The sequence below is a fragment of the Juglans microcarpa x Juglans regia genome, chromosome 1D (assembly GCF_004785595.1).
Source record: "Juglans microcarpa x Juglans regia isolate MS1-56 chromosome 1D, Jm3101_v1.0, whole genome shotgun sequence".
Lineage (NCBI taxonomy): Eukaryota > Viridiplantae > Streptophyta > Magnoliopsida > Fagales > Juglandaceae > Juglans > Juglans microcarpa x Juglans regia.
The window spans coordinates 33,229,556-33,281,864 of NC_054594.1; the positions used below are offsets into that span (position 1 = coordinate 33,229,556).

Here is a 52,309-nt window from a genome sequence, read left to right on the forward strand (position 1 = left end):
ACTCAATAAATTAATGCTATTTTCTTAAAAAGAAAATAGTAGGGTATGGATTTTAAGCATAGTCTAACAACAAAAATATCATCCTAATTCTTAGGAATCTATATTCTCAAGAATTTGTAAATATAGTGTAACTCGTAAATATTTGCATTACCAGAAAGATAAATACTTGATTCATAAAAGAATTTCATAGATATGATTTAACGTGGCATGTCAAATTGTAAAGTTATTTTATTACAAAATAAATACTATTTAATAATGTTTGCATGATCATCTTATTTGAGTTTTGTGGATGTTTGGTAGTGGAAAAAAAAAATCTATTTACAAGCTCGAATGTAAAACACACTATTCTTACTGTTGACATGACAAAATTTGATTTGCAAGATAAACTTAAAATTCAAATCTCTTATCTATCAAATATTGTCATGTAAATGGTGCGAAAGATATATTCTTCACACCGACTTATGAGTAGAATCTTATAATATTTTATTGGATCGCCTTGGTTGTTAGAGTAAAAGTAACCCTACTCTACAATATTAGAGCCATGGCTATGTATGTATCATATATGTATGAAAATATAATATTCAGCCATCTCTACTCAACTGTTAATGCTCTAACCATCCGTCCACGATGCAGCAGCAACTTTTGAAACTACTTCACAAACAACAGTTAGGGGCCAGTAAATTCAATCCGAAATCTCCTCATTTGTTTGGGTTAAGTTGTATTAAATCCGGACCCGGGTTTTATCAAAATTTTATTCCTACTTGAGAGTCTAAAGTGAAATAACGATAGATACATGAAGTTGATAATATGATATTTATTGTTCATCTAATAATTTCGAAATATAATATGGCTAATTTGACATGTCTTTTTATTTTCCATTTGAAATCCTTAAGTTGGTACATGAATTCAATAAGTTTTTTTTTTTTTTTTTTTTTTCCTTCTTCCAATAAGGCCAGAAAAGAAACATCCTACCAAGTGTCCTAGTAAAAAATGTTTGAGAATGATTTATCTCAATAAGTGGGCAGCATAAAAAAAAAAAGGAAAAAAGAAAAAACATCTCGAAGATATAAGAAAATGTGGAGAAAACTGTAAGGGAATTTCCCTTACTCATAAGCCCACTAGGTACTCGGCTGCATCCCGCTCATGGAGACTCGTACAGGACAGAACGGGAAAGACGGAGAACCTTTGATCTTTTGACAAGAGAACATCGACAGACAGCCAACAGGGCCCGCAGAATAAAGCAACCACGAGTCCACGCTGCATTAATGGCACCACTACTCGAGCAACACGCCACATTAATGACGCCGTCGCTGAGGCACACCGCATTAAAGGACTCTGATAAAGGGAACAATAGTGAGGACGTAGGTCTCAAAGGGGCAAGCACGATTTGCCACCTCAAACTCCCAATATAAATAGCAATTTCTAGGTACGAAAAAGGTCTCTGGTCTCTAGACTCTAATTATTTGCAAACTTCCAAAATAACCTACTGACTTTAGCATCAGAGACTCTCCGACCCCAAAGTCGCCCTCTCTCAGATTTTTTCTTCTTCATTTTCGTTGGCCCAGCTTTGAAGACCCGAGTTGTTGGAATTTGGCCCAAAGGCGTATGAAACACGACATTAACAGAAGTGCCGTCTGTGGGGTCCTTCGTAAATCTTGTGTGTACTTTGTATGCCTGCGACAACCCGTTCCAGAAAACTTGGGAGGGACATAGAGGAAGTTGCCAGAGAGGCGAGACTGAAAGCTATGGAAGTCTGGGTAACAAAATTAACCGGCAAAGTGCAAAAACTTCGCAAGAAGAATGAGGAGCTCAGGAAACCTCAACAAGGACAAAATGAATAGGCAGAGCCCGGTAATAGCGAGCATGTGGAGTCCCAAAACGCGGAAGCTAGAGCGAACATGGAGGAGGAGAGGAAGAACATACAAGACGAGCTCCATAATCTCCGAGGAAAATACAAAGAGATTGCAAAAAAAAGTGGGCACATCATCGTCGATGGACTGACTGCTTACAAACACAGGTTTACCCTACACGGAATAAGTAATAGCTGTGCCCTTACCACCGAAGTTCAGGGTCCCCATCATGGAGATGTACGATGGGGGAGGGACCTCCTTGAGCACCTGGAAACTTTCAGGGCTCATATGACGTTGCATGGCTTCCTGGGAGAGGTGGCACGCAGGGCGTTCCCGTTGACCCTAAAGGGGCCAGCAAGAGTATGGTTCAGATCATTGGCACCCGGTTCCGTAGATAATTTTCAAGCTGGCTCAATTATTTTTGACCCAATTCATGTCAAGTTGAAGAAGGTGATGCCCAACAGCGTACCTCCTCACCATTAAGCAAAGGAGGAGGAAAGTCTAAAGGTGTATCTGTCCCGGTTCAACAAGTAGCACATGACCATCGATGACCAGGACAAAAAGATATTCCTAGTGGCGCTTCTAGGAGGGGTCTGGCCATGATTCCAATTCATGGTCGAGCTGTTGAGAAGGACTCATGTAATGTTACGGGAGTTTATGGACTAGGCTGACAATTTCATTAACGCCGAAGAGACTATTCGAGCCTAACAAAGCCATGCAAAAAGTTAGACTGGAGGCATTGATAAGAACTGCTGCCAACAAAAGGAGGGCTGAGCAATGTTTCAACAAATGAGTGTATCCGAGAGCATTCAAAGTCAGAGACCTCGTACTCAAGGGAAAGCTAGGCTCCCAATGGGAAGGCCCCTACGTGGTCACTGCCACCAATCGCTCGGGCTCCTACAGACTCTGAGACTCCCAAGGAAACGAGCTACTGCACTCCTGGAATGCCGAACACCTACGAAAATTTTATTGCTAAAGCTAACTTAATTATTGTAAATTTATGTTTTCATGCATACACTACAAATCCTAATGGAAGAGGTATTGTGTTTCAATGTCAAGTTTCAGGAACGTAACAAAATCTCCATCAACGTAATCTTCATCAACAAAGTCTTCATTGACTGTTTACCTCCTCGTGGGACACCAAAGGGACGAGTCACGCTAGAGGCTGCTCTGTCCCTCCTCCTTTGGAGGAGTGCAGGTTGGCCTTCGACCACCCGAAGACAAAAACTTACCTTCCTCATGAGCGTCAATAGGCGGGAACGAGTCCAATTACAGACTGTTCGAACAACGTACCTCCCGTGGGGCCAAAAGGGATGGGTTGAGACAAAGGCCACCTTGTCCCTCTCGTGACAGAGAGTGGGTCCAATCCCGAGGTACTCGAAAAACTTACCCTGACCTCCGCCACGACGAAGTGTTGGATCAGCGCCACCCTGACCCAAACTTACCATTTCTTGCGATGTCAACTGGCAGGAGAGGGTCCCAAACTGCCCGAACAGCCTACCTCCCCACGAAAGATGATAGGTGAGTAGGAGGCTCAACCTTCTGGTCCAGGAGAGCGAGACCAACCCCCCTAGCATCCCAAAAAACTTACACCGACCCCATCGAGATGAAGGAGCAGATCAACCACATCGCTGTCTGAATTACCTCCCTTGCAGGATATCAGAGGGAAATGTAAGCTAAAATGTTGCCTTATCTCTCCTGCGACAGAGTGCGGGTCAGTCCTCAAGTACCCGAAGGCAAAAACTTACCTTCTTCGTAAGCATCAACAAGCAGGAGTAAGTCCAATAGCAAATTGCTCGAACAACCTACCTCCCCGCGGACCAAGGAGACAGGTAGAGCCAAAGGTGGCCTTATCTGTTCGCGATGGAGAACAAGACTAGCCCCACAGCTACCCAAATAACTTACCCCGACCTCCGTTACGACGAAGAGTGGGTTTAGCGCCAATCTTACCCAAAACTTACGCTTCCCTGCCGTGTTAACATGCGGGAGTGAGTTCAATAGCAGACTATCCGAACAACCTACTTCATGCGGGGAACAAGGGATGGTTGAGCTAGAGATCACCTTGTCCCTCCAGCGACAGAGAGCGGATCCAGCCTCGAGGTTGCCTGAGAATTTACCCCCACCCCTATCACAGCGAATGAGCGGACCAGTCACATCGCTGTCTAAATTACCTCCACGTGGGGCAAAGGGGTGGTTTGGCTTGAGACATTTCGACTCCTCTCCAATGGAGTTCGGGTCGGGTTGTTCAGCTGTTCGAATGCTGCACCAAGGAACGTGAACATCAATAATTTGGTAAAAAGCGGCAAGCACATCACGTCATAGGCCAAAGGGCCTAGGCTTGCGAAATCTAACTCTTACAAAGTTAAGGATAAAGTTATGATAGCCTGCTTATTTTTCAGTCAGGAATTAAATATGCAATGTCAACAGGTGGGAGCGAGTTCAGTTCCAAACTACTCAAACAACCTACCTCCTGTGGGGACAAAAGGGACAGGTTGAGCCAGAGGCCGCCTTGTCCCTCCCGTGGCGGAGAGCAGGTTTGGCCTCCCGATCACCCGAATACTTATCTCGTCCCCATTGCAGAAAAGAATAGCCCGAATTATCTAATTCAACTCCACGACCAAGGTTAGAGATGTAATTGGTCCAGTTTAGTTCGATTTGGGACAAATTTTGGGATCGAACCTGTATATACCGATTTTGCATTTTCAAGAACCGATACCGCAGTAGTTACCCTCTTAAACCAATATTTTCGATTTTACCGGTTTTGGTTCGGTTTGGTTCAATTTTCTGATTTTTAATATATATTAAATCTCTAATCTCTTATACTTATATATATACATATTAATATATAAAAATATTAGTAATACACTAATACTACTAGTATATAGTAGTATTATTGGTATAGTATTATTATTATATATTAGTGATAATATAGTAATTAATATACTAATGTATATTAGAATTACTAATATATTTATCAAAAGGAATATGCTGAGAATCTATTAAGCCATAAAATATAATTAATATATATTTTATATTTAAAATATATGATCAAATAAATGTTCATGTTTAATATTAAAATTTTATGTTATAAATTATAATATAATATTAAAAATATATAAATATGCGAATTGGTCCGGTCCAGTCCTAGAAAACATAAAACTGATGCTGGCCGATTATGATTGGTTTTTAAAATGGAGGAATTGGTCCCAGACTGAACTGATCTAAAATCGGACAGAACCAACCGGTTCGGTTCGGGTCGATTTTTCAGTTTTCCAGTTTATTTTTACAGCTCTAGCCATGGTGCTACTCGGAGGGACATAAAGGCGGGTTAGCAAAACACTTCCCAGCCTCTCCCCCTGAGGAGACAACTGAAGTCTCCCTGACGAGGCTTAACTCTTAGGGGGATTTACATCCCCTTTAAGCCAATGGCAGCGGATGAGGGCCGACATACGCTAATGACACTTTTTTTTTTGTCAGTTACATATGAAAATAAAGCATAGCAATATAAAATTAAAGAACTAAAAGACTAGGCGAGGTAAAGCACATCCGAGAGATCGATGGCAAAAAATAAGGAAATTGGCTAAAAAAAAAAAAGTAGAGTGACATCGACCTCGTCAACAATATCGCTAAAGGCACCAAGATGATAACTGACTAATGAAGGCAAACAAGGACAATATAAGCGGGGAGTTGTCGATCTGTGGGGTCGTCGGGGATAGGTTAGGCGCTGGCGGGGTGAGCTGTAAAGCTCTGGATGACGGTAATCCCCCCACTCAACTCGGACCCCATAATTCCCTGCGTCAAGACCCTAGGCCGGCCATAAATTAAAAAAAAAAAAAAAAAAAGAGAGAGAGAAAAGAAAGGAGTTACTTCGAAAGCGAATGGCCATAAAAGATAAACAGAAAGTAAAAAATATAATGTTATTGACAACATGAAGCCACAAGCTTACAATGGACAAGTTATAACGTGAAACAAGAAGTTACAACATGAAGCCGTGAGCAATACAAGTGACAAGTATCAACATGAAGCCGCGAGCTTACAATGAACAAATTACAACGCGAAGTGGCAAGTTACCACATAATGCCACAAGCTTACAATGATATACAACCATAAAAGCTTGAGGAGAATCGTTGCCAGGTATTGTGTAAATACGAAAATGCCACTCGGATAAGGCTGGAAAGCAGAAGTGTGACACGTGAGCACCGAGAAACCCACAACTTCTCGTCCCGGGAAAGAAAATGCTGTATAGCTACAGTTGCAAAAATTGATTAATCAAGGAAAGAGAGGAAGAATTCCCATTGGACTCGTTCGATAGGAATTTGCGGGGTAACTGTAGGGGGATTTCTCCCATTCATAAGTCAACTAAGCGCTCGGCAGAGAGTAATGGGTTTCACCCCGATACCTTCGCCCAAACTTGCTCACGAAATAACTCACCTGCAAGAGAAAGTAAGCAGTGATGGCTGATGAGATGGACATGCCTAATGCCGCTCGGCTGCATCCCGCTCATGGGAACTCATACAGGGTAGAACGAGAAAGAAGGAGAACTTTTGATCTTCTGACAAGGGAACATCAACAGACAACCAACAGAGCTTGCAAAATAAAGCGATCGGAAGTCACACCGCATTAATGAAACCACTACTTGAGCAACACGCCACATTAATGAAGTCGTTGCGGAGGCAAGCCGCATTAAAGGACCCTGATAAAGGGAACAATAGTGAGGACGTTGGTCCCATGGGGGTAGGCACGATCTGCCCCCCAGACTCCCGGTATAAATAGCATTTTCAGGTACGAAAAATGCCTCTGGTCTCTAGACTCTCTCATTATTTGCAAACTTTCAAAATACTCTACTGACTTTAGCATCAAAGGCTCCTTGGCCCTAAGACAGCCCTCTCTTAGCTTCTTTCTTCTCCATTTTCACAGGCCCAACTTTGAAAACCTGAGTTGCTGGAACCTAGCCTAAAGGTATACAAAACACGACATTAACAACAACATTCTCAGATTGTGAGAATAAAACAAAAAGAGATATAGATCGATGATGAGGATCTTATAATGTTTTTTTAAAATTTGATACTGCTCCAGAAAAATCATTTAGACAAAATTAATTCAAAAAATAATATACTTTTATGAAGGGGTAAAATATCTAGGCCCAATACCAGGACCAGCCCACCAGGCTACCACTAAGAGACAAGAGGGGAAGCAAGGAGGCAAGGGAGAAGGGGGTGTCAGAAGGCAAGAAAAGGGTGTCAGGAAGTGAGGGAGGCAGTGTTAGGAGAAAGTGAGAGATGCTAAAAAAAGCAAAGTGGACCATGCCTCACCACTGTAGGGGCACCCGAAAAGAGATATTAGATAAAAGGGAGGTCCAGATGACTTAAAAGGGGTTTCTTCTGGAACCTCTCGAGAGGGAGCTCCACCTAAGGGATCTTCTCTAGCAAATATACTAAAGATCTCCATTGTACAGTGAAAATGAGAGGCTATGAGAGACTGTAATAAGCATATTGTATTGGATTTCCCCTCCTCAAATGCCCATAGACATAGACATTATGCTGAATCACGTAAATCTATGTTCATCTCTCTTTACTTTCTCTGCACTTATTTTCCTTTCATTGTTATGGATGTATGCATCGACACCTTACAGCTGCATTGGGCCATTGTCGGGGGGCATCAGACCACACCAATCAAGGCCCAAATCGTCATAGTGGGCTGAGATTGACTCTTTCTCCCTTTCTAGCCTGTTGAGCAATTTTTCATGCATCAATAATTAGCATCGTCTGTGGGATTTGATTTACTCTCTACACTGATAGTGAGAGAATGATGATTTTTGGGATGCCGAATAATTAGAAGATGAGCAAACAACATTCTCCTAGATAAGTGTCCTTAATTTTTCAATTTTTATATTTATGAAAGAAAAACGCTACTGCAAAAAAATGGGCGAGTGAGCTTTTTCTCACCAAGGCAAGAACCTAAGCTCCTCACCACTGCACTTTGTACACTTTGGATGCACTGTGCGAAGAGGGGGAGTACATGGCGAGTACTATTCATGTGAGAGGCACTCTGCCAAGGCGCATATACTTCCCGAGTCGCTAGCACATATACTTTCCTAGTCGTTAGCACAATGCACTGCACATGCCAGATATATTGTACACTTAAGTGCACAGTATCATGCACAAGGGGAGTGCATAGTATCGTGCACGTTCCGCCACTATGAATAAAGAGAAACAAAAAGTAGGCATGTGCACTAAGACCCGCTCAACGACACAGTACACATGCATTACATGAGTCACAAACAGTGTTGTGCGCTTCTGTGCACGCACCGACCATGCATGGCAGCACAATGGGTGCACGTCCCGTGCACCACATGCCGTGGGTACGTCAGAGAGAACTCCTAGCCACCATGGAGGTTGTCGGCATTGTCTGCTGGCGGTCACTAGAGATGATGGTCGTGCACGGCGGGCAACTGCTAAACGTTGCCCCACGTGCACTAGAAAGGCTCATAGCGGTCAATCGTGAGCCCCCCCCCCCCCCCCCCCCCCCGGGGACCCTTCAGTAACCACCACTTAGGCTATCAAAGGTTTCTGTTTCCAATCAGCCACCTCCCGTGAACGGGGAGCGAGCTGAGCATGGCATCGTGCCTTGCTCACCGCAGCACGAAACATGAGGCACGAGGATAACAACCACGAGCCCAATGAACTTGTTGGCGGCCACCACGTGGTCCGTTGACAGATTCTATCTCGGATCGACTCATCCCATCCACTAGGGACTGAGCAAGGTGTGCCTAAGGGTGCACTCGAGAGGCTTATGGTTGGGTCATGAGCTCTCGGAACTGGACCTGCCGACGGCCACCATGTGGCCAGCCGACAGTTTCTATCCCCGTCCAAATGTGCGCTGCAAAAGGCAACGGGCGCACGATGCCTTGCGCATGACGGCCCCCCTCTCACGGCACCCGCGAGCTAGCTAGATCACTGCTGGAATTGCCAAGCCCACCGACAATTTATGTGGCCGACAGGACATTCCACGAACCAAGTTCCTCGCCTTCTAATGGCGGGCATGCCGACTTGACCCGAGTGGTTGTTCGGCCTACCAGTGGTGGGCATCCCTCCTCAGCCCTAGACCTTCCTCAGCCACCCCATGGCGGACAACCACTTCCTCACCCACCAGCATCTTTGCCACCCTGTGGCAGGCACCCATCACATGCCCGACCAAAAGCTCCTCGACCACGTACAACCCCTCGGCCAGAGTTACTGCACAACATGAGCACCACCTCAAAGCAATTGCTTGGCTAGTTGCTCGGTCAGAGTTGCTCGCCCAGTGCCTTTCCGGGTGACCAGTTGCTCGGTTAGAGTTGGAAGTCGCTTAGCCACACATGTGGGCAAACCAGTGTCTCGACCATAAATCCCAACCCCTCTGCTCAGCCTCACGGCCCCTCAGCTCGGACCCCTACATCGGTTGCTCGGGATCCACTTGCTCAGAGCAGCCCCTTGGTCATCTAAACAAGTGTGCTCAGGAGTAGCCCCTTGGCCACACGGGACACACTTGCTTCGGATGATTCCTTGGGTGCGCAGGGCACACTTGCTAAGGGGTAGTCCCTTGGTTGCATGGGACAAACCTGTTCAGGACAAACTTGCTTGAAACAATACTAGGGATTTACTAGACTCACCTACTCAGGACAGTTCCTTGGATGTGCGGGACATGCTTGCTCGGGCACAGTTCCTTGGCTGCACCATACTCATTGGCCCACACGTTGCACAGTCCTCCCATGTGGTCAAGGCTTGTCTCTCTTGAGAGTTACATGCTGCTACATGGGTTCTTAATGTATGCAAAAAAAAGAAAGAAGAAGAAAGGAGCAAGAGAGAAACAACTAGCCACAGGCATTTTCAATCAAGCAGAAGTCGACTACAGTAGCTAAAACCTCCGGTTTGTCTCTTTAAAAAATTGTGTGAATTTATTTCTACTAACAAAACTATTTCCTTGTAACACCCCGTATTTTAGTGTATTTTTACTGAAGGAATTATTTTTATGTGATCAAAATTTATTCTCTTATTTTAAAATTGGTTGGATTTTTAGTGAGTTTATTTCTATGATTTTAATTTGGTGAAAATTATTTTTATGTGCTTTCTTAATATTTATTTATTGTTATGCATTTAAATTGCTTTTAATATTTAAATTAATTACCATGGGATTTAATTATTTCAATTTGAATTTACCATTACGTTTAAATTATTCTATTTAACTTGTGGTTTTAAAATCATCTCCGTTGGATCATTTTTGTGACCCAAGTTATGAGGATTGGACCTCATTTCTTTTCCCTCCATTTTTCTTCCTCTCCTTTTCTTTTCTTTTCTTTCTTTTCTTTTTTTTCTTCTTCCTTATTTCTCCTCCCCCGTGCGCGCAATCTCTCTCCTTCTCTCTCTCCCCGCGTCCGTCTCTTCTCCACCAACCAGCGCCGCCGTGCATCGGCGGTGGTCGACACCGCCCAGCCCGCTAGCTTCCCCAGCCGCCGGCGACCTCACCCCACCAATATCACCTCCGTTCGTGCCGCCGTTAGCCCCCACGAAGCCCACGAAACCCACGAAGCCGCGGCACACTTTCCGCCGTTGCGCCGCCGTCGCATCGCCATTGGCCACCATCTTCCTACCACATCATCCCCGACCTCTTGGCAACCCATTGGACCCAACCCCAGCTCCGATCCGTCACCGGTGAAGCCCCACCAAGCCCATTTCCGATTTGTGCATTTTTGGCCTAAAACCACCCCTTGCGCCGCCACTCACGGCAAACCACCACCACCATTGGCTTCACCGACCTCTATAGGCCCTACCCTACCATTTTTGGGTCTTCGTTTGTCCTCGTTGAAAAGTTGGTATTTGTGACCCACGGCCACAGTGTATTTTACACTGTGGTGTTGCTCAAACGTCGCATTTTTCAACTTCGTGATCCTCCGAAAATTATTATATTTCACTGTAAGTATTTCTCCAAAGAACTTTCATAATTTAAATGTATTTTTGCACTAACCCATTTCACTGTATTTTTGGCATGCCGGACTGAGTCCGAGGAGTTCGAGGGTCGGATGGATTTGTGATTGGAGTTGTTTGGTTGGATTTGATTGGATTGGTAATTGTTGGTTTGGATATTGTGTTGGTACATGTGCATTTCATTATTTCATGCATGATCATGTTTGTAAAAGAAAACTGGGTTTTCGTGTATTGCATTCATGTTCATGTATTTATGAAAACTGGGTTTTCATGTGAAAATGAATTTTTGGTGCGTGTGTATCACGACCCCAAGCCGAGATGGGGTATTAACTCGGTGGAGCTCCTCTGGTCTGGCCACGTACGCGAGGGCGCGGAACTGGGCATCGCTCGTTGCGTAGTGTGGGTGCTTGGCCATGTACGCGCTGGGCGCGGAACTGAGCACCGCTATGAAGCCAGGACGTGCGGATGGTCCATAGGGGAGGCCATGGTGCATATGGAAATAATGCATGGTGCATTTGGAATTAATGCACTATTTTCTGGGAAAATAGTGCGAGTTGAATTTTGGGTAAATCATTTTATGGGAAAATGTTTTACGGATATTTTGGGCCAAAATGAGATTTTGGTGTGTGTTGGAAAATTATCATTTTCGGGGAAAATGATGTTTTGTGGAAAAATGCATATTTCATCATGTGCATGCATGTTAGTTGCATTTAATGCATTTTATATTACGTTGTTGTTTTGGGTTATACTTACCTGCGATACCATTTTGTGGTAACGCAGATTTTGATGCTGAGGAGGAGGAGGGCGAGCCTGAGGAGACGGCTCCGCCTGAGGAGTGATTTGGGATCACTCGTTTGTATATCTGGGACTATTGTAAATTATTTTATGGATGACTGTATAACTGCTATTTAAATCTTTACTGATGTTTGATTGTAAATAAATTCTGGTACTTAGTTGACTATCCGCTGTGTTATTTTATTTGTACACTGTTGCATGTACACACACTGGCACTTCGTTGGGATGTGTGACCGTGTTGTCACCATCCTGGTGTCTCAATCCCTGTGTATTTATATAAGGGGGATTGGGGGCGCCACATTCTTGTGGTACGGAACACCGGCCATGCGGCCCCGCCTGGATGCCCAATATGACTCTGTCGAGACAAATTTTTTGGCGCTAATACGCATGTGGGCACATTGAACCATTGTCATTATCGAAACGTGACAACCCACATGCCTCATCGGCACATCTCCAACCTTCGTTGCGCTTCGGCAGAGCAATTTAGCATGGACAAGTGCCTCCGTCAGCAAAGCCAAGTCCCTAGTTGAACACAAGTCCCTAGACTTGTCGACCCTTGCGCCAACAAAGCCGAGTCTCTAGACTCATCACGATGCATTGGTAGGTCTAGAGCCCCAGTGTTCACCCAAACGGCCAGTTGGACATAAGTCCGTAAACTTACCGACCTTCATGCCACCAATTCGAGTCCCTAGACTCGCCATAATGCATTGGTCCAACGCTCGCCCACACGACCAGTCGGACACAAGTCCTTAGACTTTCCGGCTTTCGTGCCACCAAGTCGGGTCCCTAGACTCGTCACAATGTATTGGTCGGGCTAGAACACCAGGGCTTGCCCACACGACTAGTTGGACACAAGTCCCTAGACTTGCCGATCTTCGCGCTGACACGAGTCCTTAGACTCGCACCGAGTGTCACACTTGAGCCATAACCGTTGCCAATGAGTTACCTTCGGGAACGAGACTTCAGAGTTAACGGGCCTCCGAGCTCCAAGACCGTCTTGCATGAGTTACCTTCGAGAACAAGCCGAAGGTCTCAGAAACTGCCTAAGGTGGACCCAGGGGGTCGACGAGCCCTCTGACCGCTTTGCACGGATTACTTCATACAAACTTCAACACTAACAGTAAATCTAAAATGGGAACATCGGACCAACATACACTTTCCAATAATGACGAGCATACATGCAGACGCACCGTCGAACTACACACATTATGCAGTCAATTACATCTCTCACCACAGCTGAGCTCCGTTCTCCCCTCTTACGCAGTCGAATACATCTCCCGCCACACCTGAGCTTCACACTTGCATCTTACGCGGTTGTGTACACCTCTCGCCGCATCTTAACTCCGCACTCGCACCCCAAGCGGTCAAGTTCATCTCCCGCCATTGCCGAGCTAGGCTCTCGCACTTTACGTGGTCGAGTTCATCCCCTCCATAGACGAACTACGTGCTCTCGCTCTACGCAGTCGAGTCTATCTCCCCTCATCTTGCTAAGACGAACCCCGCGCTCACACTTCACGCAATCGAGCCTATCTCCCGCCTGCCTTGCCAAGACGAGCCTCGCACTCGCACTTCATGCGGTCGAGCCCATCTCCAGCCTAATCCCGCGCTCATAAATCTTACTACTTAACGTGAAGGGAATAGACAGCTAGGGATTGACTCCCGAAATTTATTTCCTCACATATTTCTACGGACAACCTTTGTGTACCTTAAAGATTCTCAAGGTCTTTGTTGGAACAAATTTCTCCTAAGAATCGCGGGCAATTGTGAGGGGTAAAATAACTAGGCCTAAGACCAGGCCCAGGCCACCACTAGGGGACAAGAGGGGAGGCAAGGGAGAAGGGGGTGTCATAAGGCAAGAAGATGGTGTCAAGAAGTAAGGGCAGTGTCAGGAGAAAGTGAGAAATGGAGAGATGCTCACGCAAAATGGACCATGTCTCACCATTGCAGGGGCATGCGGAAAGAGATATCAAATAAAATGGGACATCTAGACGACTTAAAAGGGGTTTCTTCTTCAACTTCTTATAGAACCTCTCGAGAGGGAGCTCTGCCAAAGGGATCTTCTTCAGTAAATATATTCAAGATCTCCATTATACAGTGAGAAATGAGAGGTTATAAGAGACTATAATAAACATATTGTAATGGATTTCTCCTCCTCAAACGCCTATGGACGTAGGAATTATGCCGAACCATGTAAATCTGTGTATTCATCTCTCTTTACTTTCTCTGCACTTACTTTTCATTCACTGTCATGGATGTACGCACCGATACTGTACAACCACACCTAAGCCTGCACACCGAACCACCCGAACCAGATTTGGGTCCAACCCGACCCCACCTGACCTGCATGGAAACTTGATCAATCGCTGCCCGGCTCGGCCCAGTTCGACTGGTAAAATTCGGGTTAGGTCTAACCCGTTCTTCTTCTCCTCGTTCGTTCCACCATATACATTGGGGATCACAACTTTTATGTTACAAAAAAAAAAAAAAATAAAGCATACCCAGAACAAGATCAGAGTGATCCCAGAAAACACAGAGACGAATTACAAACCAGCCACAAAGTAAGATGGATCGAAGAGGAGTGAATGAAGCCGTTCCAAACTCCAGAAACCATCATTGTCTGAAAAGAAAATAAAGGGGGAAATTGATGAAAAAATAATAATAGTAATAATAATAACATGAGAAAAAGAAAGAAACCCATGTAGTATCAATCTGTAAGTTTTGATTAACTCAAAAAAAAAAAAAAAAAAAAAAAGAAAAAAAGAAAAAAGAAAACAAGTCACCCGTAGAGTGGAAGAAAAACCATTAGAATAATCTTCTTGCCCATGTGGTAGAAAAGAAAACAAATACGCTTGTTGTTGGGATTTGCTTCGAATCCTCAATAGGAAAGAAGAGCCTCGTACCAATACCACTCTCTTGCAGACTTGCACCCCTTGATGAAGAGTATTATTCTTATACCCACTTTCGAACCCTCGGGAGAAAAATTCAGAGTACTTGGGAGAAAAATTCAAAGACTTTGTGTTTGGAGAGAGGTGTGATTACCGTTGAAGGAGGGTCTTGCGTCAACAACTTGTTATTTTCCTCGGGTGATCGGTTTTGACCCGTGACCGAATGAACCCGACTTTAATAACAGCTTGTTATTAAACTTGTTACTGGATGAACCTGACTTTAGTCGAGTGGGTCATGTCGGGCCTTTCAGATTGATTGGGTCTGGGCCTTTTATGCACAGGTCTAGCCACATTGGACCACTGTCGAGGACACCAGATTATATCGATCGAGATTCAAATAATCATAATGGGTCAGAAATGACTCTCTCTCGTTCTAGCTGTTGAGCAATCTTTAATGCATCAACAACTTCAAAGATTAATCACTAGTTTCATTTGCAACAGAAAAAGAAAAGGTTTCAAAATTAGTGTTTTAAATTTCGTACCGTACTGACTGGTACGGTCGAAATTTTTCGTACTAGCCGTCCGGCCGGTACAGGTACTATATCTTTTTCGTACCGGCCAAAATATCGGCCGTACCAGTCTCAATTTCAGCCTGTATCAGCTTATATTTTGGCCTGTATTTTTTTTTTTCAAACTATAAATTTATTTTTTAACCCTCAATTCAGACTAAACTATTTATAATTTATATATATATATATTTATATATAATTTATTTATATATAAATTATTATTTTAAAATATAATTTTTATATCTATTTATATATATATAATTTATTTATATATCAATTATGTCGAAATGTTATCTCGAAACAATATGATATTCAAAACATTGTTCAAAATGCTTAACGAACTCAACAGTCAACACGCAAGCAAAAGAAAAGGTCCAGATAAGCAGGCGCCACCAAACATTGTCGGGCGACAAACCACCCAACTCCTCTACTGTGCGCTCAGTCATATTTGCACCCCCCCCCCCCCCCCCCCCTCCTCTCTCTCTCTCTCTCTATACATGTTTTGTTCAACAAACCACACACGATTGTAATCTCTATTTGCGAGAGCGCGAGTGGATCCCGATAGAAATGGCAATGGAGTCTAGCAACGTTCTGGTAACTCTTACTGTAACTCCTCATTTTGTTCACTTCGCGAATTCTCTTCTTTTCCGTATGGTTGCTGCAAAACTTGCAGGAAACTATTAAATTCACAATCGAGTCGCTTATGGACGTGTAACTAGTCTGCAGATTCGAACGTTCTCTCCGTAGCCAAACAGATTTTATTATTATTATTACTACTACTGTTTAGTAGTTTTGCGTATTCATTTCTTCGCCTTTTGTTTTCTTTCCTGTTTTGTTACTATTTTTTTCTAAGTTTTTCACTTGTTTTTTTCAGCAACCAAACAAACATCTAAAATCTTAAATGTTTTTTTTTTTTTTTTTTTTTGCGATCAATTTAATTAGCTGCATTGTTCCCCGCTTCCTCATTAAAAAAAAAAAAATTGATATTCAAACCCCTACATAATTATAGTAGTAATTGTCTGAATTTTTCGTCACTTTCTTTTCTTCGCTTTTATTTGATTTAATTTCAGCTTGCTTCTTCTTCTGCCCTGAAAATGGCAAGTGGAGGAGGAAGGAATGGTCCAACTCTAGTTTGTGCTCCAATCATGGCGGAATCGGTGGATAAGATGGTGGCTAATATGGAGAAGGCAAAACAAGGTGGTGCTGACCTTGTGGAGATCCGATTGGACAGTTTGAAGAGCTTCAATCCTCATGAAGATCTCAAAAACCTTATTAAAGAGTGTCCGTTGCCCACCCTATTCACTTATAGGTCCACAACTGGGAATTCTTTTAAGATTGATCTGTTTATGCTTTATGTGTGTTTGTTTTGAAAATTCCATATAATACTATCATGATAAGTTTAAATGCTATTTTTCTTTAAGAAGATTTTTCATTTGGTTGAATGGGTGAGCATGATCGGGGAGGTAATATATTTTGATCTTGTTACATAACTTTGAAGAGTCAGCATAGACCTATCTGATTTTATGTATTTTTCTAGACCAAAATGGGAAGGTGGTCAGTATGATGGTGATGAAAAGAAGCGATTGGATGCCCTTCGATTAGCCATGGAGTTTGGAGCTGATTACATTGACGTTGAGATTCAGGTTGCTTCCAATTTAATACACAAATCAAATCAATTCAAATAGTTGCATGATTATGTTAACAAGGAGTTAGGATCTGTGATTTAAGCAACAACTAAAAGATTTTTGCTCCCTATATATATATTTTAAAATATAAAGTGTGCTTTGGACAGCAGATTTATATAGTATCAATCTAAAATATAATGACCCAGGGAAAGTGCCAGCCACATCTTCTCTATAACCCCAAAAATTTAGTCAATTTGAAGCTTTCCTAGAATCACTTATGAAGCCTAGTTTCACCTAGTAAGTAGCCAATGCAGGACTTAGCACCCATGAATACCTTTATAACCTACCCATTCTATGTGAGTTATCATATTCCCAATGTGGGATAGAGGCATTACACAAACAGCATCCATCGTGTAATTGATTGCTCAAGTTTCTTTGTTCATTTTATTCTTAATTCTTATAAGATTGGTGACTTCTAAACGAGGGGGACATATTAGCTTTTTCTTGCTGAACTAAAAGCTTGAATGGCAGAACTAATATAGTCTTGTTTTTTAGTCCCACTAGTATCTAAGTTTCATACAAGATGTTGTATTATGATCTCAATATAATATACCAAATTATTGATAAACTTGTCAGAATATCTTCCAATGCTGCTCATATGCAAAGAGGCTACATTTGTCATTTACCAAGGGCTATTTACAAGATGTTTAATAGTAGTATCTCTGTCCTACTTTACTAGGATAATAAACTTCAAGTTATCTTCACTTCATTATTTGCTTTTTGAAGGTTGCTCGTGAATTCAATGATTCCATTTATGGAAAGAAGCCTGAAAAGTTCAAAGTCATTGTATCCTCTCACAATTATCTAGATACTCCATCTGTGGAGGACCTTGGCAACCTTGTGGCAAGAATACAAGCAACAGGTGCTGATATAGTGAAGATTGCAACAACTGCCGTGGAGATCACTGATGTGGCACGTGTTTTCCAAATAACTGTGCATTCTCAAGTAAGAAGCGTATGTATTACTGAAATCACTTTTTTAAACTTTAACCTTATTCCATAAATTCTCTCCATCTTCACTGAAATTTATCTGATTTTTCTTCTCTATAACCTTAGTCCATAATTTCTCTCCTCTATCATTGAAATTTATATCATTGTTTTAACTTTTTCTTCCTAACATTTATGATTCCACCAGATATAAATTAAGGTTGAATGAGTCATATATGGATTGTGAGAATGGTGTAAGCTGCATAAATTATTGATTGCTAGAAGATGCCACTTTAAACCTACCAAAATTTCACTGCAAATGACTCATCTTTGTGCTTAATAAGACTGGCTTAATCAGAAGGAAAATCTGGCTAATCATGTTTATAAGGCTTTTGCCATCAGACTTCTGAAGCAATGCATTTGTAAGTTGGACTAGTGTCAATTTTGAAGCTAAATATCCACTTTGACCTTTTTCTCTTTCTATTCTGTTGCTTATTTATTTTTTGTTCTGAGCAGTAATGGTAGAACCTCTTCACATCATGTATTCTTAGATTCTTCACATATTTAATTATTTATTTGTTTATTTAATAATGGGAATTTCAGGTTCCAATTATAGGAATTGTGATGGGTGAGAAGGGTTTCATCTCACGGATTCTGTGCCCAAAATTTGGTGGCTTTCTCACATTTGGTACCATTGAGTCAGGAATAGTTTCAGCTCCTGGTCAACCAACCATGAAGGAACTTTTACATCTATACAATTTCAGACTGATAGGACCAGATACCAAATTGTTTGGCATAATTGGGAAGCCCGTTCACCATAGCAAGTCACCTATTTTATACAATGAAGCATTTGAGTCAGTTGGTTTCAATGGAGTTTATGTACCTCTCTTGGTGGATGACGTTGCAAAATTTTTCCAGACATTCTCATCTGCAGATTTTTCCGGATTCAGGTTCATTCTTTTTGGTTGAGTACTCTTTGAGTGGATCTACAGCATATTATTATATTTTTTGTATGATGTGTTATTGGTCTACTTTCTTCAAGATCACAGTTTCAATAACTTCTTTTCTTCCAGTGGCCAAGGTTTTTGGAGGGTTGGGCCGTTTATTAGAGTGATGGGGATTTTGTTGGTTGTTTGCTTACTTGATGGTGTTATTGTTAGAAGTTGTTCCAATGGTTCCGCTCTTATATATTAGAATACTGCTAGACAATTCTATCTGAAAGATTTTAGAATATAATAATAGCTCTATACTTGAAGCATGAGAATCCTTTAACTCTTTTTCTAACTGCAGTTGTACAATTCCTCACAAGGAGGCTGCTCTAAAGTGCTGTGATGAGGTCGATCCAGTTGCAAAGGTTTTGAAAATTCTTTTCATAATTTAGTTCATGTGATTTCCTAGCCCAAAATCTCTGGCATCAATAAATTAAATAAGAGTATTTGGGGGATGCCTTGGCTTTATTTTTTGTTTTTCCCATAAGCAATGGTATGACTTGTCACATCCTAATAATATTTCGCAGTCAATAGGAGCTGTGAATTGCATTATAAGGAGACCTACTGACGGGAAGTTAATTGGCTACAATACTGACTATGTTGGTGCAATTTCTGCCATTGAAGATGGACTAAGAGGTATCTATCATGTTGTATGGTCAAATAAAATATAAGTTAAAATGCATGGTTATACACATAAGCTTCTATTCTCTCTCTCTCTCTCTCTCTCTCTCTCTCTCTCTCTCTCTCTCCGGTTTAACTTCAAGGTCCTCTGGATGCTTTGTTTTTCATTGTAGGTTCTCATAATAGTAACAATACTGGTGATTCACCCTTAGCTGGTAAGCTATTTGTGGTCATTGGTGCTGGAGGTGCTGGCAAGGCACTTGCTTATGGTGCAAAAGAAAAGGGAGCACGGGTTGTGATTGCAAATCGCACTTATGGTAAAGCTCAAAAACCTTTCAAAAAATTTTTATGGAGTATGATAACTATAACCATCAGATTTCTGTGCTTTCAAGTTTTCTATCCATCCTATCTATGGCACTGGCATCTTAAATGCATACAAAACAGGGAGTGTCCATGCATGAAATCATGTCCGTGCTTGTAATTGACAGCATGTTTGCAATATGAATGCTTCCCACAACCTCCAGAATACCATTTCTGAGGTTTATAATTACTTCTATGGTGATTTCTGATTTATACATTTATTTTGGTTCAAGACCGAGCTAGAGAGATTGCTGATACTGTTGGAGGAGATGCTTTATCTATTGCTGATCTAGATAAATTCCATCCAGAGGATGGCATGATACTTGCAAACACAACATCTATTGGAATGCAACCAAAAGTTGATGAAACGCCCATTCCTAAGGTCTGCCTCTCTGCCATGATGTTTCTGTTACATGCGATTGGTTTCCTTAGAGAGAGACAGAGAGTTTGGGTCCCTTTGGTTTGGCAAGAACCTACAGCAACTGACTGGTATCACTTTTTTTAACGTGAATTTGGGACTGAACTGCTGTGTTGAGAAACCAAAATAATGAAAGTTGATGCTGGGCTGCTTTGGGGCTTACCATGAACATTAACCAAAAAAGAAAAGAAACAAAGAACAAGGAACATCTTAATTATTTTATAAATATTAGATGATAAAATTGTTTTTGGAAAGAGGTATGAATTGCCAGCAATATTGTTCAATAATATGGAAATTTCCTAATGTAACGATTAAAAAAAAGCAATTTGGGTTGTTAGCTGGTAGTGTGAAGGTAGAGCACCAATCAGTGTAAGTTCATAATTAGGGTAAGAATACAGGCTAAGATTATATGACAGTATGCTCTGGCTCAGAACTTCACTAATTTGGTTCTCATATAAGGCAAACAAAACCTACCCAAATTGTTTGGATGAAATTGTTTCCCGTTTTGATCAAGTTCTTATTGCTTCCTTGCACTCTGTAGTAAGGGTGTCAAGTCATCATTTTCCCAGAATGAAACCTAAATGTCAACTATTTTAAACTAAACTCAATTCTTGTGTATTTTTGGATTGGCATGGGCCCTTCAGTCCTGGGAGGGATTTTTAGGTATAACAGTGACATTGAGCCTTGAAGTAACCAGGCAACGGAGTAGATAGTGGAGAAACAAAAAATAAAAATAAAAATGAATTCTCTACTCTTGTTTAATGCAAAACGAAAGGTCCTCATGAACAAACCAAATCAAATACATTGAGATTGAGTTTGTTTGTTCCTTATGATACACCAGGGAAACTTGCACCATGCTATAGTGTTTTGTTGAGAAGTTCATAAGCACTTTAATGATTCACAATTTGCAGAAAGGCACCGAACTTTTTGTGATATCAATTGGCAATCGTATTCGAAGCTAGAGAGTAATTGGCTTTCTGTTTTGCAGCATGCTCTGAGATCTTACTCACTAGTTTTTGATGCTGTTTACACCCCCAAAATGACTAGACTTTTGAGGGAAGCAGAGGAATCTGGAGCTGTAATTGTTTCAGGGTTGGAGATGTTCATCGGACAGGCATACGATCAGTTTGAGAGGTTCACTGGGTTGCCCGGTATGTTGATTGTAAATTGCTTAGTAATCAGTCTACTTCATTGGCTATTAACTGATTCTGTTCTATTGGCATTTTGTTTCTTTCTGCAAATTGCAGCCCCGAAGGAACTTTTTAGGAAAACTATGGCAAATTACTAGAGGTTTGTTTGGCTACTCCTTTCATGCGGGCTTATTATATTTTCCCATGTATCTCAATTTGAACTTCTTTTTTGTCTCTGTTTATTTGTTTTTGAGAGATTTAACGCCAACTAGTTTCATCTGTTGCTGGCAATTATTTCACATGAATGATCTTAAATTTTTATTTCTTTGATTTATGTGCCACTCTCTTTCTCCTTCATTTGGTGAACCATATCTATCACAAAAATTAGTACTGCTGCCTTACTTTGTTGCATGCCAATGAGATGGCTTGGTGTGCCGTCAATGGTCATAAAATGAGTACTTTTATCTTCTTTATCGGGGGTGCAGGAAGAATGTGTGATGTTATACGTGTGTTAATGTATAAATATAATTCAAATGAAGAATTGCATATTGTTGGTCTAGCATCGTGGTTGCAGCCATGCAATACTCTTGCATTATCAGCCCTGGTTTATGCTATGTCACCTGATCTTCCTACATTTCTTACCTCCTCTGCTTTGTATGAATTCCTCCCTGACAGGCCAATGCATTAGCATTAGCATTAGCATTAGCACTAAGCTCATTACACCACACTTGCTCTCTGAGTTCAATTGTCAATCTAACAGGAGCACACCTTGCTGTGGGAAAGTTTATTCCTCTCTCTCTCTCTCTCCCTCTCTCTCCCTCCCTCCCTCCTTTTTGAGGAACAGTTGGGAATGGCAATTGATTACAAGCACACAATGCAGTAACCTTGCCCAGAAGAATCTCAAGGTATTTTTGTAACTCTATATATCTATACTCTAACCAACTTAGAAGTTCAGGTTCTCAAAGCTTTCAAAGTTTTATGAAATTAAGTTTTGAGTTTTCCAGTTATATTCAATTCTTCTGTTGGTAAATGTGATCTGGGAAGATATGAAAGTACCATTTAAAAAAGAACGCTGAAAAAAAAAATCTTTAATAGTTAGGCTCCTCTATTTGAAAGTGGAGAGAAGAAAATTAGGGACGGAAGAAGATGCTGAACTTACTATGTTTGGTTAGTGAGAATATCTGAGAAGTGTTAAGAATGTTTGTGAATAGTAATGAAAAAGTAGTGAAAAAGTAATAATAGAATAATGAATAGTAGGTAAAAAGTAATAAATAGTAAAAAAGTAGGTGAAAAGTAATAATAAAGTAAAAAATAGTAGTGAGAGTACTTGAGGTACTCTTGGTACCCAAACGTAGCAGATCATCCTAGCCCAAGTTGTTTCCAACTGGTACACGAATCAGAAATCACCTCCCAAGACTTCATTTAAAAATATCTTAATTGCGTTTGGGTTGTGAGGTGATCAAATATTCTGTGAATAATAATGAAAAAGTAACGGTAGAATATTCAATATTAGTGAAATATATGTAAAAAATAATAATAAAATAATGAATAGTAGTGAAAGTTCTTTTACCAAACAACTATTAATCTCCTAAAATTTCCGTTACTTTTACCAAATAGCGTCGAAGTTCTGACTTTTTTATTTTTTATTTTTCCAAACAAGCTGCATTCATAATAAAGAAAACTTTGCCTATTACGGTAGTACATTTAAATATTACAGACAAGCAGGTGGATCTTTACTACTATGAAAGTCTAATAGCTAAGGAGGAATTGAAATAAGGGGTATGCTTCCATAGAGACTATTGGAAGTTGCCCATTTCACAATAGCATGCGTGTCTCGATTAAGTTCCCAAAAAATTTTCCTGATTTGCCAACTTTGGAAGAATTGCAATGCATTCCTAATATCATGAACTATAAGCTGGACAGTCCAGTCTAAGATGTTATCTGGTTCATTCATTGCTAGTATTGTTCCCGGTGAATCACCTGCAATCATAATCTTCTCAATTTGTTTTTCCTTAGCTTCCATTACTCCTATGGAATTGCTGTAGCTTCTCCCTGATTTGGGTTCACACTTTGGATGAATCTGGTGTAGACAAATATTAGAGAGCCATTCTCCACTTGATAGTTAACTCACAAGATGCATTTTATCTAAACCAAAAACAAAAAACAAAATGCATTTAAATTTTTATTTATTTATTTATTTTTCTCCATATTGAGGTTGACAGTTGAGGGAAAATTCATAATATAATTCTCGTTTATAATATTTTAAACAAACGTATATATATATATATATATATGTATATATAAAGACTACTTATAAAAAAAAAAATGTATATATAAAGACTACGGCTGAGTTTGGTAATTGAAATAATCTTATACTATTTTATTATTATTCACAAACAATTCATTACTATTTACAAGTTACTTGATTAATTTTTTACTACTATTTACTATTTTTTTTTTACTATTATTTACAGATAATTTGAGATCATCTTAACATCCAAATATAACCTAAACAACAGGCAGTCACTAGTAGCGGCCACAGGCGGTAGCCACCACGATTGCCACTAATTTTCAACTTTCTTATTTTGTAAATAAATTTAAAATTATTTCATATTTTAAAAAATGATTAATTTCATAAAATATCGTAAATCCTAATCTAAAACGTATCTTACAATTATTCACAAACACATCTCTCAAATTTTAATCTCATTTTACATCCATGGCCTAGAGCGTAAATTTCAGGCAAAAAGGAAAGGAAGAAAATGAAAACTGAGGGACGAAAATATAAATGCGTTAAATGGTGAGCTGTTTTCCGTAACCGGGCAAAAAGGCCTAGTGCTCTTTCCTCGCCGCGCCAGAGCGCCCTGTCGTTGTTACTCACAGAGTTTACGAGGGAGTTTGGCCTCGTTACCGAGGCGAAGGAGAGATTCGAAACTCCTAACCGCAGTAAAAAATGACTCGCATACCTTAACATGGTTCTTTGAATTGTGAAATACAATGATATGCACTCCGATTTGTTCCATATTACATCTAAGATCGCCGACCTTGCCCGAACGGGTCGAATTAAATGCGCTCGGAAACTGTTCGACGAGATGTCCCACAGAGATACAGTCGCTTGGAACGCAATGCTCACTGGCTATTCTCAACTGGGTCTTCACCAAGAGGCGCTCTCTCTTTTCGGCCACATGAGAATCGCCAACACCAAACCCGATCATTACTCCTTCACCACAACTTTGAGTGCGTGTGCAGCTGCGTGTGACCTTACACACGGAATAAAAGTCCATGCTTTGGTTATTGTTTCAGGTTTCCGAACTTCATTACCCGTCGGTAACTCGCTAATTGACATGTATGGGAAGTGTTCGAGTCCTTCGAGATCTAGAAAAGTTTTTGAAGAAATGCAAAGCAGGAATGAAGTAACATGGTGCTCACTCTTGTCTGCGCATGCAAATTCTTGTCAATTTGAGCCTGCTCGTGAAGTGTTTTACATGATGCCGAAAAGAGTAGAAATCGCTTGGAATATTATGATTGCTGGTCTTGCTCGATGTGGTGAAGTTGAATTATGTTTGAATTTGTTTAAAGAGATGCGAGAGAGTTTGTGTTGGCCAGACCAGTGGACATTGAGTGCCCTCATGAAGGCGTGTTCTGAATCATCTGAATTCTCATACGGATGCATGGTGCATGGAATTATTATTAAGACTGGTTGGATGTCTGCAGTGGAGGCAAAGAACTCAGTTTTAAGCTTTTATGCTAGACTAGGTTGCCAGGATGATGCTATGAAGGTGTTTCAGTCCCTCGAAACGCTAACTCAGGTTTCTTGGAATGCGATCATTGATGCCCATATGAAAGTAGGGGATACCCAGGAGGCCCTTCTTGTTTTTCAGAAATCGCCTGAGAATAATCTAGTTTCATGGACATCTATGATCACAGGGTACTCACGAAATGGGCATGGAGATAAAGCTCTTTGGTTCTTTGTCGATATGGTGAAAAATGGTGCTCAGCCTGATGATTTTTCATTTGGTGCAGTCCTTCATGCATGTTCTAGCCTGGCAATAGTAGGGCATGGTAAAATGGTTCATGGTTGCATAATTCACTACGGTTTCCATGCTCATGTCTATGTTGGCAACGGGTTGGTTAACATGTATGCTAAGTGTGGTGATTTAGAAGGGTCAAGCCGTGCATTTAATGAGATTCTTAACAAGGACCTGGTCTCTTGGAATGCAATGTTGTTTGGATTTGGATTACATGGACGCGCAAGCCAAGCTCTATGGCTTTATGAACAAATGGTAGAATCTGGTGTGAAACCAGACAAAGTGACTTTCATCGGCCTGTTGATGACTTGCAGTCACCTAGGGCTTATAGAGAAAGGTCGCTTTTTCTTTCAATCAATGGGTTCAGTTCATGGGATTTCTCATGAAATGGATCATGTGACATGCATGGTGGACATGCTTTCCCGAGGTGGGTTCTTGGCAGAAGCAACAGAGTTGGCTAATATGTACACAGGAACAGGGAGTACGGAAACCTGCTCGTCTGAGGTTCTGCTTGGAGCATGTCATGCGCATGGGGATGTAGGTTTAGGGACATATATTGGGGAAGCTTCAAAGATTTTAGATTCTCAGAAGGAGGTAGGTTATGTGGTTTTGTCAAATCTGTATTGTGCAAGTGGGCAGTGGAAGGAAGCAGAGATGATTAGAAAGGCAATGTCGGATCACGGTGTGAAAAAAACGCCTGGTTGTAGTTGGATTGAAGCACGAAACAAGGTGACTGCTTTTGTTGCTGGGAGCCATTCACATCCATACCTGCAAGATATCTGTAAAATATTGCACATCCTTGAATTTGAAATGAAAAATCCATCCTTTATTGGTTTTGAAAATTGAAAGATTTCGGATTGTAGGATCAACGTGTTAATCTGTCCGGTCCTGTTTACACTGCGTGATGCGTTGTAGGATCAAAATGGTAAATTACATTCCATACAAGCTAGTGAAGGATTATTATTCGACTTTTTCCTAATCCTAACTATTATAACTCTTTTGAAGGATAAGATGAAGCATCATGCTATTGCTAACCTCTCATGGTAACTTATATCGTATGGTTTGAATTAGGGAGACAAATAATAGTTTTAATAGTAGTAGGAGTGCTAATTCGTGTTCGAAAATTGTGCTCTGTGTTGTGTCAAATTATGAATATTCAATTATATGAATTAATCTGAACATGATCCGTTTAATTTAGGCCAAACCTTAAAACCATAACATGATTCATATAAATAACACAATACAACCCGTATAACCCGTTTAATAATTAATTATAATTGGATTAGCACAACACGACCAATGTTAACCCGTTCCATGCAAATGAGTTCAACTTACTCGTATAACATGTTTGACTTGATTAACATAATTTTATAAGAAAATTAATATCTAAAATGTTTAGTAGCTACATTATAGTTAATGTCTTCAAAATATAAGACTACATAAAAAAAATGTTGCTATTTTTTAGATAAACCTATAATAATATCAATATTACAATCCAAATAATAACAAAGCATATTGTAATTGTAATTTCAAATAAAATTTAAGTAATTGCAGATTAATCGGGTTGACTTATTTATTAGTCATGTCTTATCTTGTCGATAAGTTTTAACCAAAACTCATTTATATCAAACTCAAATCTATTTATTTCATGTTGTATTCATATTAAATTCACGAATTATATCATATATTGTTACTCCTAATAAGAGATGATAGTTTGAGGGGTGGGTAAAGTTTAATTTATCCCAATGATTATAATACACTGGAAAAGTATAAAATCATTCATAAATTACCACAAATTTGGCATTTTACTATTTGCGCCATTTAATAATTGAGTTCATGCTATAAAACACTATATTCTCTCGTTGCAATGCTCATATATTGATGTAAACTACTTATAAAAAATATATATATATATATATATATTTATATATATATATATTGATGTAAACTACAACTTATATGTCAAATCAGGAATTAAATAAGAGAAAAGCTTCAAACTGGATGTAATGTATTTTACATTTTACACCCTTCAATAAAAAGAAAAATAATAAACACAAATCAATTTTCACAACATTTTACATAATAATATTTTAAAATGAAAGTTATTTTTATAAACGAACTTATAAAAGTAACATTATTTCATCAAAATATTCTTATTTTACAATATATTTTATAAAATATATTATAAAATATATTGTGTAAATATATATTTTATAAAATATATTGTGTGAATATCATTACTCTAAGAATAATTGTATATCTATTATTTTCCTTTGGACAGATGGTCCGGTCTGAAGGACCCATCCAGCAAATTTGAAGATTACAGGGGCATATTGACAAAATATTTTATTCAAAATAACCCTTAAAGTTCAGCATATTTACAAGGTTTGCCATACTGAATAAAAAATGGGTGTGACAGTAGAGAATTTCAAGTCAAATCCAGATTATTCGTTCGTGCCTCATTTCTCTTCAAACATCCCGCTGGTTTTTACATGTCTCTCCCTCCCTCTCACTCTCCTCCTGGCCTGTGCCTTCTCACCTGAACCAAAACAAGTAAGCGCTCCCTCCCTGCCTCCCATCTCCCGTGTGTTTTTTTTTTTTTTTTTTTTTTTGGTTTTTTTACCCGTTTTGGGCTGAACCGATTCTCGAGTTTTAGGGTTTTTGTTTTGTTTTTTTTTTTCAACCCAAATTGTAAATGCCTCGAGAACTTTTTTTACTTATTTTGTCCCAAATTTCTCGTTCCCTTGTTTTTCGACTTAAATGCGGAGAGAACCATCTCATGACATGCGCAGTATTTTTCTTAGTTTGTTCGGTTCGTCAAATTTGTTAGTTTGGTCTTGCGTAACATTTGAGTGAAATTAGGGTTTCTGGGCCTCTCTTCTGGTTTTCCGTTTGTAATTATGGTTTTGTTCGGTTTGTCGAGTTTTTAATTGCTTTTACTGTCTTGCTCTCAGCTAGTTTGATGTGGGTCTTGTTCAGTAGTTAAAGCAATATTAATGTCCAGGGCCTTAGTCATTGGGACTTGATTCACACTATGTCAATGAGGTGCGCACCGAGTCGTTTAATGGCCCATTTTACAGCTTTGGAAGATTGTCCAATGCACAGCGTTTTTTTAGTAATTTTCTTACTGTTGGTCGATTATTGTTTTGTCCAAGTTAAATCATGTTTATTGGTATGTTTTAGTTTTATGTTTTTCTTTATTTTGTTTTATATATTTTTTTAGTTTTAATTTCTTAGTCAAATCATTCTTGGGTTTGTGGACTGCTGAACTAATTGACCCATAATCCGGTGTTTGTGATATCTGAGGTCTTGCCGTTTCATTAGAAAGGTTTGTTTTTCTGATGGTCGGTATTTTTCAAAATAATTGTTGTTTTTCCCTTACTTCCTGTTACAAGTTGAATTTCAAGCTGACAAGACAGTGAATATTTTAAAAAGAAGTGAATAAAAAAACGAACACTACATGTATCTTGGATTGATTTCGTTATACTTTCCAATCAAATACAATTCAATTATTTTCTTAATCAATTTAAATTAGTGAGTTTTAAAGTTCAATCAACTCATTTTTAAAATCTCAAGTGGATGAATAAATGTCTTGAGAAAATCTTTCATTTGAGTATCATTATAGACAAATACCATCCATATTATCTATTGAACTTATCAAAAATATTATCTATTGAATTTGAGCCGGAAATCTATTTATGATTTTTTTTTTTCTATCTTATTTTGCCTTTATTTCTTATCTCATACTTCAGCCTATCTAGTGACCTGTACCTAATTTTTTATTTTATTTATTTTATTTTTTATAGCTATAAACTTAATTTTCATGTTTTTCATGGATGAACGCCACATATTTTCACATCTACGATTTACATAGACAACATATCTCACTGTCGAGTTATTTTCTTATTCTTTAGATATTTCGATTCAATTAATAAACAAGCTTCCAACCACTGATGCATTCGTATCAGTTTTCCCTTAGGCTTGTTTTTCTTTTTTTTAGTAAATACTTGGCTTTTACTTTTTTTTTATTTTTTACAAAATCTGCAGAGCCAATCTGAACATGAGAGTAGAATATCTTGGGCAATGGGACGGGGTTTATGGAGGGCTAATAAAGCCTCGACATTTTAAATTTGCTCTCTTAATATATGTTGAAGCAAGCATAGGTTGTTGATGTAGCTGTTTTGTTTTTTAAATTCCTCTGAAGCAAGTTGAGTCAGGCTCTGGTTTTGGATTGGTGATGGATTGTAATAAAGAAGAGGCCATCAGGGCCAAGGGGATTGCTGAGAAGAAAATGGAAAGCAAGGATTTTGAAGGGGCTCGTAGGGTTGCTCTCAAGGCGCAACAACTATATTCTGATCTGGAGAATATTTCTCAGATGATTACTGTTTGTGATGTGCATTGTGCTGCTGACAAGAAATTGTTTGGTAATGAGACAGACTGGTATGCCATCCTTCAGATTGAGCAGACAGCAAATGATGCAATGATTAAGAAGCAGTACAGGAAGTTTGCTCTCCAACTTCATCCTGATAAAAACAAATTTTCCGGTGCAGAAGCTGCTTTTAAGCTGATTGGGGAAGCTCAAAGAGTGCTTCTAGACCGTGACAAACGTTCCTTGTATGACATGAGACGCAGAGCTTCTGGGAGTAAATCGGCTGCACCACATCGGCCCCCTCAAAAGGCGAGCTGGAACTCGAATGTCAGGGTTCAGAATGACTTCAGGGGCAAATTTACAGCCTTGAATCCTCAGCAGCAGCAGCAGCAGCAGCGGCAACCACAGCCAGCTCAAGCGGGGCACTCTGATGTCCGGCCAACTTTCTGGACTGCCTGCCCATTTTGTTCGGTAAGGTACCAGTATTACAGAGAAGTCGTCAATAGATCTCTTCGTTGTCACACTTGTAATAAGCCCTTCATTGCATATGATGTGAATGTGCATGTTGCTTCGCCAACTATCAACACAAGTCATGCACCACCAACTACGAACATGAGTCGGCCGGCAGTTGCACAGGAGAAATATGGTGCTTCCAAAGTGGAGGTGAGATGCAAAGGGAATCTTAGGACTCAGAATTCTAAACCAGAACCTTTCCAGAAGAAAGGTCCCACTTCTAAGTCTGGCTCAGAAAAGGTGAGTGGTAAGAGAGGGAGGAAGCAGGTTGTGGAATCCAGTGAGAGTTGTGACTCCGATAGTAGTACTGACTCTGAAGATGTGAAGGCTGACAATGATGATAATCTTCAGAATGTTTGCAATGGAGACCAAAACCCCCGTAGATCTACAAGGAACAAGCAGCAGGTTACTTACCAGGATAACTTGAGTGATGATGATGCAATTACCGGCAGTCGGAAAAGAGCCAAGGGAAGTGAATCATCCCGTGCCCCTAAAGAGGAGAGTAGAGATGCATCTACTGAGGCATTCAAAGTTAATCCATCTGATTTAGCTGCTAATGTAAAAGAAGATCTGAAAGAGGTGAAACAGAATGGGAGTGCCTATTCTGAGGAGAGTTTGCCAAATGGAAACATGGAAACCAAGAAGGTGAGCAAGAAAGAAACTGCTGACAATGATGACCTTAAGCAACGTCCTGAAGCTCATGTCAATTTTGCATCCAATTCAGGCTCCAAATTGACACCAGATCCTGAGTATCATCAATATCCTGATCCAGATTTCAATGATTTTGACAATGACAGGAAACAGGAATGCTTTGCTGTAGGGCAGATCTGGGCTGTTTATGATAACTTGGATGGAATGCCTAGATTCTATGCACGGATCAGGAAAGTCCTCTCTCCTGAGTTTAAGCTGAGGATAACTTGGCTAGAGCCTGACCCAGATGACAAGAATGAAATTGAATGGGTCAATGAGGACTTGCCTACTTCTTGTGGTAAGTTCAGAAATGGTAACTCCGAAGACACTAAAGACCATCTTATGTTCTCTCACTTGATTTCTTGGGCGAAGGGCAGCCGGAGAGATACATACAGAATTTTGCCAAGGGAGGGAGAAACTTGGGCCCTCTTCAAGAACTGGGATATCAAATGGTACTCTGAACCTGATCAACACGGTAAGTATGAATACGAATTTGTTGAAATCTTGTCAGACTATGAAGAGGGTGTGGGTATATCTGTTGCATACTTGGTTAAGGTGAAAGGTTTTGCAAGTCTGTTTTGTCGAATGGTTAAGGAAGAAGCAAGTGCATTTCAAGTTCCACCGACAGAACTGTTTAGGTTTGCCCACCGAATTCCATCTTATAAAATGACTGGTGCAGAAGGACGAGGTGTTCCAGCAGGATCTTTTGAACTTGATCCTGCATCTTTACCCCTTGATGTTGAAGAGATTGCTATGCCAAAAGATCTGGAAGTGGAAGCTGGAAATATGCATCGCAATGGTCCGTGTTTGAGGCCTTCAGAGGAAATGAGACCTGTGGTGAAGTCTGATGGAAATGCATCCATGTGCCAGGCGGATGTCAAGGGGCCTGGGGACAGCAGTTTTTGTAATGTTGTAGATGATCAAAGCAGTTCTCCTGCTTCCGCCCCAGAAGCTATTGAAATTCCAGAACCTGAATTCTACAACTTTGATGCTCAGAAATCTGAGGGAAAGTTTCAGATTGGTCAGATTTGGGCTCTATACAGTGATGAGGATGGCTTGCCAAAGTACTATGGTCATATTAGGAAAATTGATTCTTCGCGGTCTTTCAAATTGCATCTTACATGGCTGGCCTCCTACTCACTGCCAAATGACACTATCCAATGGCATGACAAAGACATGCCCATTTGTTGCGGCCACTTCAATATTAGAAAGGGTGAAACACAGGCCTATACTTCCACTGATTCCTTTTCACATCTGATGAGAGCTGATCCTGTTGGTAGGAGGAATGAATATGCCATCTTTCCCAGGAAAGGTGAGGTTTGGGCATTATATAGGAACTGGACTGCTGAAATAAAATGTTCTGACTTGGAGAATTGTGAATATGACATGGTAGAAGTCATTGAGGAAGATGATTTGCAGATACGAGTGTTGATTTTGGAGCGTGTAGATGGTTTCAACTCAGTTTTCAAGGCTCGTATAAAAGAGGGGTCAGAGTTAACTATTGGGATTCCTCGTGTTGAGCTTCTCCGGTTCTCCCATCAAATACCTGCTTTCAAGCTGACACAAGAGAGAGATGGCAGCCTTAGAGGCTTCTGGGAACTCGATCCTGCAGCATTGCCAGTTAAGTACTTTTCTTTAAATTAGAGTGGCAGGATCGCAAACCTTTCATGATCTTAATCCTTGCAAGCACTGCCTCTCAAGCCAGAGTCTTATTCACTGAATACTGGTGTGGTAAATAGAATGATTGATATGGGAGAAGATGCTCGACTATTCCAGAACAATTGGATGCAGAGTCTATTAAGTTTTGAGTTAATCCATCAGTTTTGTTTTTATCGTTACTCTGCATTGGTGCTGCAATCAAGTGCATATGATGCAAGTCTTTGGCATGCAATGATTTTTTTGTCTCAGTCCCGCTGCATTGGAGAGAGATAAAGGTTGTCATGTTGGTTCCGTGCATTCATTCTTTCAGTTTATAGTCATCTGAATGATGCGACGTAACTTGGCTAATTACACGCATAAATTTCAAATCGGGCTGGAATGTGTGCCAAACTTGAAAATTGTGAAATTATTCACAGCAAAGTGACTATGGTTTTGTCTGGATTTTCCTGTGACACCTCGTCATAGATACAGTGAATCCACTCGGCTTGCTTTGTGCTTTTACATCAAGTAGGTATAGTGAATCGGACGTTGTTAGACTTGTTCAATTTGGGATGGCATCCAAAATGGGGTCCTTTGCTCTCTCTCTCTCTCTCTCTCTCTCTCTCTCTCTCAGCAAGTAACTCTTTTACTAAATCAGCTGTGCATTAAGATCATGAATGCCTGCCTATGTCAGGTTTTTTTCAGTGTAATACATCCTTGGAAGTGCATTCTGAATTAAGCAATGGAATGATGGAACTATGGCGGAGGCGTTGCACTCCAACGACAGGAATGGATTTCTAGAAATGTGCACCATCCAGTCCAACGTCGAAAAGTTCCATCGTACGAGTAAAAATGTAAATCCAGGGTTTGCCCTTGAAGGAGAGTTTGGGTTTAATGATAAAATGTTGAAGCATTCTAATAAAAATTGACATTACAACAATGTTTCCAATTGAGCAAATGCCACTGCTCAAAGAAATGGCCTCTTTTATGTAGTGTATTTGGTTGCTCTCAAGGAGAATTGTCCAAGTTAATTTGTTGGGTAATTTGAATGATTTTCACCTTTTAAAAGGCATTGGTTGGGACTGGGAGTAACTTATGGACATGATATGTGGAATCCCTTGCCACCTTCAAGAATAATAATCGGAAAATTAAAAAAAAAAAAAAAAAAAAAACCCAGAACCAGAAGCGTTTATTGCTTTGATGATTTGAATTGTTTTGTCTTCTATTTGATGAATGTGTATTCTCTGCCGAAATTAATATTTTTTTTTTCTCATTTTATTGTTTCTGAAATGTAAATTACAAACTAAACACATCATATATTAAAAATGTGACACAATTTGAATGAGGGCATTTGGTCTAGTGGTATGATTCTCGCTTTGGGTGCGAGAGGTCCCGAGTTCGATTCTCGGAATGCCCCTCCACGTCTCCTGTTTTGCTTTCAATTTTTTAGTTGTAACTTCTGGTATTGTAATGTTTCTCTTCAACACAGACGAAGAGGAAGCGAGGCAAAATGTTGAATACAAACAACGAAATAAGTATATAACCTCTTAACTTAATCTTTCATCTATAAAGAATAAAATAAGATGATGATTCCTAATACATACATCATGACCTTGATTGAAAAAGAAAACACACAAGTCTTATTTATACATTATTTCTATTCTGATATGGATTCTTAATACATAATGATCTTGATGAACTCAATACCTTGAACATAGTGCATTCTGTTTTTCTCAAGGAAAAGCCTCAACCGTGTGAGAACATTAAACGATGTCATGAGACTGCACAATAAAGAGAACAAGAAGTTCCCAACAACAGTTGACCCATAGAAAAGGATTCTCTAACATCTAAAGTGGGAGGGACCTCAAATAACAAAATATGCATGTTTTGGGGTATTTACTTGGATTTCATTTTAGTTAAGGGTTCATCCAGAAATGAATTTATACACCGATGGTTTTCGATAAGCAAGCAAGCAACCGGCCAACCAAACAACCGGCAGGGCAGAAAAATGCTGAGGTCTTGCAACCCGAAGGTGTTCGATCATACTGGGGACGGGGAGTTCTGTGCAACCTGAACTCGCCAAGAAAAGTATTTAATATACAAGGAGTTGAGACTAATGGCCATGCCAAAACCTAAAATCGAAGCAACTAATATCGCATAAATGGCCTTCAAATGGAGCTGCAACAAAATTAAGAGGTTTAGTCAATAAGAAAACAAGGACCAATAAATCAAAGATGCAGAAACACCTGCATTTTATAAAAAGCAAATTTAGATATATTTCAGAAAGCCACATTACAAGGAAAGTAAAAATGAAATAAAACTAAACTGTCATAGTAAAATAGGTTTACTTTTTCTTAATCTCTTTCTAAATAATATTAATATGGATTCATTTAAAGATGCAATGACAGAAATGTAAGAATAACGGTAAAATGAATATATGGTGAAAAAGGATTTCATATCAGAGTTAACCCATTTTCTATTTTGCAATTATATAAACATGCTTTTGATCCTTCCTATGCAGCTCATCTACATCTTTCTTAGAGATACTTTCTGAAACATCAAACAATGCACTTTACCTTCCTTTATTTTAGAAGTGGTGGTGGCACGATTGGAGCAGCAGCAGACAACTATATGTTTAATATGGCCCCACTGATGGCAAGATTTAGTCTACCAGTACATTTTAATGGAAATTAGCAGTGGGAAGGAACAAAATATCACCAGCCTTTCTACTGTTTTTTGGGGTAAAAGTTTGTCAGATTAAACTTTTAAAGCAGAATTCTATTGAGAACTTGATATCTTGTTAAGAGTTTGGTAGGGCTACCGTCATCTAAGTTGTAGATCAATGCACATGCCACCAATTTTATAGTGTACCCTACTGGGGTAACACATCTTGTGCTCTTAATGCAAGAATCCAAACGAGTATGGTACTTTTCAAGAAGAGGAAATAATTTTTTTCTCGGCAAAAGAAAATTAGAAAATAATAAGAGAGAAATACCATGGAGCATATTGACAAAAGTAGTAAATTAAAACACATTATGCATGAAATCTAAATTATAAAGCATTGCTCACAAATGTGTAGGAAAGGTGAACAATGATTGCCACAAGTGCAAACTCAAGAGCTGCATAAGTCCATATGTACTCCTTGATTGCTGCAAGTCAATATATAAGAATACTAAGAAAACGATAATTCAAACAGAAACTTGTAATGTCTGGCTTCTGAGGTCAGCCATACCAAGGATGACAGCAAAAATAGATGATAAAAGGCCAAGAGTAAAAGCAAATGGTGCCGCAATCACAATAGCTTGATTCTTCAAGTCCTGAATCTACAAGATAATAAGGCACAGGATTAAAATTGCTATGCCCGTTATCACAGTGCATATGATGGAGAAAGGAAATAAAAAATAATGATAATAGTGACTGGAACCATTTGCATTCCTTCTTTCAATCTTCACACTTCCTCATAAATGCTAACTTTATCTGCTCCCCCCTCCCCCCACCCCCCTCTGCCAACAAAAAAAAGGACTGCAACAAATTTTGGAGCTAATCATGTTAAAATGACCTCTTGATCCAAGTAAACGGGTATGTTAAGATATAGATAACGAACTACATGTGACAGGTCTTAGGAAAGAACATGCACTCTGCCTTATAGAATTTTGTGACAAGTCAAGTGTGTTTAGGCACTAAGTTGACCTAAATTAGATTGGATAACATCACCTCACCCAAATGATGCAGGAGTCAACAACGTTTTGTGTCTAAGTTTAATCTCGTAACAAAATGACCTACCAGTAGCTGCTCAAGAAAGAAGAAATAGCATATTGTGCCAATCAACACAAGCACCACGAAGTCCTGCCAGGCACTGCCAAAATTGAGAAATAAATTAGACATAACATTAGCAGAAAAGGAAGGAGAGAAGAAAGTGTGTTAACATGCTAGGCACCACGATCTCTCTCTCTCTCTCTCTCTCTCCACATGATAAAACTTGTGTTAAAAAGAATAGTAAAGTCAACTAAATTAGGCACAAAAGTGCACTAGCTGAATTCTTTAGCATTAACATGGCCTTGACAATCATAATATATCACCTTATTGTTTGTGAACGTAAATTTTGTTGACTATGCTCCTGTGTGGCATTCCTCTGAATGGATGTAGACACACGAAGCAAAGTTACTGGTAAATTCTGTACCTCTTGCCCACATACTTCACAAATCTTGTTTCCTTTAGTACTAAACCATTTCACTGCACATTCTTCATGTACAAGTCTGAGGGCACCTTTGCAACTGCATTCCATTTTAAGTGTATTTCCTTCTTCACATGCATCAAGACAAATTCTGCACACTGCTTCCTCTTCAGGAATCTCTTCATCATTGTCTTCCACCGAAAGAGTAGTTATTTGATCTGTATGTGCAAATAAATGAATTTAGATGGGTTGAATGATATGAAAGAGAAACAGCCAGGCAACTAGAAATCTTTTGATCATCTTATGTTGTTTAAATATAACTGAAGTTGTGACCAGTACAATAGGTATAATTTTTTTTTTTTTTTTTTTGACCAGTACAATAGGTATAAATTGATCTGTATTTAAAGGTTAAATGTTAAGCTCACGCACAAGCATACATAAAGCTTTAGGGAATGCACACTTTTTCATAACATACAACATGCAACCACAATACTCATCCAAAAAACCCCCCCAACAAACATTAGAAAACTGCAATCAAAGGGATGGGTTGACTTAAACACTTAATGATGGTTGAATTCATACTGTCGATGAATCTGAGTTCAGAGCATAAGTAACTGGAAAATAGAGTATATCTTACAACATACCATCACAAGGATCTGTTGGGGTACGCTCACTATGTATAGCGAATGATACAGATCTAACAATGACAACGCTTTTCCCTGGCACAGACAAGGACCTTGAAACTGCAGCTCGAAGAGCCTCTTTCTGCACAAAATTGACAATAACCACCTTAAAATTAACAATTTTATAATTACATGGTCTCATCAAACAGCAATATTGAGCTTAAAACTAGGAGCAGCTGCCCTTGCTTAAAAATGTAGGGGTAAAAGAGTAGGGTTCAACTGGTTGCAAAAGCAGCTCCAATTGTTTTGGTAAATATAAATATATGCCCAAAATGAGATGATCGAGTTGTGCATAGAAAGAAAATTCTCAAAACAACATTTTTAATAGCATCATATGACTATTTCGTTAAATCATCAACCATTCTGTGGACAAGCCATTTTATCTTGATCTTGAGAGCTCATCAATCAGAAAGAATTGTAACTCACATGTGGGTTTTTCCGTTGATTAAATATCCTTGCTGAAGCAGGTGTGGAAACAGAAGGAGACATGTGTGAGGCAGGTGTGACAGGGAGAGAGGTACATCTTTTCCATGAAAATGCAGACTTGAGGTTGGCCATAATAGGACTTTCAGGTGTTGTCTTTGGGTCTGAATTGAGGAGGAAGCTTCTCTCACCATCAGGTCCAGTTCCCTTCTTTTTGAAGCTTAAGCCCCGCAAGAAGCCTCCTGATGATGAACCACCTTTAAAGGAACCTTGAGACTGAAGTACGCCCGTTCCACTTCGGCTATTGCCAAAACCTAGGGGTTTAGGGGGTATTTGAAGTGAAATATCTGGACGTCTCCCGCTTGGTCCTGGATCTGAAACTCCTTCGTTTAGTTGAACACTGCCCTGCATGCAACAGATATGAATTACACCACTTCATGTCATTTTTGACATTTTCTCTATAAACATCCCAAAAAGTTTTGACACGTTTGTGTGGGTAAAGGTAATCTCACGCATATATAGATCATATCAATTCATGTTTGGAAAGAGCATTCTGATTGCAAATCCCACCAAACTAAATACAATTATTTCGTGTAAGGGTCCATGGTCATCGGTTTGAACTTTTCTTGCTGTAGTAATAAAAAATTAGGCAAGTTCAAATTTTAAATTACAGTGCTGCTATACCCCCACTCGCTGGAGATAAAGGGCCAATGTTTAAAATTACTTTCCAAAATTTGCAAAGATCCACAGATGAAGTGAATGCACTTACAGACTACTTTCAAGTGCATCTGGAATAACATGGGGGGGTTTTCGAAACCAGTTCCAGGGATTACTATTCCCACATACAGGAACATGGCCGTTTAAGAATAACGTGTGGGGTTTTCGAAACCAGTTCCAGGATTACTGTTCCCAAATATAGGAACATGACCTTAAACGGCTTTTCATTTATTTCTAGGATCACAGATTCTTTTTTAGGATGAACTACAAAAACTTGGATGAATCTAGGATAACAGGTTCTTTTCTAGGATGAACTACATATGGATCCACAGTTCCTTAAAATAAATTAATGATAAAAATAAGTCACCCCCATCAGCTCTTAGAAGCTCCACGTCCCCTAGTGATGCTCCTAAAATCAAACCACCAGCAAATGAAGATCGACCGCTAGCAAAAAGTGTTATAACTGCAAAATTCAGCATCAATTAACTGATTATTTAATTAAAGAAACACCCAAGAATCTACAAACATGAACATAGCGGAAACTGAAAAGGCCAAAATCTGAAGGACAGAGCAAAAATAGAGACAAGGAAGGAGGCCTATAAGAGCCAACCTGAGAAGAAGTTTCTGCAACTGCAGTAGACGTTGCTTGAGCTGCTTGCATTATTGTTTAAATTCTCCCGACAACTTGAAACGGATCAGCAACTTAGAAGATTACAAAGTCACAGGAGTAATAGGGAAAGATTTTTCTTTTAAGTTACTATTGTTCAGGGGTAAGAAACATAAGGATCGAAAGGGGAAGATGACGAGAAGCTAACATGAGACTGGGAATAAGAACAATGGTCCGGTCGGGTCGCGTGGAAGATGACGAGAAGCTTTTCTCTGAAGGTCAACACGTCATAAACTTATCGTCTCTTTGCCGCAATGTGCCCAATTGTAGTCGTCACTGCTCAATTCCTTTCACACTCCCAGTCTTTCTGTCAGTTCTATACTCGCTCTATGTAGCTGCAACGTGTCCACCTTTTCCTTTTTTTTTTTTTTTTTTTTTTCTTTTAAACTTTTTAAGTTTCTTGATTATTTTCATAAAATTTTTTTAATATATCTCATTTCATCTCATCTCATCTAATTATTATAATTTTTTAAAATTTATACACAAAATAAAATAAACAATTCAAAATTTTCAAATCTTAAAACAAATATAATATTAAAATAATATTTTATAATAATATTTTATATAAATTTCATCTTAATTTATCTCATCTAAAAAAAAACAAAACAAAAAATATCTTCGTTGCAAGAGTTTTATTGACTCGTATTATTTGGATTTATATTAATTCAAAGTGTATAATTTAATGAATGATTGACACAAATATTTTAAAATTGTATAATAGTCAAAAGTTTATTTAAACAATGAGAGAGTTAAGAGTTCTTGTCTACAATATAATCGTATCTTTAACGTCAAAAGATGATGAAAAAAAAAATTATTAGAATGATCATTTTCTTATAATCAGATAAGATTTTTCATCAAATTGCAATAAAAAGAGTCACATTTTTAATTTGTCATGTTATTATTATGAGTCGGGCTACTCTGCAGTCTAAAATAGCCTGCTCGGTTTGACCGCACGACACTTTTTGAGCTTTTATTTTTTCTTTATTTTTCTTTTCACATTTTTTAATATATTTAAATATTTTTAAAAAATAAAAAATACACCAATATATTTAAAATTACTTTTTTAATCACTAAGTAAAAGTTTTTTTTTTTTCAAACGATATACTTGAGCGGTACTATAGAAGCGGCAGAGTAGGCTTTTTCTATTATTATATATCGTACATAAGATATCGAAAATACTAATTTAATATTTCACGTTAAAATATTTTAACATTCTGACTAGTTTTTTTTTTTTTTTTTTTGAAAAAAGGCCCTCGACATTTCATTCAACTAATACTATGGCCTTCAGCCATTACAATGAAAAAGTCAGGAGCATACTCTCCACTACCATAATTTACAGCATTAAGATCTAAGAGTGCAAGATTAGAAACTAGCTGTTCATGACAAAAGTTTATGACATTAAAATGCGACTGTGCTGCTGCAAACCCACTTGTACCAAAACCTGCTCTATGCTTCTCAGCCAAAACCAGATCAGTGATATCAGGGTTTATACAATCAACATCCATAAGCTCACAACTCTGCAGAAGAGCTTTTTGTGCTAGCAAATGAGCCACTTGATTTGCATCCCTTTTAACATGTGAAATCTTCCAAGTAATACCAGCCAAGATCAAATACACATCATTCACGGTACATTGCAGCATACCATAACTCTGAGCATTTTGTTTCACAGCATTAACAACCTGCAATGAATCCCCTTCAAAGATTACTCTTTGCAGACTCAGCTCCTTACACAACTTGACAGCTGAAATTAACCCTCTGGCTTCTGCTATTTCAGCTTGTGAGCAAAAATGTAGTGGTTGCATGTATGAAGCCAGAATATCTCCCTCCGAGTCTCTAACTACTATCCCAACTCCAAGTCTGTTTCCTCTTTCTCTGACAGCAACATCCCAATTTATTTTTATCCAATCTGTGTCTGGAGGTTGCCAATAAACTAAATCTGTTTGGGCCATTCTATCATGGTTTCTGGAGTTGAGTTGTTTAGTACATAGCTGCTGAAAATCATTGAACTCCTGTGTTGCTCTCATCATCAGAATGGAAGGGGTTGTGAAGCTATCTTCAAAAATCAATTTGTTCCTTCTCATCCATAACATTTTTGTTATTTCTGCAAATAAGGAGATTTCTGAATTACCTAGTCTCTGAAACATGTGCATAAAAATCTCACCAAACTCTTTATGAGTAAATGCAGCTTTCTGAAACTTCTTACTTCCAAGCATCCACACATCCTGTGCAGAAGGGCAATCCCACAGAACATGAGCTGGAGTTTCTTCTACCTACTGACAGATTGGACAAAAAGGTTCATTAATCACTTTCTTCTTGTACAGATTTTGCTTTGTGGGTAAAGCATCATTACAAGCACGCCACATAAACATTTTAACAGCATTTTTTGTGTTCATCTGCCATATTTGCTTCCATAATACTTTGTGCACTCCTTGTGTTGAGCTTTCCCCTTTGTTCTGATCTTTCCTCAGCTTACATAAATGATAGGCACTTTTAACTGTAAGACAACCATTTCTTGTATGCTTCCACACCCTCTTATCTCTTGAAATGTTAGTCTGTGCTACAGGAATCCTTACAATCTGTTGCACATCCTCTTCCCATAAAATATTCTTGAGCATTTGTAAATTCCACCACTTTGTACCTGGATCAATGAGCTCAGACACTTTTGCATTTATTGACAAAGATTTCACTGGAGACCTTAGATAACCAGATTCAGTAGTAGGAATCCACTTGTCTTGCCATATCATTACATCTTCCCCATTAGCAATTCTCCAAATCGTGCCATCTTTAACAAGATTAATTGCTGAACTGAGGCTTCTCCATGTATAAGAAGGTCTAAACCCAATTGTTGCCTCCATAATAGATTTGTGTGGGAAATATATAGCTTTAAGAATTCTTGCTGCTAAAGTTGTTGGATTACTGAATTCTCCAAACTTGTTTGGCCAGTAGAGCACTATTGAAAGCCATCAAGTCCCTAAAACCAAGTCCCTAAAACCAAGTCCCCCACTTGCTTTATTTTTACTCAAACAGTTCCAACATTTCCAATGAATTTTTGCTCCTTTGTCCTGAGTGCCCCACCAGAAAGAAGAAATCAAAGAATTCAGCTTCTTACACAAAGTTTTTGAAAGAAGAAACACACTCATACTATACGTAGGTATAGCCTAGACAACAGCCTTGATTAAAATATCTTTTCCAGCTTTTGAAAGGAACTTAACCTTCCAATTTTCCATTCTTTTACTCACTTTTTCAATTATTCCTTGAAATGCAGTTGATTTTGATCTTCCAATGACTGATGGCAACCCCAAATATTTCTCCATGTTTGATGAGGCTCGCAAACCAGCAACTTGTAACAAATGATTCTGTGTTGCTTGCTTCGTGTTGTTGCTGAAATATAAAGAAGTCATGTTTCTATTAAGCCTTTGTCCTGAGGCCTGCTCATATTTGTGTAAAATTTGATTCAAAGTAACCCACTCTTGAATACTAGCTCGACAGAACAGCATACTATCATCAGCAAAAAACAAGTGAGTCATCTTGATCTGTCCTCTGGCCATAGGTACCCCAGTAATATGCCATTTCTGTTCTGCTTCACTTAACTGATCTGTTAGCACCTCAGCACATATGATAAACAAGAAAGGAGACAAGGGACAACCTTGTCGAAGTCCCCTAGTGGGTTTAAAACAATCTTGAGGTACACTATTCATCAACACAAAAAAAGAGGAAGAGGAAATACACCTCAAAATAAGATCAATCCATCTCAAATCAAATCCCATCTTCAACATAGCTGCTTTAAGAAAATTCCACTCTATCCTATCGTAGGCTTTACTCATGTCAAGTTTCAAAGCTATATATCCCTTTTGACCCTTCAGCTTAGTCCTCATGGAATGTAAAATTTCATAGGCAGCCAAAATATTATCAGATATGAGCCTACTAGGTACAAAGACACACTGGTTTTGAGAGATTATAAAAGGCAGGATCTGTTTGAGTCTATTGGCTAGCATTTTAGTGATGATTTTATAAAGAACATTACAAAGGCTAATGGGTCTATAGTCAGTCATGTGAATAGGATTTCTGCATTTAGGAATCATCACTAAATAGGTATAATTGATTTCTTCCATACCATGCTCAGAATTTAAAAAATTGAGAATAGCTTCACTGACCTCTTCCCCTATCACAGACCAGTATTTTTGGAAAAAACAAGCTCTATACCCATCTAGTCCTGGTGCTTTGTGTGGTCCCATTTGAAAAACAGCATCCTCAATTTCCTCTTTGCTAAAAGGTGCCAAAAGAGTTTCATTCATATGTTGACTAACTTTCCTTTTAACTGCTTGCATCGAATTATCCATATTTGGGGGGTTGGAGGTTGCAAAAAGTTCTTTGAAATACTGAGTAAAAGCTTCTCCAATGTGCTTGGAATCTGTAACTGTCCTTCCATTCTCATCAATAATCTTGGATATACTATTTCTCTTCTTTTTCTGAGTTGCACAAAGGTGATAAAACCTAGTATTTCTGTCTCCTTTCTGTAGCCAGATTTCTTTTGCCCTTTGTTTCCATTTCACATGCTCTCTTTCTAGCTGGTGATCAATTTCTTGTTTTAATTCTTTAAGTTGCTGAACTGATGTTGCTGTAACAGATTGTTGCAGAGCCTGAAGGGAATTCCTTTTCTGTTTGATACTGGCTCTAGACTCCCATTCTTTGTTATAACTCCACTGTCTCAGTATCTGTAAGCATCCTTCAAGTTTTGTATTTATCTTTGAAAGACCTTCTTTGTTGCTGCCATGGCTATGCCAAGCCTGAGTAATAACCTCCTCACAATCAAAGAACAAAGACCAATTATCCTCATATCTACAAAGATGAACTGGGTGCCTATTCCAAATATTTTGTTGCCCAATTGTCATCAAAAGAGGACAATGATCTGAAGAGTGTAATGTTAACACTTTAACCTCACTCCCACCAGAAGCTGCACACCACTCAGAGTTGGCAGTGACTCTATCAAGCATTTCCTTTGTAAAATGATGATTCTCTCTTAAGTTAGACCAGGTATACTTTCCTTGAATACAGCCCAAATCCTTCAACTGACAATCTTGAAAAACACCTTGAAAGGCTGCCATCTGTTTTTCATCCCTTCGAGCCCCTCCATACTTTTCACTATGATATAGAATTTCATTGAAATCACCTAGACATAACCATCTTTTAGGCTGAAGACGATTTAGATGTCTCAAGATCCCCCACCCTTCATATCTCTTTTCTGTTTCTGGATTTCCATAAAAACAAGTAAGCATCCACTCATCTGCTGGTTGACCAACCCACATATTTATATGTCTTTGTGAGTAGGTGCTTATATTGATGTGAACATCCTCTGCCCAAAACAGAACCATGCCACTACTTCTTCCCACACTATCAACAGAAAATAAACATTGGAAACCCAATTTCAGTTTCAAAGCATCTAATTTCATCTTTTGCAATTTTGTTTCCATAAGAAACAAAATGTTAGGCTTGTGGATCTTAACCAACAGGCTAAGATCCCTAATTGTCCGAGGGTTGCCAAGCCCTCGGCAGTTCCAACTTAGAAGCCTCATTTCTCCCGGAGGGGCTGACTAACAGCCTCCGCCGATATATCAAGACTCAATAATAAAGCTTGTTTTTTACCCCTACTATCTTGCTGATTCTCCTTTATCACTATATCAGATTCATCATCATGCCTTCTCTTCCTAGGAGCATGAATAGCAGGTTTCAGCTCTTCATTAGTTTGCATTCCCCTTGCCCTTCTCTTCCATCTAGTAGTACATACCTCAGGAATATGCTCAACTGGTCCCAACTTTTGTTGATCTTGCAGGTGTTCTAGTTGAGCAGGCTGACTAGTCATCACCACATTTGATACGGGTTGAACTGCTAACTATTCCAGTAAGAGCTTTGAATTATCAAGTACTAATTCTTTTGGTTCTGCCTCCTTGTTGAGCACAAGTAAATCCTCACTTTGAAGCTGGCCTACATTACTGTCTACTTTATCCTCTTCTATTGTATGATGCTTCGACAAATCCTGACTTGATTCCACCTCAACCAACTGAATTTCTTTTTGAGCTAAATTTTTCCCCTTTATTACAAGACCCTGTTTTTATAAAAGAATGAAAGGATGGACCTGAGGTGCTGCCATAGCTGGAAACTGCAGCAGAGCTTGAAGCACGCAACCATGATCCATACTGTTGCAGATTGTAATCCTTTGTTTCTTCTATGTGTTTATGTTTCCCTATACATCCTTGCACCCCATGCATAATAGCTCCACATTTAAAACAAAACCTAGGTAGCCTTTCATATTTAAAAGGAATAAAACTTCTCTGACCCAACAGCTCCATAATTTTTCCTCTTATCAAATGTTTAATTAAGTCAACCTCAACTTGGACTCTAATCCATTTTCCCCAACAATTCCCATCATAATCAGCCTCCACCTCTATAACTTTACCAATAGTAGATCCAATCCTACCTCCAATTTCCTTATTCATGCATCCAAGAGGTAGATTATGAAGTTGGACCCACAAGGTAATGGAATTAAAATTCAGATCAGCTGGTGGAGTAACACCATCGAATTTTTTTATGCAAACCAGATTAGTATCAAATAACTAAGGCTGACCTCCCTAGATTTTATTCAAATCTTCCTCAGTTTGGAATTCAAACACATAAAGATTGTCTCCTACCTCATGAATTTTCACTCCAACACAGGCTTTCCACACTTTTAACAACGTGTTTTTGAATGCATCCTTATTAATCTTTTTATCAGCTATTACTTTTCCCACCAGACACAACCTCCCTCTCTTCATATTGTTCTCGATGTCATGGTCAGTGATTACAATTTCATACCTTTCCTCTTCTGTTAATGAAAACTTACTCCATAATTCTGAAAGTTCCTCATCCATTTGAACCAAAGCTCCAAAACCAGAAGTAAAGCAACACGTACAACAGAGTTAACAGAAAAAATAAGCAGGTAAAAAAACGTGCCCTAGGCAAAGATCCCTTCCACCGAAAGTGAAGGACACAACTTTTCTCTCACCAGAACGTTCTTGAGTCAAGAAGAAGACAACATTCTAACTAGTTGAGGAGAAGTGAGTTGTTTGCCGAACGAATAATAATATAAGATGGTTGAATGAATCCAAATCTAAAGGTTTCAAGGGCCGGTTGTTAAGGTTAATTAGGTGAAAAGCCGAATGGGAAAAACGATGAAACTGTTTTCTTAAGCAATATATTGATCAGATGCACGAGCGGTGTACGTGGATCTCTGGAAGGAACAAATTGATCAGATCTCGTGAGTTTATGTAGTAGTGATAATATATGACATGACCTATTAATTTAATACGAATACGACATGGTAATAACGAGTTTGAGTTTAATTTTAATGGATTCGGATCAAAACAAGTTGACTTGTTAAGGCACGATTACTTAACGGGTTGATAGATAATGAGTCAACCCGATATAATCTGTTAAGAAAGTTAAAGTTACAATTATATCTTTATACTTAAAAATAAAATTGTTGAGATTTTAATTTCAATATTTTTATTGTTTGGATTATAATTTTGGACTTATAATTAGTTTTATATTTTTTTAATAGATATTGTGATTTTAATATTTATATAAAATTATGTTAAACTTAATCAGGTTAAATAGATTAATTTCGAGTCTGTTCAATCAATTTATATAAACAGGTTGGATCAGGTCGTGTTAACCTATTTTGTATTATTCACTAATGAGTCAAAATGACACAACACGATTTATTATGTTAATAGTCGTGTTAGAATTTAAAATTTTGACACGATAAATTTAATATATTGTATTTAAATTGATCTATATAATATAATATATATATATATATCTTAACATAATACAAATAAGATTCATTAATACGATTTGACAGCACTTTAAACTTTTGGTCGAAGAAGGTGGATAATTATTGTTGAAACAGCTGGAGATGCAGTACGTACGTTGCAGTAAAAACAACATGACTCTGGATCGTATCCCTGGATATATAGGCCGGAGGTTACATGCATGCATGAATCCAATCAGTAATTGTCAATATAAAAGAGAAATTAAAACTAGCTAGTTAGTAATTCATTAAGCAAAACAAATATATATGTACGAATCTTCAAAATATGGTTTTATCATTTCATAAGCAATATATATATATATATATATATATATATATATGCCTTTAATTAATGTGCCCCAGCTTCTACGCACACGTCGGTACTCCCTCTTCCAAGAAGACAAAAGTCTTGTTTCATTTATGAGTCGTATTAAATAAAAAGACTCACATTCTATATATTATTTAAAAATATATAATTTTATTTTTTTATCTTTATATTTTTTTATATTTAAAAATATATAATTTTATTTTTTTACCTATATAAAAATATAAAGATAAAAAAATAAAATTATATATTTTTAAATAGTATCCACAATGTAGAATTTATATTTAAAATTTTCCTTCCTTTATTGGCGTACGAATTATATTAATAGGGGAAAAAATCTCTCTAATTCTGGTTGAAGTCCCTCGATCTGATCATCCATTAGGGCTACAAGTCATTAATTAATTGTTTATTGGAAAACTTCTAAAGCAACCACAAAATTAGATCAAAGCCCTCATCTAATTATATAATGCATGAGGAAGAAGTTTTATGACGTCTAAACAAATAAACTAATAAGAAGTTTGATAAATTTGATGGCACAAGTATCATGTGCTATATATATAATAAATAAATGGGATTCACTCAGCGACAGGATCCAATTAACCTACAAACGAATCATCTGATCTGATCTCATTTGATCTGAGAAGCATGCAGTTAATTTCTTTTTTGAGTGTCGACCAAACAATTAAACCTAAGCAGCAGGTTATTCTTGTTGGGTGTTTCTGCATATTAATTTATGCATAAACCATTGATGATCATCTGCATGCAGCGACTTTCGCCTCATGCGAATGCATCATTAATTCCGGCTAAAATTTTAATTATTTGAGACGAAATAGTTCGCCAAAATTAATGTCTTATTATTTGTGATCATTTTTATATATTTTTTTCTAAAGAAATAGCATTTATGACCAGATTATTGGGACCACTTTGCGGGATTTACAAATAGCTGGAAAAATTTATTTGCGGCTAATTTTGTGATTTCTCCCGATGATTTTGCTCACCAGAAAAGGCCTTAAATGTTGTAGTGATGGAATTATCCGAGCAATATTTTTTAGATGCATATTTGGTCTGAATTTTCCAATTACGTATGCGTAGTTTTACATCCAAACAAATCCTTATATCTAATCTTAGAGCATTCACAATGGTTCCTTCATCTTATTCGGATGGGATATTTGGGTCTTCTGAATACAGAGCCCATGAGTAGGCCCAACTTGCTATGTTGACCTACGGGGCCCGTGGTCCAATAGCCCGCTGAAGCATGATATCAACAAGGAAAGCAACGTCGTACGCAAGGTGATAACTTCTAAAGATGAAAGCAGTTATCTTGAGATTGATAACCCTATAAATCAGAGTAGTTATCTCCTCATCCCTAGTTAAGAGATAATTAGAGATGAATACAGGGAATTGATGGTTATCTACTTCCTGGACACGCCCCTGTTCATCTTTATAAATGGTACATGAATGCAACAAATACAATTCTAATGATTATTGAGTTATTATATTGAGATTACTTCTCTAACTTAAGCATCGGAGTTTATCCTCGGCAACCAGTGTCGTTGGGTTGTTCTTTGCAGGTCATTCGAGTAATTGGTGGTGTGAAGCATGTCCATTACAGTGCTGCCATATGTGAGATTTTTACAGACTTCAGCGTGATTTTTACATGCCAACTACTACGCGATCTCAAGCAACTTGTGACCAAGAGATGAATGTAGCGGAGATAAAAGCGAGGCTGGCAGAGGCCAAACAGAAGCTGAGATAGGAGGCTGAAGTCTAAAATATCCTCAACAAAAGGAAGGCTGAGCGCTATTTCAACCAACAGGTCAGGCCTAGATCTTTTAGAGTCGGCGATTTGGTGCTTAGGGAGACATGCATAACAACCCAAGGCGAGGGAAAGCTTGGCCCACGATGGGAGGGCCCTTACATAGTTGTAGCCTGCAACCGGCCAGGCTCCTACAGCCCAAGAATAGTTAGGGAAAGGATTTGCCGCATTCATGGAACGCCGAGCACTTGAAGAGGCTCTATCCCTAGGGACTTATTTTTAAGTATTTACTTTTTCATCCTTTCAAGAATGTATGTTTTTAAAGAGGCAAATCAATAAAACGGCTGTAGAGCTCAAAAGATCCCACGACCCCCCATTAGTAAGTCGCCAGTGTCGAGTCTAACTCGTAGTGCAAACAAACGAGTGTAGGGGTCAAAAGACCACATGACCCCCAATAGTTAGCCACCAGTGTCGAGTTTAACTCGCGGTGCAAACAAACAGGCGTGAAGGTCAAAAGACCCCACAACTTCCATCAGTTAGCCACCAGTGTCAAGCCTAACTCGCGGTGCAAACAAATGGGTGTGGAGGTCAAAAGACCCTACGACGCCCCATCAGATAGCCACTGGTGTCAAGTCTAACTCGCGGTGCAAACGAACGGGCATGGAGGTCAAAAGACCTCACGATCTCACAACAGTTAGCCACCAGTGTTGAATCTAACTCGCAGTGCAAACAAAAGGGCGTGTAGGTTAAAAGACCCCACGACCCCTCATCAATTAGCCACCAGTGTCATGTCTAATTTGCGGAGCAAACAAATGGGCGTGGAGGTCAAAAGACCCCACGACCCCCCAATAGTTAGTCATCAGTGCAAAGTCTAACTCACGGTGCAAACAAACGAGCGTGGAGGTCAAAAGACCTCACGGCCCCACAATAGTTGGACTTGTTCCGAGGGTCACCTCGTTTATCCTCCAACCGGTTTTATAAGCAAGCTGGGCCAAAACGGGCGTGAGGGCACTGTAACCCCCACAACATAAGCCCATTCCGAAACTAAGTACTTGAGGCACAAAATTGTACTATATAGAGACTATAAGGCCAAAACAAAGGGCCCAATTGTTACACACAAAGGGCCAATTCAAGGGCCAAACATTGTTCAACACCAATACAAAAACTAAAATTTGCACAAACAACACAAACATTATGGGCCCCACTAGGGCGGGCTGAGGATGCTAGGGTAGGAAAGGCGTCGGGCATAGTGTTGCATCTCAAGGCGTCAACGAACTGACAAGACATGGTGTCAGGTTGAAACTCCTCTAAGTCCAGCTTCTTCAGATTGGTACGAGGGTTAGCCAAGAGGTGAGCTCGTAAGTGAGCCATACTAGCCCCATAGTCGTACCCAAATGCTTGATCCCTAACAGCCTTGGAAACAGCCAGTTGAGGGTGCAAACGGACCAACTCCCCGTTGGCAGAAGCTAACTGGGTTCCCAACCCCTCCAACTGTTGTTTCTGCTTCTTGACAGTGGCATTCAAATGCCGCAAACTCTGAGCTATCTTGCCCTGGGCGGCATACTATCCTCCTGAACATTCTTATTGGTAGTAAACCTCGATTGCAACTCCTCATGATTTTCCTATGCCTTGGACAATTGGAGGTTGAACTGCATGCGCTCCTCCACACGTGATGCCTTCTCCTTTGACAATTCTAGGGCAAGCCTCTTACGCTCCTCCTCCAAGGCAAACAATGCCTGAGAAGACTCTTGGGAACGCTTCTTGGTGTCCGCCTGTAATCGCTGGGAGGTAGCCAGTGCCTCACTCAGCCTAGATGCCTGAGCTTGAGCAGACGCTTGTTCAGACTCGGACAGTTGCAAGGCAAAACTGTCACGCGCCTAGATGGATTGAGCTCGAAGTAATTCACCATGAAGCTCGTACACTTCAACACGGAGGAACTTGAGGTCAGTCTCCAAGTTTTGGATGTGCCCATTGGCCTGTTCCAGGTAGCACTCCATCTCAGTCTTCTCGGCCAGTCATTAATTTTTTGGCGTAGTATCCAAACTTTACCCGCTCCATAAATTCATCCTCCAATTCAGCACGCTAACCAACAATCAAAGCCGCCAGCTCGTCAACACTCTACACAAGCAAATGACTAAGTAAAATGACTCCATACAAAAGCAACCATACTAAGTAAAAACAAACACAGTACCGGAGAGAGCATGCTCCTTAAGCTTTTTGACATCTCCACGACTGACCCCGAAGAGGAAAGGGCACACGGGGGTCCAACCTCCTTGACCTCACATGTTCCTTCACAGGGAGCATGAAGGGAAAGGAATGGGTGGCCAGGTTCCCCAACTCAGCCACAAACGTCTCTAGGCCTTCAACTTGCCTCCCAACTTCAGCGTCGACCAAGTCCCCGTTACCCACGTCCCTTTGATCAACCCCGCCGTCTTCTAAGGAGGACCCACCTCTTTTAGGAGAAGTGGGGGAATCCTCCTCATAGCCGAATGAGGAAGGGAAGGGAGAAGGGATGGAGACCCTCTCTTGGTCAGTAGCTGGGGTCTTACAGTCGCGAGGAGAGAACTCAGGGTGGATCCTTGCTCCCTGCGTTCATCTTCTTCACTGCCCCCAATATTGGTCGAGGCGTTGCCAACTAGTATTAATTTGGGCGCCCCACCCATGCCCATAGAAAAGGTGTGGTACCATCGACCCCCACATGCTATTTTAGTGGAGTTCGTGACACCGAGATGATGACCACAGGGATCACACACCCCAACGACCCGTGCTCAGAGTATGTACAACATGCAATAAGTGTACAAAATAATATTTACAGCGGAGAAATAAAAAGGTCTTTCTTTATTAAGTACCAGAATTGTTCAAAAACAGTAAAATATCTTTACAAGATATATACAGTTATCCGAAAAATAATTTAAAGAAAAGAAATAATATAAGGGAAACAAATCCCATAATGCTGATCAACATATCAACAAGTCATGCCTCTGGAGGAGCCGGTCCTTCGGGCTCATACTCAGGTTCTGCGTCAGAATCTACGGTACCATAAGACGGAACTGTAGGGTAATATACCACAATGAGATTATGACATCTCAGCAAGTAATTAACCAAAACAAAACATCCAAGAGATTTAAAACACATTAATACAATCACATGTCCACACACAGTCAAATATGAAGGAAGCAAAACCACATTCTTTTTTCTCAAAAATACACTTTTAATCACTTCCGCCAAAAATCCCATTTGGCCTAGTCATAACCTTTATTTTATTATGCATGCACCACTGTCTCCTCTA

The 52,309-nt window shown here is 39.3% G+C and overlaps 5 protein-coding genes and 1 non-coding gene across 14 annotated transcripts; 4 read left to right on the forward strand and 2 right to left on the reverse strand.

Moving 5' to 3' along the window:
- Nucleotides 1-15,517: 15,517 nt before the first annotated feature.
- LOC121241836 (bifunctional 3-dehydroquinate dehydratase/shikimate dehydrogenase, chloroplastic-like) lies at nucleotides 15,518-30,614 on the forward strand. 5 transcript variants are annotated; one of them, XM_041139701.1, is made up of 13 exons: nucleotides 15,518-15,656; nucleotides 16,133-16,371; nucleotides 16,600-16,705; nucleotides 17,474-17,701; nucleotides 18,277-18,623; nucleotides 18,964-19,027; nucleotides 19,190-19,298; nucleotides 19,457-19,600; nucleotides 19,877-20,025; nucleotides 21,050-21,212; nucleotides 21,309-21,351; nucleotides 21,952-21,965; nucleotides 30,519-30,614. In XM_041139701.1, the coding sequence occupies exons 1-11, from the start codon at nucleotides 15,630-15,632 to the stop codon at nucleotides 21,347-21,349; spliced, it is 1,617 nt and encodes a 538-aa protein (XP_040995635.1). In that variant the 5' UTR covers nucleotides 15,518-15,629; the 3' UTR covers nucleotides 21,350-21,351; nucleotides 21,952-21,965; nucleotides 30,519-30,614. The 5 variants fall into 5 exon arrangements, with proteins under 5 accessions (XP_040995635.1, XP_040995631.1, XP_040995624.1 ...); XM_041139697.1 differs by lacking the exon at nucleotides 30,519-30,614 and having other exon boundaries at nucleotides 21,952-22,198; XM_041139690.1 differs by lacking the exons at nucleotides 21,952-21,965; nucleotides 30,519-30,614 and having other exon boundaries at nucleotides 21,309-21,525.
- On the forward strand, nucleotides 23,881-26,198 carry LOC121241705 (pentatricopeptide repeat-containing protein At2g36980, mitochondrial). Its single transcript, XM_041139596.1, has one exon. The coding sequence runs from the start codon at nucleotides 24,194-24,196 to the stop codon at nucleotides 26,063-26,065; it is 1,872 nt and encodes a 623-aa protein (XP_040995530.1). The 5' UTR covers nucleotides 23,881-24,193; the 3' UTR covers nucleotides 26,066-26,198.
- On the forward strand, nucleotides 27,611-33,035 carry LOC121241572. 4 transcript variants are annotated; one of them, XM_041139405.1, is made up of 3 exons: nucleotides 27,611-27,772; nucleotides 29,424-30,762; nucleotides 30,814-33,035. In XM_041139405.1, the coding sequence occupies exons 1-3, from the start codon at nucleotides 27,626-27,628 to the stop codon at nucleotides 32,433-32,435; spliced, it is 3,108 nt and encodes a 1,035-aa protein (XP_040995339.1). In that variant the 5' UTR covers nucleotides 27,611-27,625; the 3' UTR covers nucleotides 32,436-33,035. The 4 variants fall into 4 exon arrangements, with proteins under 4 accessions (XP_040995339.1, XP_040995330.1, XP_040995347.1 ...); XM_041139421.1 differs by adding an exon at nucleotides 28,174-28,264 and having other exon boundaries at nucleotides 27,668-27,772; nucleotides 29,267-33,035; XM_041139396.1 differs by having other exon boundaries at nucleotides 29,424-33,035.
- Nucleotides 33,036-33,774: 739 nt separating this feature from the next.
- TRNAP-UGG lies at nucleotides 33,775-33,846 on the forward strand. Its single transcript has one exon. It is a non-coding gene; the product is annotated as a tRNA-Pro (tRNA).
- Nucleotides 33,847-34,064: 218 nt separating this feature from the next.
- Nucleotides 34,065-39,367, reverse strand: LOC121242035. Of its 2 annotated transcripts, XM_041139929.1 has the most exons (9): nucleotides 39,037-39,321; nucleotides 38,794-38,889; nucleotides 37,713-38,114; nucleotides 37,248-37,368; nucleotides 36,509-36,821; nucleotides 36,213-36,285; nucleotides 35,662-35,752; nucleotides 35,499-35,578; nucleotides 34,065-34,607 (listed from the first exon to the last, which is right to left on the reverse strand). In XM_041139929.1, exons 2-9 carry the CDS (start codon nucleotides 38,797-38,799, stop codon nucleotides 34,470-34,472), a joined length of 1,224 nt encoding a protein of 407 aa, XP_040995863.1. In that variant the 5' UTR covers nucleotides 38,800-38,889; nucleotides 39,037-39,321; the 3' UTR covers nucleotides 34,065-34,469. The 2 variants fall into 2 exon arrangements, with proteins under 2 accessions (XP_040995863.1, XP_040995855.1); XM_041139921.1 differs by lacking the exon at nucleotides 38,794-38,889 and having other exon boundaries at nucleotides 39,037-39,367.
- Nucleotides 39,368-40,358: 991 nt separating this feature from the next.
- On the reverse strand, nucleotides 40,359-41,948 carry LOC121246799. The gene is made up of 2 exons (XM_041145084.1): nucleotides 41,622-41,948; nucleotides 40,359-41,363 (listed from the first exon to the last, which is right to left on the reverse strand). Exons 1-2 carry the CDS (start codon nucleotides 41,946-41,948, stop codon nucleotides 40,359-40,361), a joined length of 1,332 nt encoding a protein of 443 aa, XP_041001018.1.
- Nucleotides 41,949-52,309: the final 10,361 nt, after the last annotated feature.

Excerpts from the sequence above, each read along its gene's own strand:
- LOC121241836 (XM_041139701.1), top strand. The coding sequence starts at position 15,630 with ATGGCAATGGAGTCTAGCAACGTTCTG. Across the intron at positions 19,601-19,876 it reads GATTGCAAATCGCACTTATG|ACCGAGCTAGAGAGATTGCT; the intron begins GTAAAGCTCAAA and ends TTTTGGTTCAAG. Across the intron at positions 21,213-21,308 it reads GAGGTTCACTGGGTTGCCCG|CCCCGAAGGAACTTTTTAGG; the intron begins GTATGTTGATTG and ends TGCAAATTGCAG.
- LOC121241705 (XM_041139596.1), top strand. The coding sequence starts at position 24,194 with ATGCACTCCGATTTGTTCCATATTACATCTAAGATCGCCGACCTTGCC.
- LOC121241572 (XM_041139396.1), top strand. The coding sequence starts at position 27,626 with ATGGGTGTGACAGTAGAGAATTTCAAGTCAAATCCAGATTATTCGTTC. Across the intron at positions 27,773-29,423 it reads TCTCACCTGAACCAAAACAA|CAAGTTGAGTCAGGCTCTGG; the intron begins GTAAGCGCTCCC and ends ATTCCTCTGAAG.
- LOC121242035 (XM_041139921.1), bottom strand. The coding sequence starts at position 39,087 with ATGCAAGCAGCTCAAGCAACGTCTACTGCAGTTGCAGAAACTTCTTCT. Across the intron at positions 38,115-39,036 it reads TTGCAGAAACTTCTTCTCAG|GGCAGTGTTCAACTAAACGA; the intron begins GTTGGCTCTTAT and ends TGTTGCATGCAG. Across the intron at positions 36,286-36,508 it reads TTACGTTCACAAACAATAAG|TGCCTGGCAGGACTTCGTGG; the intron begins GTGATATATTAT and ends CAATTTTGGCAG.
- LOC121246799 (XM_041145084.1), bottom strand. The coding sequence starts at position 41,948 with ATGGAGGCAACAATTGGGTTTAGACCTTCTTATACATGGAGAAGCCTC. Across the intron at positions 41,364-41,621 it reads ACATTTCAAGAGATAAGAGG|GTAGAAGAAACTCCAGCTCA; the intron begins GTGTGGAAGCAT and ends ATCTGTCAGTAG.